Source organism: Lactuca serriola, chromosome 9 (assembly GCF_051521515.1).
Source record: "Lactuca serriola cultivar US96UC23 chromosome 9, Lser_US96UC23_V15, whole genome shotgun sequence".
Taxonomy (NCBI): Eukaryota; Viridiplantae; Streptophyta; class Magnoliopsida; order Asterales; family Asteraceae; genus Lactuca; species Lactuca serriola.
Genome location: NC_136416.1, coordinates 72,597,079 through 72,669,167, shown reverse-complemented (window position 1 = coordinate 72,669,167; position 72,089 = coordinate 72,597,079). Strand labels below are relative to the sequence as shown.

At 35.1% G+C, this 72,089-nt stretch overlaps 1 protein-coding gene and 2 pseudogenes across 1 annotated transcript; 2 read left to right on the top strand and 1 right to left on the bottom strand.

The window, feature by feature from the left end:
* The first annotated feature begins 5,480 nt into the window (after positions 1–5,480).
* LOC145073528 (dehydration-responsive element-binding protein 1E pseudogene) lies at positions 5,481–6,409 on the top strand (annotated as a pseudogene).
* A 31,082-nt stretch (positions 6,410–37,491) lies between these two features.
* LOC145073484 (dehydration-responsive element-binding protein 1E pseudogene) lies at positions 37,492–38,405 on the top strand (annotated as a pseudogene).
* A 1,427-nt stretch (positions 38,406–39,832) lies between these two features.
* Positions 39,833–46,250, bottom strand: LOC145075824 (uncharacterized). The gene is made up of 14 exons (XM_079021923.1): positions 46,239–46,250; positions 46,056–46,132; positions 45,270–45,412; positions 45,100–45,168; positions 44,902–45,012; positions 44,660–44,694; positions 43,969–44,046; positions 42,786–43,005; positions 42,029–42,470; positions 41,440–41,789; positions 41,289–41,381; positions 40,831–40,935; positions 40,570–40,716; positions 39,833–40,203 (listed from the first exon to the last, which is right to left on the bottom strand). Exons 1-14 carry the CDS (start codon positions 46,248–46,250, stop codon positions 39,833–39,835), a joined length of 2,253 nt encoding a protein of 750 aa, XP_078878049.1.
* Between the last annotated feature and the right edge of the window lie 25,839 nt (positions 46,251–72,089).

The following is a 72,089-nucleotide window of genomic DNA, read 5'->3' as shown; positions in this document are numbered from 1 at the left end:
ATAAAATCAATCAAACTTTTCTCCAAGAACAAAACATAAGTGTGTACAATTCAAACGCTAGCAGATATTGTGATTGACTTGCATGGAACATCGAGACGATTTAAGTTTCCCTTCAATTTATTAGTCGGGATACTACTACATTTGGTTTTTTCATGAGTACTAATTTTCGATTCGATCATACTCGATCTCCAGCCAAGTTCTGAAGCCTTAAAAACAAGAAGTAGCATTGTTGCATCAGTAAGCAAAAAACCGGCCACCGTCTCGTTAGATTCTTGCAAATTTAGTTATCTAACTCGCTTTCCCTCATTACTCCAACTTTCTGCATTTTATTTGTGGTCGAGACCTCATCTTGCCGCCGAAATCATCGGGAAGGTCATCCGTAGAAGCCAAATAGATATATTATTGTTGAACAAGTTTTGGCTAATTACATCACCGGAGATCTGTGTAATGTCGGTAGCATTCGACGATCGTTAGAACTCCGTCGAAACTATGGACTATTTTAACCTCATTGTATAACTTGATGAACCGCTTTGCAATTTGGATTAAATAAAAAGGAAAACATGCACTTATACACTTGCCCTATTGAATTGCAAAGCCTATCCCTATTAAAATAAGATATAACAAAATAATGAAAATAAGTATAAATAAAAAAATTATGATAATATGTAAAGGTTTTCATCAATGATAATTAAATTATAATTAAAAATAATGATTGAAAACAATAATTTACTTTTTGTTGATAAAATATTTTATATATTGTAGTACGGAAATTTATTTCATACTAATTGATTACATAATATTCCGTAACCACATAGCTACAGATTTAGATTTCGTAGCTATTTTAGAAACTCAAAAACAACTTATATACGCAAATAACAATGATTAGCCTCTTCGTAAAAAGTTTCGTAGCAAATTAGCTATAGATTTTTATTTTGTAGCAAATTTTTGACGCAAAATAGCTATGGATTTCAATTTTGTAGCCAACTAGCTACAGATTTTGATTACGTAAACGATTTTATAGCCAACTAATTACGAAAATGGATTATGTAACAACTTTCATAGGAAACTAGCTACAACCAACAATCTCGTAGCATATTGCGTAGTAAAATAGATACAAATTTTGATTGTGTAACAACAATTCAAGATTTAGCTTTGGAAATTCAACTACGTAGCCATTTTCGTATAAAAAAAGCTACGACTAGCAATTATGTAGCATATTTCGTAGTATAGAATATATACGAATTTTGATTATCTAGCAACTCTTTGTAGCTATTCCTAATTTAGCTACAAAATCATTTCGATAGCAAAATAGCATAAAAGTTATTTTGTATCATATTCCGTAATATAATAGTTACGGATTTTCATTCCATAGCTATTTAAGTGTTTGTTTTGTAGTTAATGCCACGTTGGCATAGAAACCAGAATTTTTTTGCTATGGTATGTTTTATTAAGATTAAGTTTATTAGTTGTGTAAATGGCAAATGCATCATGAGTTTGAGGTTTTTATTTTAAGAAAACAACGGTTTTGTGTTTGATTTGAAAATGCAATTATTATGATTTTGATGTATAATTTTAATTAAGGCGTGATTTTAAGTTATATCAATTTTTTTTAAAGAAACAAAATAAATGGAATATAAATGTTGTAAACTGATTAAAAAACTTACCATGTGTAGTGTAAATTATGATACTTAACATAAAGAAATCTCAAAAAAAAAAGTCCCAAAATTTTAGTCCAATTTACGATTAAGTCTCAAACTAAATTTTGTTTACAGAAAAGCAAAGAATACCAATTAAAATTTCGAAAAAAACCACTTTCGGCCGGTTTTGTAGACTTAGCCGGTTTTCTGTCTTTTTTCGTTAGTTTGCTTAAAATTTTGGGACTTTTCCGGAAACTAACTGATAACCAAAATATTGAGACTTTTCCGAAAATTACCATATTAACAAATCATTTATAAACATAACAAATATTTTTATTATAAAAAAGAAAATACACTTGTTGTCAATTTCTATGAATAAATTGGTAGTCTAAGTACTCCTCTATTGCTTATTGACCACATCAAACTCTCTATGTTCCTCCTATGCATCGTTGTGGGTATGATGGTGGGATGTACTCAGTGAGTATTCCTCTAATGTTGGTGTTCCTCTTATGTTGTTTAACTTAACTATCACCCTACATCCACACCTCACACGATAACAACCATAGGCTAACATACATCTATCAAATGTGAAAAAGTGAATCGTGAATGATAATTTATATGGAAAAAAGTGTAGGGTGATTATCTATTTAAATTGTCATTCAAAATTTATTTTTCACTATGTTTGTAATTTGATAGTTGTTACCGAATAACGTATGAAGGTTAGGTGGTATTTACATTAAAGAACATAATGAAAGATCTATATGTTCAAGAATCATTATGTAATTATATTTGCTAATAACATGTGATCCTATAACGTCACACCTAATCGAAAGTAGACACTTATTGATTGTGTATTAATAAATATTATCAACTACTGTCTTTAATTGAAGAAAACGTACATAGTGCATCTCGCTGACACTCACACCGATACATAGGAGAAACATAAGGAGTTTAAAGTGGTCAAGAAACAATAGAACTAGTCGACCATTCTATTCCTAGAAATTAGAAACAAATGTATTTTCTCTGTTTATAATAAAAAAAAAATTGTTATGTTTATAAATGATTTGTTAATAATAATATCCATTAATTTCATAGTATTTTTCAGAAACCTCATAATATTTTAGTTATTGAGTATTTTTCAAAAAAATCCTAATATTTTGAACAAACTAACGAAAAAGGACAAAATACCGGCTAAATCTACAAAACCGGACAAAAGGGTTTTTTTTGAAGTTTTAGCCGGTAATTTGTGCTTTTCTATAAACAAAATTTAGTTTGAGACTTTTTAATAAATTGTCCTAAAATTTTAGAATTTTTCTAAAGATTTCCCCTTAACATATTAATATATTAATGTAGACGGTATATAAAATTAGGCATGCTTTTACACAAAACTATTTTGTACATCAACTACAACCTTCGAATCTATTGGACTGAAGCTGTATATTACTCAATACTATAGGGACAATTCTTAATCTATCCTCCCAAATAATGAAAATAAGAATAAATAAAAAAATTATGATAATATGTAAAGGTTTTTATCAATGATAATTAACTTATAATTAAAAATAATGATTAAAAACAATAATTTATTTTTTGTTGATAATATTTTTTTTATATTTTAGTACGAAAATATATTCCATAGCTAGTTGACTAAATAATATTGGGTAACCACATAGCTACAGATTTAGATTTCCTAGCTATTTTAAAAAGTCAAAAACAACTTATATACGCAAATAAGAACGATTAGCCTCTTCGTAAAAAGTTTCGTAGCAAATTAGCTATAGATTTTTATTTTGTAGCAAATTTTTGACGCAAAATAGCTATGGATTTCAATTCCGTGGCCAACTAACTACGGATTTTGATTACGTAAACGATTTTATAGCCAACTAATTACGAAAATGGATTATGTAACAACTTCCGTAGGAAACTAGCTACAACCAACAATCTCGTAGCATATTGCGTAGTAAAATAGATACAAAATTTGATTGTATAGCAACAATTCGAGATTTAGCTTTGTAGATACAACTCCGTAGCCATTTCCATAGAAAATAGCTACGACTAGCCGTTGTAGCATATTTCGTAGTAGAATATCTAAGAATTTTGATTATGTAACAACTCTTTGTAACTATTCCTAATTTAGCTAGAAAGTCATTTCCGTAGCAAAATAGCTACACAAATCATTTTGTATTATATTCCATAATATAATAGCTACGAATTTTGATTCCGTAGATATTTATGTTTTTTCTTGTAGTGAATACCATCTTGGCATAGAAATTGAAATTTTTTGCTATTGTATGTTATATTCAGATTAAGTTTGTTAGTTGCAGTGTTTTAAGAACCGGTTGGACCGGGAACCGGAGAAGAGAGCAGTTCAACTATCACCGGTTTTACACTAATTTCTGAACCGGATTGAACCGGCCGGTTTTTAGAGAAAACCGGTTGAACCGGTCAAAATAAACCGGTTAAACTAAATAAAAATACATGGAAAAAAACCATTTTCAATAATAAACATTGGTGAACTTTTTCAAATCTATTTAGATTTCTCAAACAACATATGGTAAATGTTATGATGTTTTTTTGATGCACTTGTATTCATTTAAAACTATATTTTGTTTTTGTATTATATTTTATTTTGTTTTTGATGTATGTGAATTGATGTAAAAACTTATAGTTATGTGTTATTTTAATGTATTTATATTGATCTACAACTTATTTTTATGTGTATTTTTAATGTTTAAACTTGTAGACGTTAAATTCATGAATTATGTACGTATATATGTGCAGAAAAATAAGAAAAAAAAATCATAGAAACCGGTTGACCCGGCGGTCGAACCGGTTAAACCAGAAACCGATCGTCATACCGGTTCAACTAAAAAACCGGTTTTTAAAACATTAGTTAGTTGTGTTAATGGCAAATGCATCATGGGTTGGAGGTTTTGATTTAAAAGAAATGATTTTGTGTTTGATTTAACATGCAATTATTATGATTTTGATGTGTAATTCTAATTAAGGCGTGATTTTAAGTTATATCAATTTCTTTTTTTTAAAAGATACAAAATAAATGGAATATAAATCTTGTAAACTGATTAAAAAGCTTACCATGCGTTGTGTAAATAATGATACTTTGGGCGTGTTTGGCAAAAGTAGCTGTTAGCTGGAAGCGGGTAGCGGTTAGCTGGTAGCGGGTAGCTGATAGCGTGTAGCTGGTAGTTGGTAGCGGAAAGTTGTAGCTTTTATTTGTTATATGAATGTTTGGCAAAAGTAGCTGGAAGCTTTTGAAATATATAAAATTACATAAAAGGACAATTGATTAAAAATAAAAAAATATATAAATATATTTTTAAGGGTAATTATGGAAATTGATTTCAAAAGCTCCGAAGCGTTTTATTAAAAGCTACATGAAGTAGCTTTTAGAATCGGAGCGTTTTGTTAAAACTAAAAACTAAACGTTCGTATTGCCAAACGAAACTTTTTGTTTAAACTAGAGCGTTTTGTCAAAAGCTAAAAGCTAGAAGCTCCCAAACGCTTCCAAAAGCTCCATGCCAAACACGCCCTTTATATATTAATGTAGACGGTATATAAAATTAGGCATGCTTTTACACAAAACTATTTTGTACATCAACTACAACCTTCGAATCTATTGGACTGAAGCTGTATATTACTCAATACTATAGGGACAATTCTTAATCTATCCTCCCAAATATCACGCGTTCAAAGTAAATAAAAAATGAAGCCACTTGTCAAAGCCTCCATCCTCTACCACGCAAACCACCAGCTGGTAACCCCACCACAGAGAATCCACAAATATCTATATATACATCGCCATTCTCATATCAACAAGTTAAAGTCACTCACAAACACTCCCAACAAACAATTACTTCTCTCAAAAGTCATAACTTATATCTAACTTGCAAAAACTACCAACAAACCGTAACTTCACCTCACATATTTATGGATGCCTTTATCGAATCGTACAATCCATTTCCATCAGTATCATCAGAAAGTGTTCCATTAGCACACTTTTTGACCTCATGTCGTAGCAAAAGCTCAGTCTTGAATGCGGCTGCTGAATCCGAAGTGATGTTGGCTTCACGAAACCCGAAGAAGAGGGCCGGAAGGAAGAAGTTTAGAGAGACTCGACACCCGGTTTACCGAGGAGTGAGAATGAGGGATAACGGGAAGTGGGTTTGTGAGTTAAGAGAACCGAGCAAGAACATGAGGGTCTGGTTAGGGACTCATCCTACAGCTATAATGGCAGCAAGAGCACATGATGTGGCGGCGTTTGCCTTCAGGGGACGACGGGCGTGTTTGAATTTTGCTGATTCTGTGTGGCGGCTGCCGGTTCCGAAGTCTAGCAGTATTGTAGATATACAAAAGGCCGCTGCAGAAGCTGCGGAGGCTTTTAGATACTCGGAGGAAGAGGTGGAGATTGTGGATACGAAGGAGTTGCCGGAAATTCTGTATTACGTGGATGAAGAAGATATTTTTGAGACGCCGGAATTTTTTGTTAGCATGGCGGAGGGACTGATGGTAGCGCCTCCGCAGACGGTGGGATATGGCAGTTATGGGGATGACGTCGAATTTTTTGTTGACGAGTCTTTATGGAGCTTCTAGATTTATTCCTTTTAAGTTTAAGATAGATTGTTGTTTCATTTTCTCTCGTGACTAGTTGATTTTTGAAAACTAGCCAATGAGATACATATAGTATGCAACACATTTTGCATTGTAAAAAGAAATATGAATTCTATGAAATAATTTGGTTAGACAGGTTAAAAAACGAGTTCCGAGTTTGGTAAAAATCCCTTCTTTATATAATACGTTCTCAATGTAGATATGGAAAAACTACGATCCAAGTATTATCATGCTTTAATGTATTTAAAATATTAAATCATGAATAACGAAACATTGATACTTTTAGGGCGTAGGAAGGTGCATAGCCCCCCCCCAACACCCAACTTGTCTAACGCTTTTATATTAATATGGTGGGTTTAAATAATTTAAAGACAAATTGGTAAAGACCTTAAAATTGGTCTTGAGATATTTAATCAAATTCTCAAATGTTGTATTTATGTCCCTTTAATTTACAATTTATTTTCTATTTTTATCATTTTTTTTGAAGAGCTATTTTACATCCTTGTTCCTTTGACGTGAGAGTGAAAGTGTGAGACATTTAATTAAACTTTCAAATGTTACATGACCCTTTAATTTACAACTTAATTTCTATGTTCATTATTTTCACTTAGGAAGAGTTACTTTTAAATCAATTTTTATACTTAACATTATAAATAAGAGTTTTGCCTAAAAATATATAAATGAAAATGGTTTTTATAGTTTTAGTAGGTAATGATTATTTCTATCGGCCCATGCATTATTCTAGAATTATAGTTTCATCTATTGATGTATTATGTAAGAGGTGATAAATTATAACAATATCAAAAATTCATGATTTAAATTTACAAGTGTCTAACTTAGGTCCCGTTTGATAGATGCTGACTGAGAAATGTCTGTTTGGGTAAGAACTTCTGACAGAGTAAGAAATCATATTGTTTGATTATACATCTGATTGAATGTGCTGACTAATAAAAAATGTTCATTTTACCCTCACGACCATTAGTGGTTAGTTCATGGATACATGCCTCAAGAAAGGTTTTGTCCTCACACTCGTTCTAAACCAACATCCTAAAATTATAAAATTATAAAACTTGTATGAATCAACAACAATCAAGAATCAAACTCCTCAAACTCATCACTAGAACAACAAACAGTCAGGTATGTATGAACTCTCAAACTCATCAATAGAACAACAAAAATTCAATTTAAGTCCAATATTTTCCTAATATGAATAGAACAAAAACATAAACATCAAACATGAACATAAACAAAAACAACAAACTCATGAGTAGAAGGCATCTAATTTAAGAAAATCTTTTGCAATCCAAAGTCAAATATGGACTTATTTTCTTGGATGGATTCCCCTGCATTGTTGTATACTTTTCTAGACAAAAGACTAATCTGCCCCCATAAAAAATATGAAACCTGGTAGTAGAAATTGCTATTTATCAAAAATTTGTTTTGCACTTAACAACTAAAAAAATATGTGTTGCAATTGAACAACAAAATTCTGCAGCAAACATGGACAGAAACAAATAAAAATCAGAACTTTTAAACAACTTCAAACATGAATAAACAAAATTTCACTGAACATAAATTCAAACCAAAATCAGAATCCTAGATTCAAACATCAAAAATTCGGAACATGAAACAAATCAAATCCAGAATTCAAAGTTTAGATTTATATTATGATCAGTTGAAGAAATCGTACAAAACATAAATCAAAATCCAAAAGAGAGGATGCAGATCGTCGATGAAAAGGGAAGGGTTCATACCTGATGAAGAGGCAGGAGACCGTCGATGGAGGCTGGCTATGGATGAGATCGTCGGTGGTGGGAAGATGCAGAATCGACGAGAAGGAGGCGTCGTACAATGGAGAATGATGGAGGCGCTGAAAGAAAAATTGTAGGGCAAGGATAAAGTGGAACTTTTCTCAGTCAGCTGTCTTCCCATATCTATCCCATTCAGATTCCTTCTTACCGAGTCAGATGCCCACAATTCGATTAACAAACGCCTTTTGTTGACCGAGTCAGCCAAAAACGTCTGACTCGACTCGGTCAGACGTTTATCAAACAAGCCCTTACTTAATTGAGAACAAAAAATAAATAGAAAATATTTGTTATCAAGTTGAGACGTCATTAATACCATCTAGGAAAATATAATATTGACTTTGATATAGAATATCAAATATATTTTATAAATATCAGCATCTAACAAACGTATGTAAATAATTCAAAAACAATAAAGACATGTTTCAACAATAAACTAATAAATAATTTCAATTTACTTAATAAATAAATACATTAACAGCCAAATTTAAGTTACTTAAAATACATATTCCCTATATACCAATATAATATACATAGATATCAACAAAAGTGACAATCATAAAGTGAAAAAATTATCCAACCTAACCTATTAATGATTTGGGGAAATGATCATTTATATCAATCTAAAAATACACAGTAAAATTTATATTTTTAATTAACCAAGCCCAAATCCAATCATTCGAATAAAAAGATAATCAAAATATTATAATGTATCCTTAAAACATCAATGACAAATCTAAAAGATAATATGGAATAAACTCTCGGGTATGCAATGCGATCATGCTGAACTCTTCTCTTTCGAACTGAAAGTACTTGTAGCATGTAAACAGTAAACGTAGCACAAAGCTTAATGAATTCCCCAACATATTGTATACCGTATAAGAACAGGCTCATCCCAACATACATGTTTCAAGGCCCAGCCTACACATTCAGGCCCAACCCATATAATCAGCCCTAGCCCAATAAACATAGGTAAACTTGCAAGAGTCACAAAGAAAGTCAATCAACCTACATTATAGTGAGAAAACTCACCTTGCGAAGGTAGTCAAAATCCAACAACTCATACACATACAGATGATGAACGGGTGCTAAACGCCACCTAATCAATTATTCAAAATGAAACCTTAATTCACCTTTTAAACTAGCAATTTGACCCAAAAGTCAACCTAGGTTAAAGTCAACGGTTAACATCCAAGTCAAAGTCAATACTTAATCATCAACAAGCCTCCATGTCGTGGCCTTCCTTTGGCCACCTTGCGGTCGCGAAAAGACAAAACAGATGGGCTGATCCCTAGTCGCCACATCGTGGGAACTAGGCATGAACAACTTAAGGAGTTAAGCTTTTTTTCTCCCAATTCCAAGAGCTCCAAAGCTAAGATCTGATCATTCTTAAGCTCTTGATGGACCTCATCCCAACATATCGGGGTTCGAAACTTCCTTTAGTAAAGCATCGTGAAAGGTGGTCGATCAATGTTGGCGTGGTAGTTGTTGTTATACGAGAACTCGACTAATGGGAGATACGTATCCCAACTCCCGCCGAAATCCAATACACATGCACGAAGCATGTCCTTGAGTGGCTGAATCATTCACTCACTCTATCCGTCAGTCTGTGCTTGGTAAAATCGTACTAAAATATAACTGAGTATCTAACGCCTCATGAAACATCTTCCAAAATTTGAAAGTGAAACAAACATTCCAATCTGAAAACACTGACATTGGAACCCTATGACGTGCAACAATATGACATCCCCCATATTTACGACCATTTTAAAACTTTTTCTATATGCTTCTTTAAAATCAGAGTGGTCTTTAAAAATGAGGAATTTGTCCCATTAAAAAGTATTTCCAAAGAAAATGTGTTTCATTGATTATTAAAACTTGGATTGTCATAACTGATATAGAAACATCTGAATCAACAACCCTTACATCAATATTCTAGCAGCCTACGAGCTCCTTTAAACCTCTCAGCAGATAATTACATTATTTTTCAGTACCTTCGTATCGCTACTTGTGATACAATGAAACCGAGAGGGTTAGGTTGGGAAACCTGATAAGCATATAGGGTTTTCATCCCATAATATTATAATCTTTAATTATATAATCTTCAAGATTTTAATAACCCAATTACACCATTCCTGTTATTCTCGCTTCCTAATCCTACATTAATGATCTCGATAGATCTTTTCTAAAGGATCTTTGACAACAGTCATCTATATTCCCCTAAATGATTAAGCATGACAGTAAGATAATATTTTGGACACAAAAAGAAGTACAAATAGTAATTTGGTTAGACACGACAATACAATAGTACTTTGGGTAGACACGGCAAGTCAGGACTTATTACTTTACACATCTTTCACTTAACCTATCACAACCACTATCTCACACAACCATATCATGACATCTCATTTGTTATTTTATACAACCCTTTATTACCCAAACATATCATTAAGTATAATATACAATTAGATCAAGTAACAATCATATCATATTGTACATATATATTAAACACACCAAAAATAATACACATAACATTTAAGCATTTAGAATACTTGTATCTATGTGTAAGTTGAAAGTATCTATGGAAATACACATAAAATTTGTATTTCAATTTTTCTTCTGGCATGACCTTGGTTCATATTACTAAGTGTTAGTCTTATTTCTTGGCGACTAATGATAGCCTCGATTCCTCACTAATCCTAATGTTTACATCAAGATCTATCAAGTAAGGAACAACCATGTATGATCATATCGGAGGCATCGTCTATGTGGTATACAAAGTATATTGTTTGGAAATCTCACTTTAACTACATCACTAAATCCAACCTGAACATCATCCCGGTAAGTAGATCAATCAATATAACGACTTGGAATTACTGATAAATCTTATTTATATGTTCATAATAATGACTATGAAAACCACGAAATTATGAGGACATAATCTTGACACAAATACTTCTTTTCGTCGAGCTCGTGGCTACTCCACAACCTTCCAAAAAAGTTCAGAAGCCCAAAAAAATTCGACGTCAAAGTGTGAAATAAGACCAGAGAGATATGGGTTTGATTTGTGAGAAAATGAGGCTGTAAGCGAATGGATTTATACGTATGGGAAGGATGCGTGCCGCACACCATGACCCGTACGCATTACACACAGTGATAGAAGATGCAATGTGGCAGATTCCTAGCTTGACTCGTGGCGACATTTGGGTGGTATTTCAGATACGTGGCAACATTTGGGTGGTATGACAGATTCCTATACAACATTCATTTAGACTCAGTCGACTAATTTGAATTTATTTTTAAAGTTATATTTTTAACAGACTTAGACTGTTAAAGTCCGCCAAAAATTCATAACTCTCTTGTCTGACGTCCATTCTCGAATGTCTTTACATCGATGGATAGGTATTGATGAGATCTTCAACTTTTGTTTAGATTGTTTTTCCTAAAAATTGACTAATTTTAATATCGGTTTCTGAGTCGTATATTTCTACGCTGAAACTTTAAAAAATTATAAGTTTCTCTCACGAAGTCAGATTTGGACGTTCTTTATATGCACGTTGTAGGTTTGATGACTACTATGATTTTAGATTATATCACTTAGTCTAATAAGTAATCTATCAACAATTAATTTTTTTACGATACAAAAAGTCATTTCGGTTTAATCGCAAAAATTCGAAGAAGCATATCTTCTTCATACAAAGTCAGATTCCAACTTTCTTTATATGTACAAAATCGTTCACATATACTATAAATTCGTTTAATATTATTTATCCTGAATAATATTGTATCAACAAGTCGTTTTTTACCTCTTATTATATCTTATTTGTCTAACCCAAATTTGCGGGCGTTACATATATCTCCCCCTTTAGGATGATTATGTCCCGAAATCATTAGCAAAACAGGGCTTGTATAATGACTCCATATGTTACCTTTCCATCCTAGATAATAGTTGTAACACTTATGTCTTTTCAAATTATTTTCTAACTCTTAGGCTTCTCGACCGTTGGTAGTGCTTAACCCTGCACATGATCTTCCTTCTAAATTCATTCTTCATTGGATACTCCTGCTCCTTCTAGAACAGACTTAACCTAAGATAATGTCTTCACTTCGACCGCCATAACAGACTGATGGGCCATGCTCTAATGACCTTTCATCGTATAATACAATGGCTAGACTCATGTCTCTTTGAGTCATACTCTAGCATGGAGGATACATTCCTTCATGTTCTAATGTGGTATAGCCACATTATTATAGGTAGCATTACTAGCTACTAGCTGCTTAGTTTTAACCACGACTGCAATTTTTATGTCGATTTCCTCGATCGTTTCCTTCTTCAACCTTACAATTAAATCCATACACTATGTCGAACATGGTTCTCAGAACCGGGTAACTGACTTTGTGGATATCAATCGGATTCAATCCTTTACAGTTAATAGGGTTTGATTAGGAATCTTCTTCCTATTCATCACTGAAAAAAAAGGTAATGAAGGAATTTTAAAAAAAGAACTCAATTACTAGTGCCTTAGTAACCTTGTGACTCCTCCTGATCGAAGTACGAGTCATGTGCTTCTAATAGTATGGGACCATACTACCTTTCACACTTACTCATACTCGTCACAAAAATTGTCTCACAATTTTCCAAGCCACCATCCACGGAAAGGATCACACAACAACTAATCACATTGATTAGTATAACACGACTAGGGATCTTTTTATAACTTTTGAAAACGATTAAAATACTTGTTTGATTTTACCATACATAATGCCTTTTATATTAGGCTATATACTACAATACTATCTATGTGGAATGACCACTTCGTGTTGAAACTCTGGGTAAACATCTTCCTTCACTTGGTCCCCCCAAGTGTTATTTGTTCCATCCTCTACTGTGTCCAGGGTCATCTCGAATACCCCATGGTCTTACCACACCTCTGCCATATCAACCACAATCATCCTGAGTCGAACTCGCATCTGACTGAATCCTAATCTAGTGTCCCGGTCATGCTTCGAGCCCTAAAGCCTTCATCAAACAAGAACAGACGGCGACGCTCTAACACATCCCTCAACCGGGATCATCCACATACCCGCTATGCGCCACTACTGATGTGCAACAAAACAGAAATATCCTTTCTTGTACAATCCATTAGACCAAAAGATTCTTCCCCACTTGGATTTGACCTCGCTCTTCCAATCCTCAAGATTTGATGGATTTCGAATCCATCTCACAATCTTACGACTCAGACTGATGACAACCCGAGTTTACAAATGCCAGCGTTCCATTACTATCCAATTTCGATGAATGCACAACTCTTAAAATCCATAAGAAAAGTCCACGAAATCTCGAAAGCCTGATAATCCCAATCACTTCCCATGGTACCGCACCAAATCCTTGAGTCCTTTATGCTGGTGACAAAGACCCTAACCCTTGCTATGAACTGGTGAGTCTTTTCTCCGACTTCCCATCCTCAGAAGGATCTCTGAATTTTAACCATCTTCAACCCTTGTGATTATAAAATCCCCCCGACATATCCAGTGACCAAAAAACTCTTGAGACTGCCACCACCATCTTCTTGCTACCGCTCCTTCCCTAGCAACGATAGTGATTGGACCCAAAGGTTCTTCCATAGACGACTGGTGATCCTACCCGATCAAATGCTAACACGACTGAACTCTGACTTCATTGGAAAACTAAATAGCTAACCCAACCATAGACCTTCCCAACAATACCTCTGAATTGACCCGATCGTAGAACCGAAACAACAACCGAACAAACTAAAACTCGCTCAGCAAGATATGACCCACTAATGACTCTTGGCATGCAAAATGGCATATAACAATTCTTGATGATATAACCCAAGAAATAACAGAGAACTAAACCAAAGATAATGCTTACCCAAACCAATACTAGATTCCAAAGCAATATAAATATTAATAATAAGCAATAAGAAATCAAAGATTACATACTCGCAATAGCACCTAATGAAACCCTGGCCTCCCGTGACTGACACTACAATGCTCGACTCCTCGCTGCTAGGGCTCTTGCCCTACCCTCACGACCGTCAATGATCGTCAAAGTAACTAGAGCAGGTACACCCATTGCTCCGCCCCTTAACATCAGATAGTCGGCCTTCTTGTGGCCCACCTGATTGCAGTGAAAACACATCGGATCTAACCCACGGGGGTAATCCCAACTAAAATGACCCATTTGACCACAACTGAAACATCCTCGGCCTGTCTCCTGACATCCTCCCTGATGAGTCTTCCTATACTGGGTGCGCACGACCCCGACCCTAATGGCCTCGCAAACGTGAATCCTAAGTCATGGGCCTCTTCACCCGGACTACTAAAATCTGAGTCTGCTTTGGCTTACTCTTCCTGAGAGGCTCCAAATCAATCTCACGCTCTCGGGCTCTAGAAATCATATCAGTCAAGACCTTGCACCCTGATAAACTCACAAACTTCTAGATGTGATCTCTCAACATGTCATGATACCTTACCTTCTTCATCTCCTCGTCTGCATCATACTGCGAAACCAACAAAGCCCTCTCCCAGAACTTGGCAGTGATCTCTGACATAGTTTTAGTCGTCTAGCAAAGGTCCTGAAACTCCCTTGCCAATTGTGGCACCTCAATAGCTGATGCAAAATCGGCCCTACATCGGGTCACAAACTTATCCCAAGTCATCGTCTCAAGGGCTTCGCCTCCCAAAATGAAGTCTACCTCCTCCTACCAATCTCGGGCTTTGTCCTTTAGAAGGCAGGAGGCAAATCTGACCTTCGACCTCTCAGGGCAGAAACTCGTCCTGAACGCGTTAACCATATCTGCTAACCATCTCCTACAAGCAAGGGGGTCCTTATCCCCAAAGAACGTGGGAGATCCATAAGCACGGAACTCATGGAAAAAAAGAGTGTGAGCTCCAATAATAGCCATAACCTCAACGCAGAATGGGCCCAGGCGCTCATCCAAAATCCCCTCCTTGACCGTATCAAATATCACGGGAGTTTGGTCCAAAATACCGCGGGTAATCTCCGATGAGATGAACTCCCACATCTGCTCATCAATCGGCTCAATACCTGCACATGAGTCGGAACCAGAACATGATCCTCCTTCCTGAGTGCTCATTACCATACTGAAAAAAACAACATGCAAAAAATTAGAACATACCTAAGAATCCTCATCCCACATGCTTCCTAGATTTTCCGAAACTCTCCCTGGTTCGAGAATGGATCATGTGCTTTCAGTAGTATGGACCCAATACTACCTTCCACACCTATACATACTTTCCTCAGGAATTATCCTGAATCCTCTAAGTCACCTTCTCAAACTGATATCCTAAGCACTCGCTAAACAGCACAACAAAACCCACTCAAGCATTTCCTTGGATTTCCTAGGTTTCCAACCTCACCCTGCCATCAGCTGCTGAAGAATACCCCATAATGTCAGTTAAGTACCTCATGAATACTGTCACATTAAACAAAGCTCAGATAGTCCTTTGAGTAAAAGACTCATCCCTACAACGGTTAGACTCAAACAAGAGCTGCGCAATAGGGACAAATCCATCACTCTGAGATTATTCAACCATTGTCACATGTGACTTAACATATTCCCTTAATAGCTATCTCACATCACTTAAGAGTTCCACAAAGCATAAAGCAAGCAGCATTCGTGCAGTAGCACTCTAATCCATATAATAACCAGAGTACATTCAAGCTCACATACTACAACTCATGCTAGGAACTTCCATTCTCACTATTGGTTTCCTTATTCATGCATATTATACACAATACAAGATCAAATAGACTGTTGAATAAAAGACTACCCTAGGACCATAACAAAACAAGGAACATGAAATAAGGCCAAATCTATCACTCTAGGGATATATGATCCTAATCGTATACAACTTTTAAAGCATACACTTAGCAATTACCGGTACCAATACATATTCCCAATATAGCATAGCATCCAATGCTTCCTAGGATACAAGGCATCACACAGGCCAATCTATCATACAATTCCTGAAAGTATCCCTAGCCTCATCCTTGCATTCAATTCTCATAACATATAATCATAACAAACACGTATGGGTATTCCGAGAATCACTTAGTTGAGCTCGGAGGATTGCATGCATCACACCCCTTTTGTCTTTACAAAATCCTTTTATAAATTTCTTTTCTTTTACAAAAATTGTTTTAGAAACTCGTTTTCTTTTTAAGAAAATTTACCAATTCCTAAGTTTGAGTTTAGACACACCCAAAAGTGTGCCCGAATTCCTCAAACCATGGCTCTGATACCAACTTGTAACGACCCAAAATTATAAGGTAAAAATTTCATTTTTAATTCTACCAAACATTAATTATCTTTAAGTCAACATTCAATATCTAGTTATACAAATATTCAGAAGTACTTTTATAAGAAAATAGTTATCAGAGTTCAATCTCAAAATCATGATGATGTAGAAACATGGTGGATGCGTCGTGATCAAACCGAGCCCTTCCCTTTCGAACCAAAAGTACCTGAAACCATAACCATAAAACTGTAAGCACAAAGCTTATTGAGTTCCCCAAAATACCACATACCACCATAATGGGCCCATCCCACCATAGTGGGCCTAGACCTGCAAAACCATTCGGCCTAGCCCTATCATACAAATGCAAAAGTCATAAAGACAGTTAGCACCTACATAACATACAATGGGCCTAGTCCGACATATAAATGGGTCTAGCCCGTCATACAATGGGCCTCGCCCAACTTACCATGCAAGAGTTACAAAGACAACTAGCACAACAAAAGTTAGTGGGTCGACATTGGTTCCTTCGACCCACAAGTACAATGAGGAGACTCACCTCAATCCGCTGCTAAACGAATAACTACTCGGACCGCTGAACTGGATAACCTTGCACCAACTAATTAATAAATACAATCTTAATCAATAGTTAACCCGATAACCCAAAATATGAGGTTGTAATAACTCGTAATCTCAAACCAATAGAAGTTGAACTTATTCGAATAAAAGTTTAAACTACAAAATTATGCTTTTAAATCCATATTATAGCATTATTAACATAAGAACTTGAATACCTTAAGGACATGCTTATATAAGTTATTTTATATATACATACCTTGTAAATCATATTTATTCATAAGTTATAAACACTTATATTGAAGCTATCCAAGAATAACTCAATATACAAGCCAACTTAAGTCAAGGGGTTAAAGATTAAAATCACAAAATGAAACACCACATGTGTTCACGATCCAAGGTGTGAAAACAAAAGGTGTTCACGGTTGAAAACCAAACCGTGAACCCTCTTAAAAACCAAACCGTAAACCCTCTTTGGAGTTAAGAAGCAAACCGTGAACACATTTAGAATGAAAGCAAAACCGTAAACCCTCCTTTAGGATAAGGACTCAAACTATGAACAACAATTAAAATGGAATCAAAATCACCCTCTTCTAGAAGATCTTTGACCATAAACCCCTCTTCCTTGACTTTATGATCCGAAAACTCCATTTTCATTTGATTCCAAACCATAAACACTTCATTATTTTGGGAGTTTAGGACTGTAAACTCTTCAATTCTTATCCAATTTAACTTCCCTAAGTGATATATTCCAGATACCAACAAACATATCATATAACCACGTCATGAGTTTACTTCCATATTTGAAGTGCAAATGAATTAATTTGCACATTGAACAAACGTAAAAACCTTCATTCTCTCTCAGATTTGCAAACCTTATTCGTTTCATATGCTCTCAAGTATCAAAGTATTCACCCAGTAAACCTTCAAACTTCATAAGAAAACTCAAGTCATTTCCTAGGAAATTCTTCACTGTTAGATACGTTTGTTAACACATGCTCTAACCCGGAAATCGTCACTACCACATCGTTATCACCCAAGAACACACATATAAGGTGATTTCATACCCCTGCGTTTTTACTATTTCTCACTGTTTTAGGGGGGGGGGGGGGAATACAAGTCTAACACAAGAATATTGTGTTTACAAATAAATGATTTCTAAATATTTCTAAAACGACTTTAAATGTTTTATAAACTCTTTTTAACTTATATTTTTCCAAAATCACACACACACACACACACACACACATATATATATATATATATATATATATATATATATATATATATATATATATATATAGAGAGAGAGAGAGAGTTAAAGAGATTAGGACTAATAATTCGCTTTATTTTCTTTTCCTTGTTTGGATGTGGGCTTAGAGTAGCATTATTTGTCCGAATGACGTTTCAATTTTAATTATATAAGTTTTATACACACACACACACACACACACACATATATATATATATATATATATATATATATATGAATATAGAAAGTACTTCAATCAGTTTCATTACCCTTTGTAACATGCTGAGCAAAGGGAGTACTTTCACGAACAAACCATATCAAACATAATACAAATATACATTATAATAGGTATAATTTATGAAACTCTCACTCTATTTTCACTAGTCAAGTATACAAGGTTTAACTATATACTCTCGTACAAATTACTTTACAGTAAACGAGGTAAAAATACAGCGTACTAGGTTTATAATAACGGGCTACAAATACAACGTACCAAGTTTATACTAAACGGGGTACAAATACAATACAACGTATCGGGTTTATACTAATGATGTACAAATACAACTTACCGGGTTTATACTAACGGGGTATGTTGGGTTGCAGATTCGTTTAAGGATTGTGTCATTGGGCTCAGTTAATAGTCCAATAATTTTGTACTCCGATTTGGGCCTGTCCAACCGTGAGCTGTTAGGTTTACTATATAAGAATATGCTTGCATGCATATTAGGTTAACGATCTAGAGAATACGATTGATAGAAGAAGATAGCATTACAAAGTTCTTTCTTTATCGTTCCTGTAAACCTTCTAACCCTCTACAGTTGATGTTCTTTATCGAGCTCTTCTGAGGGTTGTTTTATAATCATTCGACACGTTTGATTCATTCTTGAGTTGTTTATTGTTGTCGTGTTCTTGTTGTTTAATCTTTATTTTACCTGTTTAAGATCTAATCGATCTTCAAGATTAAGTTTTAATCTCATCAATTGGTATCAGAGCAGGAGGCTGTGTAATCGATACACTTCTTTTCTGTGAAAAAGGTTTCAATTAGGGTTTTCCGCAATTACTGATATTTATTGAGCCGTCATCTCTTTATTGACGTATCTTGATATTTATTGTTTTGCCCTAATCTGATTTATTACAAGTCTGATCTTTGAACAGGTTATTTGATCATTATGGACGAGTCGCAATCGAATCCCATCAATATTTCCAACAGCATTGGATCAACCATGAAGATTCCCATCCTATACACCCATGATTATGAAGTCTGGGCGCATCACTTTGAAGACTATGTTATAGGATCTGAGGATAATGGATACCTCATCTGGGAAGCAATTGTTAATGGACCATTTTCTCACTCTGCAACATCAAGGATTATTAAAACTCAAAAGGAGTATAATGATCTCCTGAAGGATGTTAAAGATATTGCGCAAGATGAAAAAGATAAATTCCAGTGCAATATCAAGGCGCTAAGATTGATCAGATTCGCCCTTCAGTTTTAGGTTGGTAAGCTCATGCACGACGACAAAGGAAATTTGGGATAGGCTTCGTGAATTGTACTCTACAGACGAGGATCTTGAACACTCAATTCAAACCTTACTCCTGTCTGAGTTTGGTGAATTCAGGCAAGGAGCCGATGAATCCGTGACCCAAACGTTCGACCGCTTCAATCATCTTCTCAGCAAGATGATCAAACATGACATTGAAAGGAAGCTTATTGAACAGAAGGTTACATTCTTGAATGGTCTCAGATCAGAGTGGAGAGCAGTTGTGTCCACAGTGAAAGCCCATGAGCAGTTTAAATCATATTCCTTGGCGAAACTGGTGGGCATTCTCAAATCTCAGGAGAAGATTGTGTTGCAGGAGAAGAATGTTGTCTCAAGCCTAGGTTCGTTGGCTTTATTGTCAAAAAGTAAAGTTGTGATGGAGGACGAAGACCTCAACTTGGAGGATTATGACCTCACGTCTGAGGACTATGCTATGATGGTGTCTAACCCCAAAAGGTTCATCAAGAAGAGATTCCCCACCAACAAAAACCGAAACTGGCAGGGAAGTTATAGTTCAGAAAAGGTTAAAGATGAACCGAAGTTTGAAGAGTCTAAGAAGGAACCGAAGGCAGAAGGTGATTCTGGAGTAAGTTGTTACTACTGTGGAGGGAAAAACCACTATGCAAAGGATTGTGTCCTCAAAAAGATGGCTGAAAAGGATGAGGATAAGGATGAAGAAGCTTTGCTGCAGAAAAAGCTTGATGAGATTAGGAAGAAGAAATCTACCGCTAACCCTTCTATGAATGCTCTAATTGTGCAGGGTTCGGTTGTTGATGACGAGTTCGGTGGCGTGGAGGTTTGGTCAACCGACTCTGAAGACGATGAAGTGAGGAAACCCTCTCATGGAAAGGCTTGTGTGGCAAAAGAGGAAAGCAGTGGAGGAAGATGCTTGATGGTGTCTGACGTATCTCAGATGAGGGGATACAACACTGATGGTGGAAGCAATGAACCGAAGGAGCAGCAGGATATGTGCTTTACAGCCAAACCGCTCAGCGCACAGTTCAACGAGCTCGACGAACTGATCAAGAAGGTACAATCGGTTTTTGTTTCATTTAAAGTCCCACAATGCTCATATGAAAAAGAACTAAAAAGTGTTAATTCAAGAATTTCTCATCTAGATAGTAGTTTAACTCAAACTTGAGTCACCAATTCTAACCTAACTGATCAATTAAGTAGGGTGTCTTCGAAGAGTGAGGAACGACGCATGTGGATCGAATTGAAGGAGTCAGAATTAGTCAAAATAAAAGATGAAAACATTTATTTGCAAAGAGACAATTTAAAGCTTTTAAAACAGCGAAATGTTTTTTGTTTGATTGCCAAACGTCTTTACACTAATATTACTCAGCTTCATTTGGATTGTGAAATAGGACAAAAGATTCATCGTATGATCTTGCCCTTCCTTGAGTTTAAGGAGGATGAAATTGATGCCGAAGCCTATAATTGTGAAAGTGTGATATCATCTGAGGACGTTAATCCGACCTATATGTATGGACTGGACAAAATAGAATCTTTCATTAAATCCAAGGACCATAAGGACATGCTCAAAAACCTTTTGGATGAAAATGATAGACTGAAACTGAGAACCGAAACCATACAAAAATTTGACTCTTTAAACGCCAACTTAAGCTCAGAAAACAAAATTGATGTTGAAAATGCATCTGAGCTTAATGAGGATGACAATATGAGTGAAATTTCTGTAGAGGACACGGTTGACTGCTCAGAATTTGTAAAAAGCGAACCTGAAAACCACAAGAATCTAATTTCATAAAATTCAGTGGAATTCGCTCGATTGTCCCAACAAAAGTCCCCGATCTTAGCAGAGAAAGACGTTGTGTATCAAAAGGTTAGGACCACTCCAAATCAAGTGTACAAGGTCACAGGAGTAACCGAACATCAGACTGCTGAACTCACAGCAATTGTAAACGAAGACAATGCTGATGGCTGCGATGAGTTTTTCTGGTCCGCTCCCATCGATAATGCTGATGAAACGGTAGGGTTATCTGAAAGGACCTCATGGAAAAGTAAAGGTAGATACGTACCAAAACCCTTGAACAAGCCAGATAATTTTGATGTGCCAAGTACTAGTAGTACGAAAGACATTCCTCACGAAAATGGAAGTCCGGCAAAAGAAGATACTCCATCTAGTGAAACTTCCTCAGTTCAAAGTGAACCAGTCAAAGAAAAACCGAAACCAAAAGCCAACATCCATCATCAACCGAAGCAGATGAGGAATCAGAAACGTCAAAGGAATCAGAGATACAGGAAGAATCTCTCTGAAAGAAACAGTTCTGGCAATCCCAGAATGCTTATTTCTCACATCAAGACAAGAACCTAAAGTTTGAGAATAATCCTGTTGAAACGCAAGAGAGCCGCAACAACCGAAAGCAAAGGTTCGGTTCAGAGAACGACTCCAACCGAAAGCAAAGGTTCGGTTCAGAGAACGAAACCAACCGAAAGCAAAGGTTCGGTTCTGAAATCAAAAGAGATCAAAACTCTAAGGTCAGTCCCACCAATGATCAAAAGCAAAAGGGTCACCTAGAGTCTCCAGCCAAGAAGTCATCTCAATCCAAGCCCTCTCATTCTCACTCATCTAATTCTTCTAATTCTTCCAATTCTTCTCCACCTCGTTCTGAATTCCATACTGTTCATTCTCGAAAATCTCAATCTTCAACTGAACAAAAAGGGAAACAGAAGGTTTCAGCATCCAAACCAGAATCTAAACCGAACGCACCTAATCCTAATAAAATCAAAGTTTTTACCATCAAAAAGAAAGATGAAACAACACTAATAAAACGAACATATCTTGTTGACATCTCTCTTACTATTCCTGTACCTATGATAGGCTCACGTGGACCCAAGAAACTTTGGGTTCCTAAATCTGCTTAATTTTTGCAGGTTATCAGTGACGAGCAGTTTGACGAAGAATGGTACATCGATAGTGGCTGCTCGCGTCACATGACAGGGAGGAAAGAAGAGCTCAGGGAATACAAGTCTCTTACAAATGGTGGCAACGTCAAGTTTGGAAACAACTCCTTCGGCACCATAAAGGGATACAAAATGATTACTAATGGTGATTTCACTATACGGAAGGTGGCATACGTGGAAGGACTACAACACAACCTCATCAGTGTATCTCAGCTTGTTGGAGGTACCGGTCTCAAAGTCTCATTCGACGATGAGGGTTCTGAAATTATTGAGAAGAAGACAAAGAAAGTTATTCTCAAGTCGGAGCGTAAGGGTGAAATGTTTCCTCTAAACCTCAAACCCATCAAAGGAAACCCAGCTATTTGCCTGTTATCAAAAGCACAATCTGATGAAAGCTGGTTGTGGCACCAAAGACTCTCTCATCTTAACTTTAAAGATATCAACAAACTTGTCACTGGAGGTCATGTTCGAGGTCTTCCATTGCTCAAGTTCGATAGAGATCATTTGTGTGCTGCATGCGAAATGGGGAAGCAGAGTCGTCAAAGTCATCCATCTATAATTAACACTAAAGTTGTTGAACCACTCGAATTACTTCATATTGATTTGTGTGGTCCATCATCTATCGAAAGCATCGGTGGTAGCAAGTATATTCTTGTTATTGTTGATGATTTTTCACGTTTTACATGGGTGTTCTTTCTAAAGCTTAAATCTGAAGCGACTCATAAGCTGAAAGTGTTCATCAAGCAGATTGAAGTACAGCTTAAGAAGGTCATTCGCAACATAAGGAGCGACAATGGTCTGGAATTCAAAAATAGAGAATTTGAAGAATTCCTGGCAGAAAAGGGAATAAGTCACAACTTCTCAGCTCCCTACACACCTCAACAGAACGGAATTGTCGAAAGACGAAACCGATCCTTGTGTGAAGCTGCCCGAACTATGCTAAGTTTCGCCTCCTTACCTCTTTATTTTTGGGCTGATGCTATTTCTGCTGGTTGTTTTACACAGAACAGGTCATATCTCAACAAACGATTCACGATCACTCCTTATGAGATTCTCAACAATAGGAAGCCCAATGTGAAATTTTTCCATGTGTTTGGCTCACGGTGTTTCATCTTTAACTCTAAAGAACACCGCAACAAGTTCGATGTCAAAGCCGACGAGGGAATCTTTCTGGGCTACTCTCTCACTTCCAAAGCATACAGGGTATTAAACAAGCGTTCGAGGAAAATCGAAGAGACTTATTACGTGACTTTCGATGATAGCTATGTCAAAAAGCTACAGGCCAAAGAAGACACAACTGGGGAAATTTTTCCTCAAACTGGCCAAGTCACAGTCTCGATCGCTAATCTATTCGAGAAGTTTATGGAACTATTTGACGAACCAGAGAAAGCTACTCTCTCAGAAGCAGGCGCAGCAGACAACAAGGTAGACCACATGAAGCAAATTGTCGAAGAAGCTGCCAGGAGAATGAATGAAGAAGGATCAAATTCTGTTGAACCTCCAGCAAACGATGCTTCAGTCGAGGGGGAGGATCAACCGTCATCAAATCAGCCTACATCACATGTTGAGGGGGAGCCAAGGTCTCCAACTGCTTCCGAAAGCACTTCACCAACCGAAAGTGCCTCACCATCCGAAGGTGCATCAACGTCTGAAAGCCCAGCACCACAAGAAACCTCTGAACCTCAAGTTTCTCAAAGCATTCCAGAAAGCTCATCTATCGAGGGGGAGCAAGCTGATATGTCATACGACTACGAAAGCCAGTCCAAGCCAGAAGAAATGATAAATGCTGAATTAGATCCTACCTTTGATCCTCACTACCCACCACTCACCAAATGGACAAGAGACCATCCTGTCTCTCAAGTGGTTGGTGATGTCTCTGAAAAGGTTCTGACCCGATCACAACTAAAGGCAAAACAGACATCCTTATTTTCCAAAGTTGAATTTTGCATGTTTAACTCATTCGTATCAAAAGTTGAACCGAAGATAGTTAAAAATGCTCTCGATCACTCTGATTGGGTTCAAGCGATGCAAGATGAATTGAACGAATTCGAGAGGAACAAGGTCTGGCGCCTCATTCCAACTCCTCCATATGCCTCGGTTGTTGGTCTCAAATGGGTATTTAGGAACAAAATGGACAAGGAAGGAAACGTCATAAGGAACAAAGCTCATCTAGTAGTGAAAGGATATTGTCAAGAGGAAGGGATTGATTATGAAGAGACTTTCGCTCCTGTAGCTAGGCTTGAATCTGTCCGAATTTTCCTTGCCTATGCTGCCCACAAAAACTTTGAAGTTTTCCAAATGGACGTCAAGTGTGCATTTCTTAATGGAGAACTCGAAGAAACAGTGTATGTGGAGCAACCTCCTGGGTTCGTGAACGAAAAATATCCAAATCATTGCTACATTCTGGATAAAGCTGTATACGGATTGAAACAAGCTCCGAGAGCCTGGTATGAAACGCTAACTAAATTCTTAAAGATGTCTAAATTCAAACAAGGTTCGGTTGACCCAACCTTCTTTCGCAAAAAGGAAGGTAACCATCTTATGATCGTTCAAATTTATGTCGATGATATCATCTTTGGCTCAACGAATCCCAGCCTAACAGCTGAATTCAGAAAGCTGATGGAGACTAAATTTGAAATGAGCTCAATGGGTCCTATTAACTTTTTCCTTGGCTTAAATATTAGATAGGGACCCGAAGGCATCTTTATTAATCAGGAAGCTTACACGAAGACTCTCCTAGCAAAGTTTGGTATGATGGGAGACTCCAAAGTCAAAGTCCCAATGGCATTCAGCACCAAGCTCACCCCATCCCTGGACAAACCGGCTGTTGATATCACGCTCTATCGACAAATGATAGGCTCACTGATGTATCTCACTGCTAGCAGGCCTGACATTATGTTTTCTGTGTGTTATTGTGCTCGATTTCAGGCAAACCCACGCGAACCTCACATGCTTGCAGTGAAGAACATTCTACGCTATCTCAAGCGAACCACCTCTCTAGGTCTATGGTATCCTTCCAACTTAGGCTTCTTCGTTCAAGCCTACTCAGATGCAGACCTTGGAGGATGTGGACTCGACAGAAAAAGCACCACTGGTGGCTGTCAATTCCTTGACGGGAAGCTGGTTAGCTGGCAATCAAAGAAACAAACGTGCGTGTCGTTGTCTACTGCCGAAGCTGAATACATAGCCGCTGCATCTTGCACCTCTCAAGTGATTTGGATCCAGAGTCAACTTCGAGACTATGGACTCAATATGAAGAAGATCCCACTATATTGTGACTCTGAAAGTGCAATTAGGATCTGTCATAACCCAGTGCAACACTCCAAAACCAAACACATAGCACTGAGGTATCACTTCATCAAAGATCATGTGGAAGATGGAAACGTTGAAGTACACTTTGTAAGAACCACTGATCAACTGGCTGACGTCTTTACCAAAGCTCTTCCTGAAGCATCATTGAACAGATTTTTACAAGGGCTAGGTATGATGGAATCAGAGTTAGTACCTCAAACTACCTCTCAACCTCAAACGTAAGAAGCGAAATTGACCGAACGTTCAGGTTTTGTTGAATCATCTCACTCGCTCATCATTTCAAAGGTAGTTTTCTTGCTTGTAAATTTCATGTACAAAGTCGTTTATCTTATTGTCTAATGTATTTTCTTATTACTAGCCTCAATTCCTTGGTTTTTCAAAATTTTCCAAAACCGAAACCTACCGAAGGTTCGGGTTCGGTTTTTCAAAATTTTCCAAAACCGAAACCTACCGAAGGTTCGGGTTCAGTTTTTCAAAATTTTCCAAAACCGAAACCAACCGAAGGTTCGGGTTCAGTTTTTCAAAATTTTCCAAAACCGAAACCAACCGAACGCTCGGGTTCGGTTTTTCAAAATTTTCCAAAACCGAAACCAACCGAACGCTCGGGTTCGGTTTTTCAAAATTTTCCAAAACTGAAACCAACCGAACGCTCGGGTTCGGTTTTTCAAAATTTTTCTCAACCGAAACCAACTGAATGTTCGGGTTCGGTTACCAAATTTTTCCAAAGTTTTTTTTTTACTCTTTCTAAGTCTTATTTTTTTTATTATTTTTTTATTTTTATTTTTTTATATATATCAAAAACTCCAAAAATATTTTTTTTGTGTGTTCGTTTGTTTATGGGGATATAATTGTTGGATTACTAAAGTGTCCCTAGAAGCATGCTGCTGTATGTGTCCCAAGCCTCATAAGATTCTGAATAATAGCCTTAACGACTTGGTATAAACAAACCTTGTCTTCCCAATTAGGCTATCACATTTATTCTAATCGTGAGCTACCTCACTCTCTTCTCACATGAGATAAGAGTTTTCTGCTTGGTCCTTATTTTCGCAGCAGAGGTACTTTAATTTCTTACACCATCTCCATTACATTTCTCCATTACATTCGTTTCATTAACGTAACCCTTGAGACTCTCAGAACTTACCACTGAGGTTTATGGTTACACAACAACTGTGTTAATGATCTCAGTTTCGTGCCACTACGAGCTGAGTGAAACCCAAAATTCAACACCAAATCTGAATTGACGGTGAACAATTAATTTGCTCAAGTTTTCACCAAAGAATTGACGGATGTATCTTGATGAAATCTCAAATTTTTATTTTGTGTGATTCCTATGAAATTGTTAAACAACATAACATTTCTTCCCTTGGGATCCAATTTTTAATTTTTTTTGTTGAGATTTTGTATTTTCCAAGCCACTTTAAAATTAATTCCTACCTACTTGTTCAACAGACTACACCGGTCTCACAAGTACTTTGTTCACTTTCTATCTTATTTCAAGATTAGGACTGTTGAATCAAAGATAAAGCCACCCTAAGAAGTCTAATTAAAAGAAGCCTTTCAACATTTATTAATAAGTGTTTGATCGTCATTCAATGGGAAACCACATCAACACTTTAAGGTCTCTCTTGATCTTGAAGGAAGAGATTCGTGCCCGAGATCATTTGTTTCGTGTCATTATTAACATCACATTTATTCCTAAAAAGAGTTGCTTTATTTCTTTTCTTTTTACACTCTTAGCACGAAAATCTTTAATTTTCCAAAATTCTGGTACTAATAATTACAGGCTGTTTTACTAAATTGGAGGTTATTTACAAGTTGTGGTAAAAAATAATCCACGTGGGAGATTTCTTCAAAGATGCCGTTACAGGGATAAGATTAAAGGGTTGCTGACTCAGGAGGGAAACAAATGGATTGAATTTCAAACGGCGGTAAAAAGGGACGCATGCGAATTTGAAACGCCCCTTCCATAACTGACGTCGTGGACGCGTGGGAGAATATTAAGCGGTTCCTCTCTGACACTAAACAGGCGCGTGTGGATTTGAAACGGTTTCTTCTGAAACGGCGCTTGTTGGGCGGCGTGTTCCAAGGAATCTGACACTCTCTCTCCTACGTGATCATCGCATGCCTTAACTGTCACACATCTGTCATTCCGGAAAACCTTTTCGTATTTCCATAGAAGATTTGAACAGATTTTTCTCTCTCCTTTCACCCACTATAAAAGGCAGTCTCCACTCCCATTTACCTCTTTACTGCATCCGAATTTCCAAGAGAGCAAAAATTCCTTAAACCCTTACTGTTCATCTTCTTCTTCCTAACTTCAACAATGGCAGAATCATCCTCAGTCCATGCCACCTCACACATCATTCCCATTCGCCCTCAACAGTGTTTGGTGATTGACCTAACCCCTCAAGCGTACGATTCCTACATGTTTCCGATCATGGAGTGCCTGAAGTACTCACAAATCGCTCCTGCACTTTCTAGGGTTGAGTCTGTGCCCATGGAGCTCCTATCGCAGGTGTATGCGACTGCACATTACGATAAAGCAGTCGATAGGGTGTTCTTCGAGGTTTCTGATCACAAGACCTCGATTTCAAGGCAACGATTTGGTACACTGCTAGGGTTTGCTGCTGACCCTTCAAGGATTAATCCAGAGACGATTCCGATTGGGCACCTTTACAACATGTTTTACAATATGGGGTACACGGAGGCGCTCACCTCCGTAGCCAAGTTTAAAAAATCCTGCTTGCCGCCACAGTGGAACGGCATGTTCACTGTCCTCTTCAAAGGCTTATCTGAACGGAGCTCAGGTTCCGATGGCTCTAGTCGACTCTTCTTGTCGATAATGTATGGCGTCTACAGTGGAGTCAATCTTGACTATGGGTTTGTTCTCTGGCAAGAACTCATCCAGAGCCTCTCTTCTTCTTCACGACATTCTGAGGTGTCGTATGCCCGGTTCTGGACTCTCATCACAAAATGGGCGATGGATAAATTTGATGTTCCCACTGCTGCCGGTGCATCGATGTCTTCGATCGGTACTTTTCATACCACGAAGATTATCGTCTCAGATGCATCCAAGTTCTCTTTCATTGGCTCAATTCCGGAGACCATGTACGGCGATGTTCCATCTGACAACAGGATCATCAGGACTATTAAGGAGTTCAAGCAGTCTGGACCTAGGGAACTCACACAGGAAATGCTTAAGTCCATCCATGATGCTGACAAGCCGGTTAATAGAGGAAAAAAGGTAGATAAAGGGAAGCAAGTGACCAAAGGGGCTAAAGGTCCTTCTCCCAAGAAGAGGAAACCAACCAAAGCTGCACAATCCCCGCAGCCGAAGAGACGAAAGACTCAACCGAAGCGCAAACTTATAGTTGCTTCCTCTTCGAGTGACTCAGAAGGCGAGAGTTCGGGTTCGGACGGCTCTCAACGAGGCGAAACCCCTCCAAGAGGCAACACCCCACCCCGATCACCTACCCCAGACATGGAAATCCATGTCTCACCAATTCCTTCACCTACTCAAACAATCCCTACTTCCATTCCCACCATAAACCCCTCTACCACCATTCCCAAAACCTCTTTCCCTATACCACCACCCATTTTCACTGATACCACAACAACAACAACTACAAAGGTTACAACCAACGTATCTGATACGGGGGTTCATACCGATGCAACCGAACCACCACCTATAACCGAACCCCAGCATACAACCGAACCTATCCACACTCAACCACCACCCGAAACTACCCCCACCAACACTCAACCTGAACCTACACAAACCACCACACCCCCGGCTTCACCACCCCCATCATCTCCAGGTCATGCCTCTGATGGAGATAACCCTTTTCTTGGAGGGGAAAATATGACCTTTGATTCGGTCTACTTTAGTCCGTTTCAGGTCCAAAGCGACGACGAGGAGGATGCTCCAGTAACAAAGAAACATCTTAAGGAGCTAAATGAGAAGGTTGACTTGCTTATTGCTTCAACCTCCAACACTCAATCCTCTCTCTCTGAAGCCGCTCTTCAGAAGATTGTTGATGCCTTCTCCAGGGCTGAGCATGATTCCGTCGCCTCTGCCACTGTAGCAATAGACGCCTCCACAAAAGCTTGTGAGGCTGCGACCGCAAAAGTCGATAAACTATTCTCTGAAGCCTCTTCCCTGTTAAAGTCCTTACAGGAGAGTGCCGATGCAACAAAGACAACGTTGGAACCAATCGTTCAACAATTGGCCACGTTCGTCTCAACGGAGTTGAAATCGTTCGCTACCCTTCGCCAATCCATCAGCGACGACAACTCGGCCCTTCGTGCCTCCATTGACGAGCGCCTCTCTAAACTTCAAGAGGATCTCGCTGCCGAAAACTCGTTAATGGACGTTCTTGCTAGTAAAACCACCGCCCTCAAGGTCAAGAGCGCTCAGCTTTCCAATTCTCAGCAACAGATTGAAGCTCTTCGATACGAACGGGAGGTTATCAAATCATGTGTTTCGGATGTACACTCTGCCCTATCCAACATCCTAGAAGCACACGATCCGATTCTCAATCATTCGGTGAGGCGCACCCTTGCTGAAAAACTTGCTCCTGCCCTGGACCTTCTCAGCAAAATTGAAGGGCTACCTAGTTTCGTGTCCACTCCGAAACAAGGGGGAGAAGTGAAGTCCGGATCGAAACCACCTCCTTCCTCAAAAGCTGCTCACACAACCGAACCTCCTCCTACTGGTCAAACTTCGGGTTCGGGTGTGAAGGATAAAGGAAAGAAGATAGCTGAGGAAGAAGATGAAGATGATAAAGAAACCATTGCTGACTTGCTGAAACACAAAAATAGTCGCAATGTTGATAATGACAACATTCGTGTGGCGCGAGAAGCTGAAGAAGCCGAACGCAAGAAGAAAGAAGCCCACGATCTCCTCGAGAGTAGGAAGACTCTTTTCCCTGCTTGGACTCGAGAGAGAATGATAAAGGAGGCCATAGATACTCCAAGCATCTTATGGCTCAAACCGGTAATATCCTTCGACTGCTACAATTCTGTCGATTCGCAGTTTTATATGCCCTTGACCCGAAAGGCGTTTATCTTCCACGCCTTCTCCAACATTTTTGAAGTCCCTCATCCTAATGCTGAGGTTGATCGGGAGTTAATCGAATTCTATCTGAAGGCTGCTCAACCACAGTACCAAACATGGAGCGCTCAGAAGATCATTAATGTTCGGGTCTTGAAGCCATATACCGAAGGAGATTCATCAACGTTTGGTTCAGGGTGATCAGAGGGTCTGCAAGAACCGAACATCTAATATCCTTAGCAGACCTACCGAACCTCAACCCCATGATTGGATCGTTTTGCATAACATCCTTTTGACGAATGAAGCTGAATATGGTTCGATTATAGACCATCTCAAAAGGATGTTAGTTTGTTATATCATGGAGGTAGCCTTGATGGATCAGGAGATAGCCACAGTCTTCAAGAAGAAACCGAAGATCTCTCCTGTTGGATCGGCCAGTGATCTCAATCAGATGAAGATGGGCAAGATTGACCCGAGGCATAATTCGGTCATGTTCACTAGAGCAGAAGGACAGAAATGTCTCTTTGCCTTAGCGGATAAACATCTTTATACCACTGCTTGTCTAGAGCATGTGCTGTCAATCATCCATCGGTGTAAAGAGAATGCAACGGATGATATCAAGTACTTCAACGATATGATTCAATGGTATATCCGATTCAGACAGACGATACTCGTCCTTATCTCTCATCTGTTTCAGACTGTAAAGAAGAGGGCTCCTTCTGCTGCTGGCCCAAGTAAGAAGTGAAGATCTCGCTCCAATTGACGCAAAGGGGGAGATTGTTGGGTTGCAGATTCGTTTAAGGATTGCGTCATTGGGCTCGGTTAATAGTCCAATAATTTTGTACTCCGGTTTGGGCCTGTCCAACCGTGAGCTGTTAGGTTTACTATATAAGAATATGCTTGCATGCATATTAGGTTAACGATCTAGAGAATACGATTGATAGAAGAAGATAGCATTACAAAGTTCTTTCTTTATCGTTCCTGTAAACCTTCTAACCCTCTACAATTGATGTTCTTTATCGAGCTCTTCTGAGGGTTGTTTTATAATCATTCGACACGTTTGATTCATTCTTGAGTTGTTTATTGTTTTCGTGTTCTTGCTGTTTAATCTTTATTTTACCTGTTTAAGATCTAATCGATCTTCAAGATTTAGTTTTAATTTCATCAGGGTATAAATACAACGTATCGGGTTTATACTAAACAGTGTACAAATACAACGTACCAGGTTTATACTAACGGGGTACAAATACAATGTACCGGGTTTACACTAATGGGGTACAAATACAACGTATCGGTTTACAACAAAAAGAACATAACAATATAGAAAACATTCTTTTTATAGTATTATTGTAAACTAAAACTATGTTACACTATTTTATAGTACAACAACAATTACACAGAACTATTTTATGGTATTAAAACCACTTTTCACTTTTATTAGAAAATATTGGATTTTCTGGAACATTAAACATGATTACTATTTCAAGAAACAAACAACAAGCTTCTAAACATAAATACTTATGAACTCACCAACTTAAATGTTGATACTCTCTTTTTCAAAATACTTGTATTCTCAGGGAACCAATAAACAGGTACTTTCCTAGGATTTTTGAGAAGACGGAGCAGTATAGAATAATGTCTTCTATCTTTTGCTATATATATATATATATATATATATATATATATATATATATATATAACTTTTGATGTCATATATACAATCACTTGAACACTTATGTAAAACTTATACATTATTAATGCAATGATTGTTGTACTTTGATTACTATGATGCATGTGCTGTGTTACTTAACATGAAGTCATCCACCCCCGAACGTTTCCGCCGCTCCAGTTTGGGGGTGTGACATAGGCCCACTCAATAAACTAACTCCCTAAAGGGTAAATGACCATTTTACCTTTTTCTTACTTGTTCCTTAACCAAGGTCCAACCAAAATGCATAAAAATCCAAAACCCAAAATGGCAATCCAATGCCCAAATCAAAAGCAACAAAAGCCCATTATGGCCCAATAACCCGATTGGGCCCCAAAACCATCATGGACCTACTTCCAAGAAAACCCTAAGTCCATCCAAGGCCAAAATTCGAAAGTCAAATGGCCCAACAAGACCCAAAATTCAAAAAGCCCAAAATGGAAAACTAGGGAGTACGCATCGTGTACCAGAATGGTACGCCGCACTTACTCACCCTCAAATAACAGTGTACAAGCGGATGATGCACAAAACCTCCATTATGCCGAGCGTACTTCCTACGTACCTCCAACTTAGTCATCAGGGACCAAAAATCAATATTAAGCTCTTAATGGTTAAGCCAATGACTTCCAAACTCATATATGACACTAATGAGATGCCTTAACACGTAAGGTTGGCAAATTTACTCCTTTACATGGCTTAATGGGACCAAATCCTTAATACACCAATAATAAACATCCAAACTCATGCATGGTCCAAGATAATTCATCAAGATGGCATTTTTATGAACAAGTGACCTCCCAAAGGCCAAGATCCATCATTCTAAGTTCTTGGAGTAGCTCATACTTACAAGGATGACTCTAAGGACCAAACTGAACCCAAAATACCCCCTAGACTAGATCTAACACCTAGAGTCATTAAGATAGAAACGTTATACCTTGAAAATGTAGATCAAGATGCAACAAGCCTGGATCTAAAAGCTTCAAGCAATCCCACACTTCTCCAAGAAGTTCCTTCTTCCTCTATGAACACCAACAAGCATAAAATACCACCAAAAGCTCAAAATCCACTCAAATGGGAGATCGGGATTCGTTTCTAGGGTTTAGAGGGATGGAGGTTGAAGATAATAGGGTTTGGTGCTGAGTTAAGTAGGTTAAATAGGGTCCAAGACCCTAAATTAGGGTTTGGGTTTGACTGGAGTACATCCAACATACTCCCTTAAGGCTCCGCGATCACTTTTCTTAGTACACCCAATGTACACCAATGTATGCCCGACATACTGGCCTTAGCACTAGTATGCCATGCGTACATATGTGTACGCCTTGTGTACCCGGTTAAACCCTAAAACCACGAATCTTCTGAAGGTCATAACTTCTTTGTTATTAGTCCATTTCCGATGATCCTTATATCCATGTAGAGGTAACGAGAAGCACTAAACTTCTGTCAGCTCATACTTGCCTTAAAACTTACCAAACAAAAAAAATCCATTTTATGTAAAAGCCCGAACAGACACTTTATCGAAATAACCTTTGGCTCCAAAATACAAACCTAACTCCCGGATTATCCAAATTACATTACCCACACCCAAATGGGTCTAAATCTCTTTTCTTCATATGCCTTAAAACTGACGATGCTCGGTCTTCAGATCACCACCCCACAGTAGGAAACGATTCGAAACAAGGTGTTACGATTTTTACCATCGAGTGTCCGTATCACTAATCTAGACAAAAGTTTAGCCTTTTACTAATCGAACCAAAGTGGGCAACAACTTGTAGTTCAATAAAATCAATCAAACTCTTCTCCATGAACAAAACATAAGTGCGTACAATTCAAATGTTATTAGATATTATGAGTGACTTGCATGGAGCATCGAGACGATTTAAGTTTCCTTTCGATCTATTAGTCGGGATACTACTACATTAGGTTTTTTTTCATGAGTACCAATTTTCGATTCGATCATACTCGATCTCCAACCAAGTTCTAAAGCCTCGAAAATAAGAAGTAGCATTGTTGCATCAGTAAGCAAAAAACTGGCCACCATCTCGTTAGATGCTTGAAAGTTCTATTATCTAACTCGCTTTCCCTCGGAACTCCAACTTTTTGTGCTTTATTTGTGGTCTAGACCTCATCTTGCCGCCGAAATCATTGGGAAGGTCATCCGTAGTAGCCAAATTGATACATTGTTGTTGAACAAGTTATGGCTAATTACATCACCGAAGATTTGTGTAATATCGGTAGCATTCGACGATCGTCAGAACTCCGTCGAAACTATGGGCTATTTTAATCTCGTTGTCTAACTTGAGGAACCGATTTGTAATTTGGATTCAATAAAAAAGAAAACATGCACTTATACACTTGCACTATTGAAATTTGCAAAGCCTATCCCTATTAAAATAAGATATAACAAAATAATGAAAATAAGAATAAATAAAAAAATTATGATAATATGTAAAGGTTTTTATCAATGATAATTAACTTATAATTAAAAATAATGATTAAAAACAATAATTTATTTTTTGTTGATAATATTTTTTTTTATATTTTAGTACGAAAATATATTCCATAGCTAGTTGACTAAATAATATTGGGTAACCACATAGCTACAGATTTAGATTTCCTAGCTATTTTAAAAAGTCAAAAACAACTTATATACGCAAATAAGAACGATTAGCCTCTTCGTAAAAAGTTTCGTAGCAAATTAGCTATAGATTTTTATTTTGTAGCAAATTTTTGACGCAAAATAGCTATGGATTTCAATTCCGTGGCCAACTAACTACGGATTTTGATTACGTAAACGATTTTATAGCCAACTAATTACGAAAATGGATTATGTAACAACTTCCGTAGGAAACTAGCTACAACCAACAATCTCGTAGCATATTGCGTAGTAAAATAGATACAAAATTTGATTGTATAGCAACAATTCGAGATTTAGCTTTGTAGATACAACTCCGTAGCCATTTCCATAGAAAATAGCTACGACTAGCCGTTGTAGCATATTTCGTAGTAGAATATCTAAGAATTTTGATTATGTAGCAACTCTTTGTAACTATTCCTAATTTAGCTAGAAAGTCATTTCCGTAGCAAAATAGCTACACAAATCATTTTGTATTATATTCCATAATATAATAGCTACGAATTTTGATTCCGTAGATATTTATGTTTTTTCTTGTAGTGAATACCATCTTGGCATAGAAATTGAAATTTTTTGCTATTGTATGTTATATTCAGATTAAGTTTGTTAGTTGCAGTGTTTTAAGAACCGGTTGGACCGGGAACCGGAGAAGAGAGCAGTTCAACTATCACCGGTTTTACACTAATTTCTGAACCGGATTGAACCGGCCGGTTTTTAGAGAAAACCGGTTGAACCGGTCAAAATAAACCGGTTAAACTAAATAAAAATACATGGAAAAAAACCATTTTCAATAATAAACATTGGTGAACTTTTTCAAATCTATTTAGATTTCTCAAACAACATATGGTAAATGTTATGATGTTTTTTTGATGCACTTGTATTCATTTAAAACTATATTTTGTTTTTGTATTATATTTTATTTTGTTTTTGATGTATGTGAATTGATGTAAAAACTTATAGTTATGTGTTATTTTAATGTATTTATATTGATCTACAACTTATTTTTATGTGTATTTTTAATGTTTAAACTTGTAGACGTTAAATTCATGAATTATGTACGTATATATGTGCAGAAAAATAAGAAAAAAAAATCATAGAAACCGGTTGACCCGGCGGTCGAACCGGTTAAACCAGAAACCGATCGTCATACCGGTTCAACTAAAAAACCGGTTTTTAAAACATTAGTTAGTTGTGTTAATGGCAAATGCATCATGGGTTGGAGGTTTTGATTTAAAAGAAATGATTTTGTGTTTGATTTAACATGCAATTATTATGATTTTGATGTGTAATTCTAATTAAGGCGTGATTTTAAGTTATATCAATTTCTTTTTTTTAAAAGATACAAAATAAATGGAATATAAATCTTGTAAACTGATTAAAAAGCTTACCATGCGTTGTGTAAATAATGATACTTTGGGCGTGTTTGGCAAAAGTAGCTGTTAGCTGGAAGCGGGTAGCGGTTAGCTGGTAGCGGGTAGCTGATAGCGTGTAGCTGGTAGTTGGTAGCGGAAAGTTGTAGCTTTTATTTGTTATATGAATGTTTGGCAAAAGTAGCTGGAAGCTTTTGAAATATATAAAATTACATAAAAGGACAATTGATTAAAAATAAAAAAATATATAAATATATTTTTAAGGGTAATTATGGAAATTGATTTCAAAAGCTCCGAAGCGTTTTATTAAAAGCTACATGAAGTAGCTTTTAGAATCGGAGCGTTTTGTTAAAACTAAAAACTAAACGTTCGTATTGCCAAACGAAACTTTTTGTTTAAACTAGAGCGTTTTGTCAAAAGCTAAAAGCTAGAAGCTCCCAAACGCTTCCAAAAGCTCCATGCCAAACACGCCCTTTATATATTAATGTAGACGGTATATAAAATTAGGCATGCTTTTACACAAAACTATTTTGTACATCAACTACAACCTTCGAATCTATTGGACTGAAGCTGTATATTACTCAATACTATAGGGACAATTCTTAATCTATCCTCCCAAATATCACGCGTTCAAAGTAAATAAAAAATGAAGCCACTTGTCAAAGCCTCCATCCTCTACCACGCAAACCACCAGCTGGTAACCCCACCACAGAGAATCCACAAATATCTATATATACATCGCCATTCTCATATCAACAAGTTAAAGTCACTCACAAACACTCCCAACAAACAATTACTTCTCTCAAAAGTCATAACTTATATCTAACTTGCAAAAACTACCAACAAACCGTAACTTCACCTCACATATTTATGGATGCCTTTATCGAATCGTACAATCCATTTCCATCAGTATCATCAGAAAGTGTTCCATTAGCACACTTTTTGACCTCATGTCGTAGCAAAAGCTCAGTCTTGAATGCGGCTGCTGAATCCGAAGTGATGTTGGCTTCACGAAACCCGAAGAAGAGGGCCGGAAGGAAGAAGTTTAGAGAGACTCGACACCCGGTTTACCGAGGAGTGAGAATGAGGGATAACGGGAAGTGGGTTTGTGAGTTAAGAGAACCGAGCAAGAACATGAGGGTCTGGTTAGGGACTCATCCTACAGCTATAATGGCAGCAAGAGCACATGATGTGGCGGCGTTTGCCTTCAGGGGACGACGGGCGTGTTTGAATTTTGCTGATTCTGTGTGGCGGCTGCCGGTTCCGAAGTCTAGCAGTATTGTAGATATACAAAAGGCCGCTGCAGAAGCTGCGGAGGCTTTTAGATACTCGGAGGAAGAGGTGGAGATTGTGGATACGAAGGAGTTGCCGGAAATTCTGTATTACGTGGATGAAGAAGATATTTTTGAGACGCCGGAATTTTTTGTTAGCATGGCGGAGGGACTGATGGTAGCGCCTCCGCAGACAGTGGGATATGGCTGTTACGAGGATAACGTCGAATTTTTTGTTGACGAGTCTTTATGGACCTTTTAGATTTAGTGAGTGTATATATTCACATTTACTCTTTTTTAATTTAAAATAGATTCTTGATTAATTTTCCTCGTGACTAGTTGATTTTTGTAGACTAGCCAATGAGATGCATATAGTATGCAACACATTTGCATTGTAAAAAGAAATATGAATTCTATGAAATAAATAAATCACTTCTTCAATAATTTGGTTAGACAGGTTAAAAAACGAGTTGTGAGTTTGGTAAAAATTCCCTTTTTATATAATAGATTCTCAATGTAGATATGGAAAAACCACGATCCAAGTACTATCATGTTTTAATGTATTTAAATTATTAAATCATGAATAATGAAACATTGATATTTTCTGTTGTAATGTATTATTTATGTAATAGGGGAGGGAGTAGGGGGGAGGAACTCAGGAAGGGTGGTTATCCCCTAATTTGTCTAATGCTTTTATATTAATATGGTGGATTCGTGGGTTTAAATAATTTTAAAATAAATTTGGTAAAGTCCTTAAAATTGGTCTCTAAGATATTTAATCAAATTTTAAAATGTTCCATTTATGACCCTCTTATTTGCAATTTATGTACTACCAGGTGAAAACTCGTGAAACCTACGGGTATTAATGTTAAATAAAATTTTAAATTTAATTATGTAATAAAGAATATATTATTAAATTAGAAGACTAATATTGTATTTTTTATAAGGATTTTATTTGTAGGTATGTAGTTACACAAGAATTGTTAAGTATTTAACTACAAATCGAGATTTTTAAAACCTTTATTTTTTATTTTTTTTCCTTATCTTTCATGTAGATTGTACGTTAGGTTAATATAATTTTTGTTATTTTCGTCTGTTTTTTTAGGATTTGTTTTCTATTTAGAATAAATTTGTAAACTTTAAGTATTTAATTACAAATGTAAATCCACATATTTTATAAAAATAAATACTTTATATAATACAACATTCATTTAAGTAATGACAAAAAAAAACATCACAATTGATTTCATTCAAAACAAAAAAACGATGTCTGTCATGAAATTAACATAAAAAAAAACAATATGTAATTATAAAGTATTTACTTATTACGATGGATGAAATGTGCTATGCTAAAAATAACTAAAAGATGCTACAAAAAAGTTGGTTATAGATTGCGAAAAACTTCCTTATAAACAACATTAGAAGTTTTGTTTGTTAGTCTACCATCTTTATCTAAAATTAATAATTTCAATCCCTCTCTGCTTTGAACGCTAGATAACGCAACATACAATTGTTCATGTGAAAAAACCGGATCTTTGAGAAACAAACCAACCTTCAATAATGATTGTCCTCGACTCTTATTAATAGTCATTGCAAAACATACCGCTAAAGGAAATTGTCTTCTTGTAAATTTGAATGAAATTTTTTTTTCTGATGGAGTTAAAGACATTCTTAGAATAAAAGTTCGATTTCCAAAATTAGTTCCAATTATTATACGCGCCTCGATAACAAGTTTGCCCAATGATATCACCTGCAGTCTTGTGCCCTTACATAAGCCGTTTTTCTGATCAATATTTCTCAGTAACATTACTGGAACACCAATTTTTAAATCTAACTTATGATTTGGTAGACCAGATACTTTGAGACCATTTAATAGATACTTTGAGACCATTTAATACATCAGGAGAGTATAAATTTGCATCAAACTGATCATGGACAAATTCAGACTCACATATGCTATATGAACTTAAATATTCAACCTCATCTCCTGGAAACTTCTTAAGCAAACGATCGTTTATTTCTTGAACACCTTCATTCTTTGGAGCAAGTATCACTCTTTCTTGGAAATAATTTGTACTGCTATACTTCTCCAAAATTGAAGGATATACAAACTCAATTAATGAACCTATAGGATCATTAATGAGAATATCATCCGGAATATCGATAATTGTTTCGCCGTCGTTCGGACCACCAAGTTTGCCTTCTCCTATATCCAATAACCAACTTGCAAAATATTTTATTTTTTCTATATTAGCTTGATCCTTTCCAACACTGAGTCTCATATTTTTTGTTAATCTTTACACTTTGCAATGTTGCCATAAATATGAGGAACTTAAAGAAGCGTTAACAAGGTTTTGTTTGCTGCCACCCAGAACTACAGGTAGAATCTGTCTGAAATCTCCTCCAAAGACAATAACTTTCCCTCCACAAGGAATATTTGAGATGCTAGAATTTCCACACCTTAACACATCTTTCAATGTTTGATCTAAAGCTTCAAATGCATGCTTATAAATTATAGGTGCTTCATCCCAAATTATCAAAGAGGTTTTTCTAATTAAGCTAGCTAACTCACCATCTGGATTTATTTTACAAAAAGAATCTTCTGTAAGTTCAAATGGAAGTATAAATCGAGATTGTGCTGTTCTACCACCGGGCAATAATAATGAAGCAATACCGCTTGAAGCAACATTTAAAACAATGTTACCGTCAGATCTAATTGCTGCATATATTGTCTTCCACAGAAAAGTTTTACCCGTTCAACCATAACCATAAACGAAGAAAACACCTCCTTTATTTTCTTCAACAACACTCATGATGTTAACGAAAATGTTACGTTGCTCATGTGTTAATGCAAGAAACATACGATCAAAGTCATTCTTTATAACGGGAATGTCGTAATCTAGCTCCTCAATGATAAGTCGATTGTTCGAAGAAGAAACTGATTCAACATTTAGGTAAGGCATGTTTGTGAATTTTTTGACAGTAGAGTTATTTCGAAGTAAGATTTGTTCTATTTCGAACAAAGTTAAGTTCTTAACTTCATCTTCACCGAGTGATAAGTTTGCACCATAAGTTTTAAATTAATTTCAAAAAATAAAATATAATATTTTATAATATTTATAATAATTATTTAACTGGTGTTGATATTTAAAATAAATTATTTTAAATAGAAATGAAGAAAATAATTGAAATACCCGGAGACTTTAAAATAAATTATTTTAAATAGAATTCCATCTGTCAAATATTCCCATGTATTTTCCCAAACGGCCTCTGGTTTAGACATACTATTACACATCAACAATGTGGCAAATAAGAAGCGTAGATAATAACCAGCTCCAGAATGACTTGCTTCTTTAATTGTATCGATGTATTCCTTGTCAACATCTAATAGACCGAGTGCAAAACAAACATCTCTAAAAAAAGCATATGTTTGACCGTTTACTTGTGCGAATATCATCAAATGACGTCGGTCCTTTAACTTTATTTAAAAGAATCCTTAAAAAATAAGCTTCGCCAAGATTAGGTGAAACCGAATGAATTCTACCAATGGCTTTTCCTACTTTCCTTCGCTTCCAAAATCTACCATTTAACACCCAAACAAACTTTGTAGGAAATTCAACATATGTAAGATCTCGTGCTTCACTATTAATTGCATTACACTCCATCCATGATGTGAACTTTGAAGCAGCAACAAAAGGTTTGTCCAGAACATCGTCGATATCATCGTCTTCGCCATATATAATCTGTTGTTGATTAGGAAGATGAAAAGGTAGTGTAACCACAGAAGGATACCTGCAGTGAACATCATATTTAAATAAGGAAGATGAAAAGGTAGTCTAAACACAAAAGGATACCTGCAAGGAACATCATATTTAAATATTCTTCATGATGCTTCACATGCAGATAAATATCTACAATCGTAATATTCAGTTATTTCATCGACCGCATCATTATTTTCACATTCATTGCTTGTTGGTAGAACAACAACTGTAGCTCTATCAAGACCCTTGTTTATGTATTTAAACAGATACTTTATAGAAGATCCCTGATTACACCATTCAACATTAATATGTGTCTGATATCTTTTTAATAGATATTTGTTGTATGAAACAACATTTCTATTATTCAACTTGACACCCGACTTTTCTACAAAACGACCATCGTCTCTTCTCCTATATAACGGAAAACCATTCTGATCAACAGACGAATGATTACAGAATTGTTTTGGAAAGTTTTTAGAGCACTTCTTATCCACCATGCATGGACAATTCATATTTTGAGCTCCACATGGACCATGAATCATGAACTCATTGACGAGTGAATATAATTTTGGCTCTTCAACTTTGTCCGGTATCTCGGCGGAAATTATCTGATCGATAAATTCAACAGTGGGTAACATGTTGTCAGAATGCATAAACAAACAAATATGACTATGCGGCAAACCTCTCTTTTGAAATTTAATGGTATAAACATCTGCAAAATATTTGGCAAAAAAAAAACAAAATATGATTAGACAATAAAAACATATAAGAAATATACTATAATAAGAGTAATGTTTTATCAATAATGAAAAAATATAATCTTAATTAAATGCTTGAACTGTGCCGAAAAATTATTCTCCCTTAAGTCTTTAATAAATGCATCGAACTTGATCTTGAACAACCTACATAATATATTAGGCTTGTCTTCTGGTTGAAGTGAAGTATCCTTAAGAAACCTTTTAATCTCTGGCCATTTGGGATTACACGTAAAAGTTATGAAAAAAATCTGGATATCCAAACCATTTACAAAGTGACATGGCATCCAAATAGTTTTGCAACATATATCGTGCACCACCAGTAAATGACGAAGGTAATATCACACGCTGACCGACATTGGAGATATTAGTGGTTCCTTGAGCTTTCTGGTTACGTAAATTCTCATAAGACTCACATCTAAGAACATGTTGTTGCCTACGTATGTAATGCAATCTCTTTGTTTCCATCATAGTATAGGCATCTACCAGAAACTGTTGAAACAACCTTTTTTAATTAAGAATGAGCGAGAACGAATGATCTCTATCTTGAATTCTAAAAGCGAAATATTCTCTCATTGTATATTTCGCCCGCTTGCTGGTGGTTGTAAATGTCACACCTCTATGAAAAATGTCAAGACTGTAACCATCATCCCCATATGGAAATAGCAGTGGATATTGAAGAGGAAGGTTTGAAGGATGTAATTCACTAATACGCTATAAAAATCTAGATTTTGTTTGAACAACAATATCCCTATTTTCAATTGATTCACAACTGTCACCGATAATTAAGGCGACAACCTCAGAAGCAGTCGGTAGGTTATATGTTCTTCCATCTCGCTCCCTTCTCCCGATAAGTCGTAATTTCATATCGAGTTGAGGATTTTTCTGAAAAAGTATCTCTTACCATTCTATAAGATTTAACCAACACATTATTTGAATCCAACATCACCTTAATATCTTCAATAATATCAGTGTCAATTGATGGTTATTGATCCTTTTTCCCACTAAAATAAATAAATTTTTACATAATATTAGTACTTATATATATATATATATATATATATAATTAATTATGAATAAGGAGTTTGAAAAAATACCCAAAGCATCTCTGTCTATTTGAAATTTCGTTCTCAGTATCATAAATATATAACTGAGAGAATTTTGGTTCCGACTCTTTTGCTGGTAAAAGGCTTCCAATACTATGATAATTTTGACCACCAAATCTAAAAATGTATGGAGTGTTTCCTCTATTGATTGAAGTATCAATTTTACCACCCATCGATGTAAAAGAAAACATTGAGTTGTAACGTCGAATGTTTTTCATGAAGTGTTTGCTTTTAGAATCCATATTTCGAAACATTCTTTCATAACTCGAGGGTGCTCTCTTTAATTCCGGAAGTTGAACTTTGCCGTAAGCACACCATAATGAATAATCCGTGTTCCCTTTTTCTTTACCTCTAATGGATTCATTTCTCCATAACTTTGCATGACATGTTTGACATACAACATTTTGATCACCATGATCCAAATATTCTGTAAAAGAAAAGGCAAAGAAAAAAAATATTTCTGAATTTTATAAGTATATACAACACACTATTTAAAATGTAAAAAAAAAATGAAAATGGATATTATTTTTTGATTGCCATTTGAGATACCAACCATAAGGTTCTCATTTATGAGTTGATGTATATTTTCTACATTTTCTCTCAAATCAATCAATGGGATAGGGGATAAATTTGTCGTCTTCCTTTTTAATTTATGACATCCTGGATTTAACTTGATTGATGATGAAGAACCAGTTAATGTAAATACATTTTGGGATGCCATATCATTTGAAAGTACATAGTACTTTCTTTTGTTTGCTACGTTCAAAGTGGAATATTTATCAAAACAGATGTTATCTGACCAAAAAAAAAATAAGTATATATATATATATATATATATATATATATATATATATATATATATATATATATATATATATATATATATATGCAGATTATATAGAATATGGATGATAGTACATTTTAAAAAACAATAAATTATTACCATTTGTAATGTTAGATAACAGAGTTCTAACATTTGTAAAAGAAGGAGAGCATTTTATGTTTATATTTTGGATTGCAGGTGAAGTAAATTAACTGACATTTTCATTTTGACCAACAATGTTGCTTGATTTATCTGCAAATGAAAAAAACTTTTAAAAAATGAAGACATATGTATAAAACAAAGTAATGACATGAAATCATTTAATATTACAAGATTTGAAAAAAAAAAATTAGAGATCATTTATTGTATATAAATGCAAAATAAACTTAAAACATAGAATAAAAATAATATTAGGGTTAAAATTAATTATATTTTTTAAGAGATGCGCTATTGATGTACTTGGAATTTTGGATCTTGTATTCATTTTCTTCGATCTTTTATTTTCCAAATATATTTTTCTTTGTCTTTTTTTCTCTCTTGCTTGCAATTGGTCCATGTTATTGTTGTTTTCTGCATAATAAATAATAAGACAGGAAATGAAATGTATAATTAGGTAAATAATATTATTATATAATAATATTAAAGTAATAAACGTACCTTTGTAAGCATTGGTTACAAATTTCGAAAAAAATTGACTTGTATTGGAGGAAGAATTTGAGAGTTTATCTATTTTTTTAGGTTAATAAATATTGATCTTATTAAAAAAAATTATGTCATTTAAAAAATACGAAAATAATTATAATAAAAAATTTATATGAAAAACTTACCTTTATAAATCGAAGTATTAACATTTGTAGTTGTTGAAGATACATGAGTTGAGTTAGTACCCAAATTGATATTTTTTGTATTATCTAAATAAAAACTATTTAGTTTTCTAGTCTTTTTAAAAGGAAACGAATGCATTGTATGGCTGCAACAATTAAAAATTAAATCAAATTAGTTTATAAATTAATATGCTTAACATATAAGAATTAAGTATTGATATAATATTTATCCAACAAACTGAGTAGAAAATTAAAATTGAAGTTAAAAATTATTTTTTTAATAAAATAATATTTCATTAATTTTGATAACTTATGAATTGCAGTAAATTTGTAGTATGTGTAAGTATTTTTTTTATTAAGGATTGACAAAAAAATAAAATAAGATTATGTAATCTTTTTAAACTCATTTTTTTAGAATATTTTTATAAATAAGAAATAATTGAATCATGTATTATTTTTAAAAAAAAATAAGTAAATTGAAATTTTTATAAATTATTAAATACTAAAAAATCGAAATTTGATGTTTTTTTTTATATTGTGTAAATGTGAATTTAATTAAAAATATTAAAGTTTATAATTTAAAATGAATCCTTTTAATGAATAATACACACTATGAAATCGGAAACATATTTTGTCCTTACGCAATTGAAGAAATCAAAGTTACAGGATGCGAAGAATAAACCGTAACCCTACCTCTCATTTCAGGAAAAACAGAGAAATCGAAGAGGAATGAATCAAATTTCAGCAAAAAGACTACCTGAGTCTCCTCATAACCTTAGGTCGCACTACCTATCTCGCTTACTGTTTCGATTATTTGCTGTTCCTGTTTCCGTTAATTCGTTTTTATTGAATGAGATTACAATTTTCTGGATATAATTTGTTTATTGGGTAGATAATAAGTTTATGATTAAAGTGTTATATGATGATACTAATTCAGAAATTGAGTTTTTTTTTTTGTTGTTGTGTGTATACAGATTCTATCATCCCTAATGTACGCCGATGAAAGACGCGATTCCCGTTGTTGCTTAGCTTGAATGTAAACCATTCAAAAGCTCGATTTGATTGCTATGGGTTAGTGTTCTTTCCCTTTATCAATTTCAATCGGTGGTAACGTAAACCCTAGAATATTAAATTCCATACGACTGTGTTCTTCTTTCTGAAATTGATATCTTCATTCTCTAGTGTTGGAATAAAGGGGTTTATTTTATTGTTGGAAATTTAGTAAAATTATTTATATTTTTTACTAACTTTGTACATATATAAATATATACATATGTTGTATATATAACAAACTCTAAGTGGGTTTGTGTTCTCCTCCATGAGGGCTTCGAAACGATATATTATATGTCCAAAATAGAGTATAAGTGAATGAGATATCGATACTCAAAGATGGGTATTTGAGAATAAGTTTAGCAAAAGAGAGGAATGTGGGAATGAGTCCCACATTGTTAGAGAGACCAAACTCAACAAGGTTTATAAGCTTCATTGCATGGAAGGCTTACAAGCTTGTGTCTATGGTTATGCTACAATTCCTACCCGCGCGCAGGGGGGGGGTGCAAATCTTGGTTCCGTAGACCAAAAACACCGAACTCGTGCATGGACACGAATGCAGCTCCGAAAACTCGGGCGAGCGCTACCCTCGTTTTTGCTAAACTTGACAGTTTTAGTCCCTATTTTTGAATTTTGTAACGGATGCATTAATTGCGTAATTAACGCTCAATCAATTAGTGATTTCTTTCCGTTTCATAATTCGACTATGAAAGAAGACCATTGCCTTCTCATTCAGACACACGAATGAATTTACTACTCTTCTTCTTCCTTCTCTGCATTTCTGCTTCCGGTGATTCTTTCAGGCAAGTGGTTATCTCTGGCAGTACACAATACTATTTAGGTTGATGTACCCTGGGAACAGACGGCGAATCTGTTTAAGGGAATCGAGTCCAACTCGAGCCTCAGCCACATCGTTTGCATCTAATCTTTCTTTACAGGAACCTCTCAAGGACGAAAATCGAAGATGTTATACTAACAGTCTTAAACAGATTTATTCCTTCTTCTACAAAATTTCGTTTTTCTGTTCTTCTATTCTAAAATCGAGTTTCTATCGATTTTTTTTTCCTGTAATAATATATTTGATTGTCGTTGCGATTCTTTCAGTATGTCTGCAACTCCCGTTGGTACTGGAACTCCTGCTGTTGGTGCTACCCCTGCTGTGAACCCAAATGCATCGGTTCCAAACATCATGGCTAACCATGCTGAAAGACCTGAAAAATTTTCTGGTCTGAACTTCAAGAGGTGGCAACAAAAGATGCTGTTCTACTTGACCACCTTGAACCTGGCTCGGTTCCTAACAGAAACTACTCCTGTAATTGCTGAGGGGCAGTCTGATGCTCAATCTGTGACTGCTGTGGATGCATGGAAGCATTTAGAATTTTTGTGCCGCAACTATGTGTTGAATGGGCTAACAGATGCACTTTACAATGTTTATTGTAAAGTTGCAACTGCTAAGGAACTATGGGAGTCGTTGGAAAGGAAGTATAAGACAGAAGATGCTGGAACTAAGAAGCATGTTGTTGCTAAGTTCTTGGAATACAAAATGGTTGACTCAAAATCTGTTATGAGTCAAGTCCAAGACCTTCAAGTCATCATACATGATAACAATGCAGAAGGGATGAATCTTAATGAATCATTCCAAGTTGCATCAATGGTTGAAAAGCTTCCTCCTGGTTGGATAGACTTCAAAAATTACCTTAAGCATAAGCGAAAGGAGATGTCTGTGGAGGAACTGGTGGTGCGTCTTCGCATTGAAGAAGACAATAGAATGGCCTTGAAGAAAGGTAGTGAAGTTGAATCTTCTAAGGTTCATATGGTGGAAGCTGGTCAAACTTCCAAAGGCAAAGGCAAGGGACCTCACAAAGGGAAAGCAAAGGGCAAAAATCTAGGCCCAAAGGCAGGAACTTTCAAGAAGAAGTTCAAGTGCTACAATTGTGGCCAACCGGGTCACAAGGCTTCGGAGTGCCCTCAACCTAAGAGGGAAAACCGTCAAGCAAACATGGTGAATGATAACATGGAGTTGGTGGCCATGATAACTGATCTCACGGCTATGGTTTCTGAAGTGAATCTTATGAACACAAATTCGAAGGAGTGGTGGATTGACACGGGAGCTACTCATCATGTGTGTCATGAAAAAAGTGTTTTCAACACTTACAAAGAAGTTGAGGATGGTGAAAAGCTCTACATGGGAAATGCTGCTACCGCGGATATCAAAGGTGTTGGTGATGTCATTCTAAAAATGACTTCGGGGAAAGAAGTGAAGCTTAGGGATGTCTTGTATGTTCCTGAACTTCGTAAGAATCTAGTGTCGGGTGGTTTGTTGAACCAATTTGGTTTTAAACTAGTGTTTGAGTCGGACAAGTTTGTTTTGTCCAAAAATGGTATGTTTGTGGGAAAAGGATAAGCCTTGAATGGCATGTTCAAATTGAATGTAATGGTGACAAACAAAATGAAGCAATAGACAAGTTTGTCTTGTACAAAAATGAAGTTGAGAATCAACTCAACAAGAGAATTAAAGTGGTTAGAAGTGATAGGGGTGGGGAATATGTTTCTCCCTATGCTGATTTTTGTGCTAAAAATGGAATTCGTCATGAATTCACATCACCCTATTCACCTCAATCCAATGGAATTGCTGAAAGAAAGAACCGTACCTTGAAAGAAATGGTTAATGCCATGATAATTAGTTCAGGTGTAAACCAGTCAATGTGGGGGGAAGCTATTTTGTCAGCTAACTATCTTTTAAATAAGATACCTCACAAAGAAAAGAATGAAACACCGTATGAACTTTGGATGGGTAGAAAGCCATCGTATAAGTACTTACGAGTATGGGGGTGCCTAGCTAAAGTGGTAGTGTGACCACCTAAGGTACAAAAGTTAGGGCCTAAAACAGTGGATTGTGTATTCATTGGGTATGCACAGAGTAGTAGTCCTTATCGGTTCCTTGTGCATGATTCTAAGAATCCTGAAATACACAAGAATACTATAATGGAATCAAGGAATGCTTCATTCTTTGAAGATGTGTTTCCTTGTTTGAACAAGGAAGTTGAAAGCCCATCTTTACCAAATAACGAAGCTGCTCGAGAGGAAGAACAAGCTCAATCCGAGGAGGAAGAGATAGAACCCAGAAGAAGTAAGAGGGCTAGAGTTGAAAAATCATATGGTGATGATTTTTTCACCTATGTGGTGGAAAGTGAACCTAAAACCTACCAAGAAGCGGTAACTTCTTCTGAGGGACCTCAATGGAAAGAAGCCATAAAAAATGAGGTAGAATCTATCTTACAAAATCATACATGGGAACTAGTAGATCTACCTCCAGGTAGCAAGCCACTAGGTTACCGTTGGATCTTTAAGAGAAAGATGAAACCTGATGGAAGTATTGATAAATACAAGGCAAGACTAGTAATCAAAGGTTATAGCCAAAAGGAAGGTCTAGACTACTTTGATACCTATTCGCCGGTAACGCGGATAACATCCATTAGATTAGTTCTTGCCATTGCAGCTATCAGGAACTTGCAAGTTCATCAAATGGATGTGAAAACAGTTTTCCTAAATGGGGAGTTGGAAGAAGAAATTTATATGGAGCAACCTGAAGGATTCATTGCCTCAGGACAAGAGAACAAGGTTTGTAAACTTGTTAAGTCTCTATATGGATTAAAACAAGCTCCTAAACAATGGCATCAAAAGTTTGATCAAGTCATGACGGAAAGTGGCTTTAGAATCAATGAGTGTGATAAGTGTATCTATGTGAAAAACACCACTCATGGATATGTCATATTGTGTTTGTATGTTGATGATATGCTTATCATTAGTAGTGATGACAAGATGATAAGATCCACGAAGGATATGTTGAAATCCAGGTTCGACATGAAAGATATGGGTTTAGCAGATGTTGAAACCCAAAGTGGTTTGATTTTGAGTCAAACACACTATGTGGATAAAATTATTGAAAAATTTGCTAAGGAAGATACTAGCATAGCTAGAACTCCAATTGACACTAGTCAACATCTACGTAAAAATAGAGGTGATAGTGTTAATCAAGTGGAATATTCAAGAATTATTGGCAGTCTGATGTATCTAATGAGTTGTACCAGACCTAACTTAGCATATGCTGTGAGTAGACTAAGTAGATACACTAGTAAACCCAGTTCTGAACACTGGAAGAGTATTACTAGGTTGCTGAGGTATGTGAGATACACGCGAGAATATGGACTGCATTACGGCAGACATCCAGCAGTTATCGAAGGATACACGGATGCAAATTGGATATCTGACATAAAAGATTCCAGATCAACAAGTGGAAATCATCCAAGCAAACAGTTATATCTAGATCTACGATGGAATCTGAATTTATCGCCTTAGATATTTGTGCTGAAGAGGCGGAGTGGCTACGTCAATTTGTAGAGGACATTCCCGAATGGTCTAAGCCGGTAACGGCCATAAGTATACATTGTGATAACCAATCAGCAATTGGTAGAGCTCAAAGTACAATGTATAATGGGAAATCAAGGCACATTAGACGTAGACATAAAACGATATGACAACTAATCTCTACGGGAGTTATCACGGTTGACTGGGTGAAGTCAAAGGATAACATTGCGGATCCGCTTACAAAAGGCTTGAGTAGAGATGTAGTTTATAAGTCATCAAGAGGAATGGGACTAAAGCCCATGAATCAATAAATTCATATGAAGGAAACCTTACCCAGAAGACCGGAGATCCCAAGATCTGGGTTCAAAAGGATAACCTAATTGTATGAGTGGGGCAGGTCACTGTGGGGGGAGTTAACATTTCATCCTAGTCCATTCCTTTATGTAGTGACCAAATTAGGCTAAACATATGGTTTTTAATGATTCTTGGAATCACCTATGTGAGAGAGAAGTGGGGTCGCTTCGAAGGGAATTATAGGGGCAAAAATTCCTAAAGCTCTTGCAGAACCAGGTTAGTGTTCATGACCAAAACGAACACGTCTATGAGGATATGACCTTGTCAGGGAGAGTCCTGTGAGATTTACATTGTCGTCTACATAAATGGCAGTTTAGTTCAAAGACATCGAGATCTACTAACTGCTAGGAGATTAAGTGTAACTTCTTAAGGGAAGGTTCAAAGGGTAATACCTACCTATCCTATGTAGGATTCAACTGTTGAAAATTTCGTTTGGAAATTGGATGTGCAGAGATCGATCTCCATTCATGTGGGGGATTGTTGGAAATTTAGTAAAATTATTTATATTTTTTACTAACTTTGTACATATATAAATATATACATATGTTGTATATATAACAAACTCTAAGTGGGTTTGTGTTCTCCTCCATGAGGGCTTCGAAATGATATATTATATGTCCAAAATAGAGTATAAGTGAATGAGATATCGATACTCAAAGATGGGTATTTGAGAATAAGTTTAGCAAAAGAGAGGAATGTGGGAATGAGTCCCACATTGTTAGAGAGACCAAACTCAACAAGGTTTATAAGCTTCATTGCATGGAAGGCTTACAAGCTTGTGTCTATGGTTATGCTACAATTCCTACCCGCGCGCAGGGGGGGGTGCAAATCTTGGTTCCGTAGACCAAAAACACCGAACTCGTGCATGGGCGCGACCTGCGGACACGAATCGCTCAATCAATTAGTGATTTCTTTCCGTTTCCTAATTCGACTATAAAAGAAGACCATTGCCTTCTCATTCAGACACACAAACGGATTTACTACTCTTCTTCTTCCTTCTCTGCATTTCTGCTTCTAGCGATTCTTTCAGGCAAGTGGTTATCTCCGGCAGTACACAATACTATTTAGGTTGATGTACCCTGGGAACAGACGGCGAATCTGTTTAAGGGAATCGAGTCCAACTCGAGCCTCAGCCACATCGTTTGCATCTAATCTTTCTTTACAGGAACCTCTCAAGGACGAAAATCGAAGACGTTATACTAACATTTATTACACAGGGATTTGTTGCTCAAATTTTATTCTATATAAGTTCATAAACGTTTTCTGTAGAGTATTTGAATTGACAAAGTATTTAACAACTTCAACTACTTATGTTCATTCGGGGATAATCAGCTGCAAGTATAACATAAATGGGTTGATGTGGTTGTTTTGTGTTTTCATTTGCAAACAAAATCAGAGGCCAGGGATAGAGTTCGAAAATAAGAAGATAGCAAGTCTTATTAAATGAAGAGGTGGAAGAAATAGATGAGGCAAAAAATGACAACATGACAGATAACGAAGAAGTTATAAACATTGGTAAAACCTTTCAACATATTCCAAGGTAATTTTCATTTTTGTTTTATTAAACCTAGAATCTACATAATAAAATATTTTTTTGGAAATTACTTATATATTAATTTCTATTCATTAAAGTTACATGTTCTAAAGAAAACATTCAAGTTTACAGTGTGTCAGTTACAAATTTTCATTAAAACATTGGTTATAATATTGAGTTGAAAGAGTTTCTGCATATTCAAATGTTTCTTAAAAACCAGAATTATCATGTTTTAAAGGGAAAGGGTTCGACATGTTTCATAAAAAATTAAAAACAAAAACCCAAGGTACCATTAGTCAAAGCATTAAGTCGTTGTTAAGCAAATTCCGAAAGACACTTTTATTTTTAAAGTGGTCACTGAAATCTTAACAAATAAATGATCCGTGTGTAAAAAAGTAGCCATATAACCTTTAAAATCAGTTGAATATGCTTTATAAAATATAATTTAAAAAGATAAATATAACAAATGCAAAGGGATTGGAGGGCTTTCTGTTTGCTGCATTTAATTTTATTTGGGCAAAATTGTAATAGTATTCCATTCTGGTTTTTGTTTGTGTATATTCAAATAATCATTTGTCGAATGGATTTCAACATTAAATCTTAGAAGTAACGAAATAGCCTTTTTTATTAAAATGGGAACTTGTATATTGGTATTGAATGTTAAATTAGAGCAATTGAATGCAAAATATCAAAAGTAGAACGATAATATGCATAGATTCTGAAACTGTAATGGTTTGAAACATAAGTGTAAGAAAAGAAATATGTTATTTGTCAGGAAACTCATGAAAAAAATGATCATGGAGTGTATGTTAAATAATAGTAGTCGAGGGTTATTGTATAAAATAAAGGGTGTTTGCTTTTATACATCAGTTGTACTAAAAGAAAATACATAAACTGATGAAAAGAATACTACCAATTAGTCTGAAAAAACTTACCTGATATGTGATTATGGATGTTTTGCAGGATTAACAGGAGGAAGAATTCAGTGGTAGTTGATGTGTGAACCGAATAGATGAATAGAAAGTTTATGAAGCAGATTGAAGTAACAAAGGTGATATAAGTACCGCAGATGCTTTTGAAAGACGAAGAAGACATAATCTGGAATTTAAAGAAGATGTATTTCACGTATAGAGGTATATTTATACATATAAAAGTTATTATTTTAATATTTTCAGAATTTAACTCCAGATTTTATGCATATATTGTTATTTAAATTGTATTGGATATTTTTTTGTACCTGATTTTATGGGATTTAATAGACTCTGGATCAATTCAAAATAAATATGGGATTTGCATTTAATAAGGGATTACATAAAATCACAAGTAAATGTGTTATATGGACGAAATTAAAAAATTATTTATGGTATTGATATATTTGACTTGAACATGCAGTGTATAGTTTATTTTATTAACATATTTTTACATATTTTTTGAAAATCAATTTATTTATTCAAATTTTATTAATGTATCTTTTTGTTACATATTTTTCGGGATTGTATGTATGAATTACATGTAAGGACTTGAAGATGGAGATGAAGAAAAGAAGCGGGAAAAGACAAATTTGGGGGTCTGGGAGATTGACACGTGGCACTACTTATTTTCTTCAGCTGCGACTCTAATGGAGGTAATGCCATCTGGTTTGCATATATTTTTTAGAATAAATTTAATAACACGTGGGAGTATCATTTGTCATTTGCAACATTCCTGACCTTAAGCTTATCCATGGTTAGAAAATTTAATTTCTCTTCGGCTTTATTAGTTTGATAAATTGTATATACAAATGAAGTAAAATTTATTCTCCAGATTTTAATCTAGAAACATTAATAAAAGTTTATTGTCCAGATTTTAATGTAGAAACAATATTTTAAATTTGAAATCGTAATAAGTAATAAAAAATTGAAAAAAAAGCTATTATTTTTAAAAAAATTTAGTTATATCAACAACTGTTTTATGTTGGTTTAAAATGAATATATCAATGGACTCGAATTAACATTGTTATAAATATTTTTTGGTAATATATTTTTTGGTAATATATTTTTTTAAAAATAATTTTAATAATACTTGGGAGTATCATTTGTCATTTGCAACATGCCTAACCTTAAGCTTATTATCCATGGTTAGAAAATTTGATTACTTGACTTTGACATTAAAAGTAAAACAGTAAGTAAGTATAAATTTTAGTCTATCACAACTTTAAAAAAGAAGGCAGTAAAACGATTAGGAAAAAAAAGGATAATAAATAATTAATGAAATCTCAATTAGAATGGATTTAACGAACATGTAACACAGAAGAAAATGTACAATTTCTTACAAATTCATATACAAAAAAAAATCAACAATGTAATATAATTCGAAAAGAAGAGATAGACCAACCTTTGCAGATTTGCTGCAATAAGAACAATTTTCCCATAAAAAATGTAAGTAAAACTTGGTTGAAGAAAAATAGGAGAGTGTGAATGAGGAACGCAAATAAAGACCTATTGGAATTGATATTTCATCTAATTTATCTTGGACGACACCTTTTCATGAACATGTCATACATATTTACACTTTTCTGTCCATCTAATGCAAATATGTAATAACAGTAATGTAGTCTTTCAAGATTTTGTAATGAAAGGTGCATCAGGTCATGTAGCTACCTGCTAGCTGGTGTTTCATAAACTGTTTATATAGAAACACATTGAGTCTGAGTTTAATCAACATAGTTATAATAATATGTCATTGAAATCATCCAAAAAATACATTCCAACGATGATAGTAATAATAAAAAAAAACCAAAATGAAATAAATTTAAATGAACCATTATCTTAAAATTTGTCCCATAACAAACTTATTTCGGCCAATCATTGTACCAAATAACTAAAACAACTTTAAAAACCAAAGCAACCCATCTCAAAAATTCTAATTTGTTTCTGAAAACGTAAAACAACTCACTTTTCCACTTTAGGAACTAAAAGTGTATTTCCCTCTTCGATTGATTTTCTTTTAGATTTTGTCGAACTCAAATCACCTCCAGAATCAACGTTATAAATGTCATGGAGGTTGCACTTCAAATCAGTTGATATTTTTAGCGGACTGGTTGCAGATGATTTATCAACTGTTGATGGAGTAAAACTCTGATCTGTTTGTGATATGACATCCTAAATTAAAAAATAAATAAATAAATAAGTTGTCATTTGGAATATATAAATATTAATGAAAGTTAAAATGGGAATATAAAATACCTTTTGAACATTCTGAACAACATCATCTGATTCGAGGGGTACTTCATTTAAGGACACTGATTGAGTAGCCTAGAAAATAAAATGGACATATACAAAACGTTATGTATATATAAAAAAAAATATAAAGGGTGATCATTAAAACGTTATGTACCAAAATTTCTAGTTTACTTTCCATATGGGAAACAATGTCCACATCCTTTGTAATTTTGATAATGATGTAGATATTATTATAGTTGTTGACGTTGTATGATGTAATATCTACAAGAAACGCAAATTTACGGTTTTTTAATACGTTCATTTGGTTTGGAAAAAGTTGCATACTGTCTCTAGCCTGTAAGAAGTCGTTTAATATATTATAACAAAAAAATGTTATTTGATAAAAAAAAATTTAGAATAAAATAGTGTACCTCTTCATGTAATTTTTTCAACTCATATGCACTTATATCCAACAATCTTTTTGCTTCCCTATCAAAAAGAGTAAATCCAATGGTGCCGGTATGATCTTGCACGTTGATTGGAATTATATACCTAAACAAAAAATTATTAGATTAATATTAATTTTGTTGAAATAGTGAAAAGATTAATTAATATTAATATAAGTAGATATGTGCTTACTTTAAAACATCATGAAACTTCTCGTCATTGCAAACTGGATCTTTACACTAAATAACACTTTCTGAGATGTTGTCGGGGGCGGTATAAGACAGATTTGGTTTGGGCACTTTGTTTATCTTTTTCCCATATTTGTAGCACGCTTCATAACACCAAGGTAGATTCTGTCTTATATTGACAATCTTACCAACTAATACAAATTTCATTGCCTATATAAAATAAAATGTAAAATTAACAGAAAAAACACAAAAAATGTAAATAAAATCAAAGGATATAAAATAAAGAAACATACTTTGAGTGGTTCTGTGATCTCAGAAATGGTTTTTAAAGAGAAATCCCCTTTAAAATCATGTATGTACGAAGAAGCGTAACTTTGCAGCGTAGTTATGCTTTTTTTCGGCGTACCTCCGTTAACATTAGCTTTCAATCTGTAATGTTTTAAGTTATATTATTAGTTAGAATAGACTGAATTGTTATAATTTTAAACACAATATAAACTTTTTGAAACATTTTAAATATATATTAAAATAGACTAACTCTTTTTTGAAGTCATTAATCTCATCAATTTCAGAATTAATGAACATTTTTGTTACATCATAGTGACTTTTTGTTTGACCTATTCCCGTAAAAATATAACAAACCTCTTCGTCCATGACGACCATTTCAATGGATAAAACGATATTATTCCTTATGAAATTTCACATCTTAAAAATCCATAGTTTGAGATGTGAATCATCAGCCAAACTTTCAATGTCTTTTAGGTATACTTTACTACCTATATTAATTTCCTACAAAGAATTGATAGCATAAGAAATAAAAAAAAAGAAAATAGCAACATATTATAAAATTAAAACAGAAAATGTTTAAACCATATACACACAATAAAAAGTTAAATCAATTATGTTGAACATAGCAATCGGAAATTTGCAAATTTAATTAATAGCATAAGAAATAAGAAATAAGAAGATAGCAATATATTATAATATCAAAGAAGAAACTAATTAAACTGTTTTAACCATATCATAATTACACATCTTTACAATTCCGTTGTTTATCAATAGTGTTTTTTATCTACATACACTAACATTTTGATATCTATATTATAACTGCATTTGAAACTTTATTGATATATGATTTTATATACATACGGTAACAAATACATACACAAAGAAATCAATAAAAAGAGCAGTGAAGATGAATGAAATAGATACATTAAAAAAAAATGAGACAGCTTAGTGAACTGAATAGGTAGATACAGTAACAATTACATACAAAGCTTGATATTACGATTATGAAGCCTTCAAATTGATAAAAAAACAGATACATACACAAAGAAATTGATAAAAACAATAGTAGAAGGAATCATCAGATGAATGAAATAGTTACCTTAAAGAAAAACAGAAGACAAATTGAGATGGTTTCCTGCAATTGATATCTCTTTTGCTCTGGAAATTGGAATCGTTGTGAATGAAGAAACCGTGATATTGTATTTAAAAAACAAAGATTAGGTAAGTTATGGTATTTAAGGAATTGATAAGCATTTACCTTTTCACAGATTCAATTATCGTATTTAATCAAATTATGATTATTTACTTTTCTTTTTTTATTTCAAATGTAGGAAACGGACGTCCTTAATGAAGGGCAGAACCGGAACTTCACTTTGTGTAAAATAGTGGGAAAATTTGATGGGGGAAGGCTATATGACTGCCACGTGTACAAAATCTACCTATTTATTAGAATAGAGGATTTTTATCATTTTCATTTTGTTGAGTTATTTTATATCCGTGTTCATTTGACGTGAGAGTGAAAGTGTTGAGACATTTAATAAAATTTTCAAATGTTACATGACCCTTTTATTTACAACTTTTTTTTCTCGTTATATTCACTTATCATGAGTTACTTTTAAATCATTGTTTATACTTTACATTATAAATAAAAAATAGCATTTATATGTTTTACTAGGTAATGATTATGAACTAGTTTATAATCCGTGAGAACCATGGCTATAAAACTAATTAAACTTTCCTATAAAAAGTTAAAATTATTAATTAACTATTTTAAATAAATTATTACTTAAGAGATACTTTTTTAGTTATATAAAATTATAATCGTTGATTTAAATAAATATGTGAAGTTATATCATCTTATAATATGTATTAATTTTATTTTATTTTTCAATTTAATGTTATTAGCTTAATATAATTAGAGTGGGAAATTTTAAAATTTGAAATTTAAATAAAAGAATCAATTATTAGTTTAATGTAATTAGAGTGAAAAAATTTAAAATTTGAAATGAATAATTAATAGGTTGACAAGCGGCATGATAAGTGATATATAACATTAATAAGGAGTTATAATTGTATGACACTTGTCAGTTGGAGATTAAACCTATTCTTTTATTAGAATAGGGATATTTTTATCGGCCGTTTATTCAAGGGACGTGATTCTTCCACGGAGTACTTTTATGCAACCACTGAAAATAAATTATAAAGACACTTATGCCCCTAATTACAAATAAATACTATTAAATTCAGAAGATTACAGTTGTCAAATTAGCCCCAATTTGGTTGACATCCCCATGAGCACCATCAACGAGGATCTAGTCTAAACAAAATACACAAAATATGAGTTATTGCTTTGGTGGCGCCGGAAAGGGCAGCAAGGTGAAGGATTTCATCATAAAATACCATAAGTAAGGATTAAGATGTAAAGACCCCACAGTGGGCTTAGTTTCAACAACGGCGATAGCTTTATTCTCCTCCACCGGTGAAGGAATTCGCTGGAAAACATCGTTGTAAGTGGAGCCACCGTGACTTAGTTTCATTTGTGGTGGTGGTTTCTTCTCCTCCACCGGTGAAGGAATTCGCCGGAAAACACCATCTGAACCAACGAAAGACATTGATTCCACACTTGTTCATCAATTTTCGGATCATCTTTTGTTAAGTAATTCATCTAATTGTTCAGAAAGTGTTTATCCAGTGAATATAACAAAAATCTTCAAAAATCACAATTCTAATAATTAACATTTAGCTTATGAAAATGAAATTGGACAGGTTTTCTGGAACACTTTGACGAGACTGTGTCGTATACTTAGAGAATGTGAAATTAATATCAGAAACAATTTTGAAGATGAAAAACAAGCTTCAAGATAAACATGGGATCTATCCTTTCAATATTTATTAATTAAATAGAAGGGTATAAATGTCAATACATAGTTATTTTCAGTGGATGAATAAAATCTGAATGTGTCAATATTTATTAATTAAATAGAAGGGTATAAATGTCAATACATAGTTATTTTCAGTGGATGAATAAAAACTGAATGTGTCAATATTTATTAATTAAATAGAAGGGTATAAATGTCAATACATAATTATTTTCAGTGGATGAATAAAAACTGAATGTGGCAAAATCAACGCCCTTTATTCAAGTGTCTAACTTAATTAATTGAGATCACAAATAAATAGATCAGAAAATTTGCTTATGAAGTTGAGATGTCATTAATACCATCTAGGAATACATAATATTGACTTCAAATATATTTTACAAAATAAATTAAATTAACTAAATTATAAACATGTAACAACATATACAAACTCAAAGAAACCAAATACTCCACATGTAACAACATATATAAATGATTCAAAAACACTCGAGAAATGTTTAAATAAAAAATAAATAAATAATTTCAATTTATTTAAAATAAATACATTAACAACCAAATTTAAATTACTTTAAATTTACATTACAAATATAACAATATAATATATATGGATATTGAAAAAATGAAGCAATTATCCAACATAACCTACTATTTATAGATTTTGGAAAATGATCATCGAGTCAGGAACATTGCATTGTGGACTATGTAGTTCACATTTTAGATTGTCATTTACTGTTTTGACCGGATATAAAGTGGTTTGGAATCTGAGATGTCTATTAATTAAGGTGTCTTCCGAACTAACAAGTTGTAATTTATAGATTAACCGTATAATTAAGAATTCACATAACAATCTTTAATTCATACCTACCACCTTATTGAAGTAGTGTATAAAAATGTTAACCCTAATATTCCCTTATTCAAACCAAATCCAACTAATTCATTCACTATACAATCATGTGAAGTAATTCCTTCATTTTCATATAAACAAGATCTTATTAGAACAATGTGTGAAGATGGTATTTGCAACTATGAAAATGAAGATTGTTCTTGTTATTCCCGTCTTAACCTATTTCTACAAGTTGTGGTAGATCATCTTGACTTCTATCATGGTGGACCACAATTAGACAAGATGTCAAATTATATATTTGAAGCGGCGTTGGATGATGTAAAAGACTAATAAATTGACTAAAAATGACTTGGATACTTAATGAATGTTTATACATTTCCTTAGTAGAGTTAATATATAAACTTAAATTGGTAGCAGGTACTATGAAAAAAAAATTAAGGTGGCAGAAAAGTAGATGGCGGTGTTGATTAGGAGATTGGCATGATTATGGAAAAACATGATCATCTTGACATTGCTGTTAGAATTAGACATGGTTTTCTTCACATGTGGTCATATTTTATTTACAATATTTGTTTTTTACATCTACTAGGATATTTAACTAATTATCCCTCAATCTTTAGATATGTTGGACTAAAATGAGTACGTACTAGACTACCCATATATTTCAATCAACAATGCATTCCAGGCAAGTCTTATATAAATTAGATGTTATGATTACCAATTGCCACAACATCCTAGGAAATATAATGGCATTGTTATTGGTTTAGTTATTAAAGCTTTAGCATGCCATATATTTATTATTTTAAAGGACATTGTTAATCGTTTAGTCATGAAGGTTTTAGCATGCCATATGTTTATTTTCTAGTGTTCTAGTTATGAAACTTTTTAAAATTTCATACATTTATTGATCGATGGTTGAATTACTTATGTTTTGAGTTTCCTGTGTTATGTTATGAATGCACTCATGGTGAAGGAAATGTTTGAACATTTCCCTATAATGGGATAATTGAGGAATTATTGTGATGGTATCTCCCGTCACAAAGTAGTTGTCGAGGGGTATAGACTCCCTATTAGCTACAATGGGATTAACACTCCCATGGCTAGTAAGAAGTTAGCTTTGAAGTTGTGAGGGCTATGAACTCCCTGAATATGATTTGTGTTGATTGTGAACCGACAAGGGGTATGAACTCCATGTGTGTGATATGAGTTGGTATTTAACCGGCGAGGGGTACAAACTCCCATATGTATGTGTAATCTGTAAAGTTTAGGGTATAGTTTGCTTGTACGATTTGTTAACGTGTTCATGAGGCTTCAAAAGGAAGTTCTAGTTCTATAAAGTTCGTAAGTTTATAGTATGAAATGTTTTTGAAAGGTTAAAGTTATTATGAAATATTTTCCAATTTATTTTTCTAAGTCTAAACCTATGTATGGCACGAGTATTTCGACTTACATATTTAGTTTGTAAGTGTGGTATGTACTCACGTTTGGAAGGTAAGGACTAGAAGAACATTATTAACAACTTCTTGTGGTAGACATAGCATAGTCATTGGGTTGTATAATTCTTTTTCTTTTACTATGGTGGTGATATTAGTTTGGTAACAACAAATGTTGATAAAATCTAATAAATATTTGAATTTTTTTTGTAAAAACATAGTTTGATCATGGCTTAATGTCATGATTGATGTACAACCATGATATTTCAAAAGGTTTTAAAAGTATGCGTGTTAAAAATAGTGTCTTAAAGGTGTCAAGAGAAAAACATAATATATCGTCATGCACATTCACATACAATGATGCACAACCCAAGAATAATATCTTCAATATTGATTCAAACATATAAATGACATATGCAATGTACAAAACTAAATGAATAGCCATATGATATGTATATAAAGAAATAGATTAATCATATGTTATGTGATGTATATAAAGAAATAGATTAATCATATCGTATGTGTTCGTTAAACAATAGCAATAAGTCATAAGCTTTCATATCTTTTATCAAGTAAAATAATAAGCTTCCATAGTCTTTATTAAACAACAAGATTTCATAGTTTTTATTGAACGATACAATAACCTTTCATAATTTTTGTCAATTATAGAATCATCTTCCATAGATTTTAACAAAAAAAGAAGATTTCATAGCTTTTTATTAAACAACATAATGTTTTTATAACTTTTAACAGAAAATAGGATAACATTTCATAAAACAACTTGACATGCATCCCGTGTTGGGGAAAATATCACCACATACACACCTAAAGAGGTTCAATATAAGTTAACCTCAATCTTCAACCTCCCATTAGTCCTTTCTTGAGTTCTAAATCTATCCACGACTTCCATTAAACACATTAGTTATGAAATTATTTCAATAATGCTAAAATAGCATTTCCAATTCATGTCCTAAAAAATGCCAATATACCATTTTTATCCAATTATAGTTCTTGTTTGATCATAAGACACTTATAGCATGTTCTAATCTCCTAACATTTACAAACATGTGTTCTATTACACTATTAACTTGGAAAATGGTTGTGCCATTGATGTATATTGTATAACTATAAGCATAAGTATACATTTAAATTCCTTTAATAAAATCCCAACAAATTTCCAAGATACAGTTATTCATAAATTGAAGATATCATTTCAATATCAATAACAATAACAAGTCATTTTTTAAACCTATTTGTGTCTCTTTGTGTCAATTACTTCATGCTATAGTTCAACTTAATCCAATTTTAGTGTGCTAGCCCTACAATTTGATTTAATCCATAATTTATACTACAAAACATGTTAATATTGTAACATAAAATGTTAATATCACTAAATATTTCATCATAGATACTACATTGTAACATGAGAACCAAAATTCCAAAATCCAAGTTCGTGCATAATTTAGACTTCCTCGATTTGACATTTAGATGAAAGATTAGCGATCTATACATCTTAATCAAAGTCTTTTATATGTTTAATATAATTATATTCCTTGATATTTCCCTTGATTTCACCTAAAATGAGCTAAGGACACACACACACACACACTGTTCGCATCTATAACTCACATATATTAGTTGGAAATATTTGGAAGTGTAGATAGGTTCTATTCAGGCTTAAATCATGGACTTAACATCTTAGTTTACTTATTATAAAAACAAGGTGACTGACTATATGGATCGTACATAAGAAGTCCCAAAAATAGTAGATAGAGTTTTTACATCCTTTAATCTACAACCTTTGGCATAATGGTTAGGAGGATTGTAATTATGAAAATTGTCATTTGAGGATCCTTCATTGTAGAGTTTGTTGACTTAGGACATGGATTCTACTTGTATTGAACATGAGCTAGGATTGAGGATTGTATCCTTATAATAGTGGTGATTTAGAACGTGTTTGAAAGTGTGTAGGTTGATGTTTATATTGAGGTTTGGAGTAAAAAGGTCTATAGGATGGAGGATGAAGTTGTTGTTCACCAAATTATGGTATGTGGTGGTACCTTTGACTTATGATAGCATACCCTATATGAAGCTTTCCTTTTTGGGACCATCACAATAGTTATAGTTATCTATTTGACCGAAGATGGTCATGACACTGACATTTAAGTCATGAGAAAAGGTTAGGACGACAGATGAATAGTTTTGAACATGTTGAACTGATTGGACAAGTAGCTGGTAAGGTTGAAAAGCATATGTAAGGAATTCAAAAGGTTGAATTGGAGATGGTTAAGAAGTATGAAATTAGGGTTGTAAAGTTTGGGTTTGTGGGAGTTGAATAGACTAAGCCAAAGGTTGTTGAAAGTGAACATGAGTTGTAGCCTGTGGAATGAGGTCTTGAGTGATAAAAAGAAAAGCTAGTAAGCCACATAAGAGCTTCAAATGTTGTAGTTCCTCCATAACCTATTGCTCTTGGAGATTACAAAAGAGATATGCACTGTCCATCTTCTTAGGACTTCCATTCCCTTGAATGGACATCTTGATTGTGATCCACTTATCAACAAGCTCATTCATGAACTGTATATTTGTTTCCAGTTTGCCTTTTACAATATCATGACTAGATAGTTTGTTGAGAATAGGTATAAACTGATTGCAAGCTTCCATCAATGTTTCACCTGAAATTCTCTGAAAGATGTTGAACTTATTTATGACATAACTTAACATGTCATCTATTACTAGTTCATTTCCTTTAAACATACTGTCTAGAGTTAACCAAACTTCTCTTGCATGTTTAGAAAGTTTAATGTAATCAAATATGTTTGGTGGAATACCATGCACAAGTTGTGTCTATGTTATTTCATCATTCTTTGGTTTCTCCATATCACTATTTGACAGATGCCCTTGAGTTGAGCGATCCGTGCACTTGGAATTTGTGCATCGATATCTGTAATTTCGTGCACTTTTACCTATTTTTTTGTTTAGTTAATGCCTTTAACGTAAAACGAAATGGAAGAAATGGTTTCTTTATTTTAAAACACAATGTAACTTCAAAACCAAAACCGTAATATCAACCCATTTAGAAATTAATGGAAGAAATGTATTGGAAAGTAAAACATCAATACATGTTCAACTTGGTATCTTCTAAATAAGCATAACTACTTAAAATTAACCCCTCTCACCAAGGACCATCTCCTAAGTTGTGTGCACAAATCATAAGGAATAAAAGGGGAAAGAAGCAAGTGTCATCCCCTACTGAGTGAGTTTGATAAGGTTGCACGAAGAAACATACAATGAACCGCATATCAATATGTATCCCCAAATTCAGCTAATAATACATAAGAACCAATCATCATCAAATGTCATCAAATTCAACATATCATCAATAATAAATAATCCATCTAATATAGGCAATGGACTTTCATTACATCCTAATCTAAGAGAATTACCCCATTCACTACTCATGCGCCCAACAGTCAAATTCTCCAAGTGGCATATGACTTCCACCCGAAATACCAACATCGAGACTCCAATTTTGCTACTCCGACTTTGAGAAACACAAGTATTCTGCAGTGTTGTTAAGGATTAATATGAATGGTTCCATTTCATCTATTACACCTCTAAATCCAATGTGATGCTTGATCAAGTTTCATCTATGGACCACATCACTCTAGTCCCTGAACACCAAAGTGTATGAGTACCACGTGTCATGGATCCTCTAGAAAGACCAACTGACTAATATCAAAGGTGGCTTAATATCTTCCTATAGGTACTCTTTAAACCTATTAGGTTTACTCATGTAATCCGGATAAGGGTTTAGGCAAAGTTCATCAACTACCCGAACCCACTATGCATACCCCGCAAAATCATATATACATCAAATAAATCATGCAACTCATACCATCTGAACGTGTATTAGAGCATGCATTGTATTCATGTATCATTCATCTAGGACAATTACAATAGCTTTCCATATACATCAATATATCAAAAGAAATCAACATAGAAAATCTATTCCTAGCAAGGCAAAACCAACAAAACATATTTTAACAATACAAATAGCACATATTTCCAAGCTCAATTAATATTACCTTGTGAATCAAATCACCATCTATGAAATGCATGTTTCGACTACGCACCTTAGTGAGTAAACTACAAAGTTACATTTTCCTTGATGAATCCTCATTCTCCTCCAAGTCTTGAACTTACTTTAAGTTGTCAAGGCCCCACTTATTAACTACACATACCATACGATTATTAAAAGCCATTCAATTTTTAATTAGATAATTCTTATACTTGATAACCTATATATATATATATATATATATATATATATATATTCACATCCTGGCCCATGTTCAGTGTTTTAATCATAAAAGATAAACTATAACTCCAAACAGGATGATATCGGACTTTTTGGCAACTATAGTCGATTTCCTGAAACTTTGTCACATTAGTGATTTTGTCAAATTTGGAGTAGAATGGCCTGCTTTGTCACATTAGTGATTTTGTCAAATTTGGAGTAGAATGGCCTCTACAGCCCTTTCAAGACCTAGAAGTAAACCTTACATCTCGGTCAAAAACTATAGAGACCGACACTCCATGACATGTTCCCACCTCTCTGATGTGGATAAGAAGTGTTGAAATGGATTTGAGTACCCAATTCCTCATGAAACCTCTTCTAAAACCTGGAAGTAAACCTTATGTATTAGTCAAAAACTACATAGACATACACTCAATGATGTGTTACCACCTCTATGATATAGATATTAGCCATCTTCTCGGCTGAAGATCTCTCCTAAATAGGAATGAAGTGAACGTTCTTGGTCAACTTGTCGACGATAACCCAAATTGTATCAACCCCTCATGCTATCTTTAGTAACTTTGTGATTAAGTCCATGGTATTATGCTCTCATTTCCACATAGGGATGTCTAACGACTATAACTTTCTGTGAGGACTCTGATGTTCGACCTTGAATTTTTGTCATGTCAATAAATTATCCACATACCACACATCATCCCTCTTCATTCAGGGTCACCAATAATCATGCTTCAAATACCTATACATATTTGAAGCACCTGAATGAATCGAAAACTTTGATTTATGAGCCTTATCCAACAAAACTAAGCGGGCACCACCCGTATACGCGACCACATCCATCCGTGCAATGCCAATAACCCACGACTATCATAATCAAATAAGGAAATCCATACCACAATCCTCTCAGTCTTATGGTTCTCTTCCTTGAGTGCCTTAGCCTGAGCTCACTTAATCAATTCCAATAGTGGAGTAAAAATAGTCAATCATAAATAGACCTTCACGAATCGACACATGAGTCTCCTTACGACTGAAAGCATCATCCACCACATTAGCCTTCCCCGGATGATACAATATATCACAATTATTATCATTTACCATGTTTAGCCACCTACGTATATTCAGATTCGGATGATCCATTAAGTATCTTAAACTCTTGTGATCCATGTAGATGGTGCACAGAACCCCATACAAATAGTGACGCCAAATCTTGACAGAAAAGACCACTGTATCAAGCTCCAAATCATGAGTCATTTAGTTAGCCTCATGAGGATTCAATTGCATCAAAGCATACACTATCACCCGCCATCACTGCATGAGCACGAATCCCAATATTATGATTGAAGCATCACAATAGACAACAAAACCCTCAACACCCTCGGGAAGGGTCAAAACCGGTGTCTCGCTTAATTTCTACCTAAAATTCTTAAATGTTACATGGTGCTCAACACCCCATTAAAAAGTAACATACTTCTTCACCAAATGTGTCAGAGGTACTAAAATCTTCGAGAAATCCTGAATAAACCTACCATAATACCCTGAAAAACCAAGGAAACTTCGAATCTCAGACGGAGACCTCGGAACCTCCCATTACATCATAGCTTTGATCTTAGTTGGGTCGACTAAGATACCATCTTGATTGACGAGGTTCCCATGGAACTGAACCTCGCGCAAGAAAAACTATCATTAGGATAATTTTGCATAAAGCATTTCCCTCCTCAAAATCTTAAGAACCTCTCGCAAGTGGACTTCATGTTGCTCCTTGTTCTTAGAATAGCCCAAGATATTATCGATAAAAATGATCACTAACTGATATAACATCATCCTACACACCCGGTTCATGAGATCGCTAAATGTTGATGGTGTGTTGGTGAGCCCAAATGGTATCACCACGAACTCGTAATGCCCATAACAAGTTCTAAAAGTTCTCTTATGAATATCGCTTTCCCCGAATCTTATTTGGTGATATCTTGACCTCAAATCAATCTTGGATAACCAAGATGCACCTTTCAGCTGATCAAATAAATCATCGATCATTGGAAGCAAATAACAGAGTTTCACCATCAACTTTTTCAGTTCTCCGTAGTCGAAGCACATCCGGTTCATCCCATCTTTCTTCTTAACAAACAAGATCGGCGTTCCACCATAGTTAACTACTCAGCCGAAAGAACTCCGTGTCCAACAACTCCTGAAGTTGGGTGGACAACCCGTACATCTTAGGAGGTGCAAGATGATAGGGTGCTTTGGAGGCACTCCGGACAGATTCTCGGGAAACAAATCGGGAAAATCCTAAACTATAGGCACATCATCGATAGTCTTCTTTTTCTCAAACTGAGTATTCACAACATAAGCCAAAAATCCAGAACACCAGTTTTGCAAGTATCTCCTAAATGTTGTAGTTCAAAAAAATGGTTGAGGCACCTTCACCATGGATAACCAGTTCACCCCCACCTAGGATTTGAAATTGCACCGGCTAACGCCCATAGTTGATCATAACTCCAAACTGACTCAACTAATCCATACCCGCAATAATTGTCATCTGTCCCAAAGGAATAGGAATGAGACCAATCTGAAACCTCACACGGAACATCTCCAGAATATATTATCATAGATCCTCAAGGCCCTCATAGAATGATCATTAGCAATCTTCATCACAAAAGGGTGATCCAATGCTCCTAAAGCGACATTAAAATTCTTGATAAATGCAAATGATACAAAAGACTGGCTAGCTCCTAAATAAAAAAAATACAAGAGAAAATTTTTTATTAACTAGGAACATCCTTTTAACAACATTTGGCGCAACCCTAGCTTCTTCTACTGTCAACTGGAAAACTCGACTCTTCACCACAGGAGCCTCCGCATTGACCTAGCAGCCATTAGTTATCCTCGGGGTGGCTGGAACGGGTGCCCTCATTGCTCCACCAGCTAAACTCGTACACTTGGCCTTCTTGTGACCAATATGGTTGCAGTGGAAACATATCAGTGCTCCTTACTTGCAGTCCCTTCTAAAGTGCCCCGTCTCGTTGCAAGTGAAACAACCCAATCCAGTCACACGAAAAGCTCCCTCGTTCGGCCAACCATAATTGCCACAATGGCGACGTTCCTGCTGCCCCCCAGAATGTGAAATATAAGTCTTGGACTTCTTAGAAAACACAAATGCAATGTGAACTTGTGGAGCCTTCTTCTTTCCATAGAGCTCCAACTCAATCCCCTATTTTCCGGCCAAATCAATCATATCATCAAGTGTCTTATAGGTCATTATGCTAAAAAATCCCCGATCTCGGTTCTCAGGATATCATGATACCTCGTCATCTTCATATCCTTATCTATAGCGCATCTGTTGAGTCTAAGGGTTGTGTCATTGGGCTTCGTTAGTTAGTCCAATATTGTCACGGTATGGGCCTGTCTATCCGTGTTTATGATATTAGGGTTTCGTATTTATGGTGCATGCATGCATCGTCTTTTGAACGGTTTATTAATTATCTCATTCATTGTACTGGAACCCTAACAAACCTCTACAGTAGAAGTTCTTCATCGAGATCTTCTGAGGTGTTGCAGTTTTAATCATTCAACATCTGTTTGATTCATCGTGGGTTCATTCTTTTATTTACATTCTGATTTGCTTGCTAAGAATCTAATCGATCTTAAAAGAGTTTTTCTACTCATCAATTAGTATCAGAGCAGGAGACTGTGTAATCCATACACATCTCTTATGTTGAAGAAAGTTTTAGGGTTTCCGTTATCATCGTTTTCTCTGGAGCTGTCACTTTGTTGTTGACGTTGCTCTTAGATCTCGATTTTACCCTAACTTGTTTACTAGTTTGATTCTTGGTAGGATTATCAAACCGAATCATCATGTCACACGACGACTCTTGTTCAAACCCCATCAAAATATCCAACAATATCGGATCTACAACGAGAATCCCAATCTTGTACACTCGTGATTATGAAGTTTGGACGCATCACTTTGAGGACTATGTTCTTGGTTCAGAGGAAAATGGGTATTTGATCTGGGAAGCGATTACCGTGGGTCCATTTACACATTCTGGAATGAGTAAAATCATCATGACGCAAAAGGAATACAATCAACTTATGATTGATGTTGAAAAGGTTCCTCAATACGAGAAGGACAAACTGATGAGCAACATCAAAGCCAGAAGAATGATTAGATTTGCCTTACAATCTGATACGTTTCGTCTGGTCAGTACATGCAAAACAGCAAAACAGATTTGGGATAGGCATAAGGAGCTATATTCAACAGATGTGGACTTGGAACACTCGATACAAACTTTATTGCTCTCAGAGTTCGGTGACTTCAAGCAGAAGCCAGAAGAAAAACTCATTCAGACGTTTGATTGATTCAATGATCTCCTCAGCAAGATGATCAAACATGGAATTGGTAGAGAGGTCATTGAGCAGAAGGTCATGTTTATGAATAGCCTGAGACCCAAATGGATGGAGGTGATTTCGACTGTAAAAGCCCATGAACAGTTCAAATCCTATTTGTTGGCGAAACTTATAGGAATACTTAAATCACACCAAAGCGTTGTGACCAAGGAACTGAATGTGGTTCCCAGTATGGGATCGTTGGCTCTTCTCTCAAAGGGCAAGAGCGTGGATGAAGAAGAAGAAGAGTTGGATCTTTTTGAATGTGATCTAACAAATGAAGAATATGCATTGATGGTTTCTAATCCTAAAAAGTTTGCTCGCAAAAAGTTCCCTAACTCTAAGAACCGAAACTGGCAAGGGAGCTACAGTTCAGAAAAGGCGAAAGAGGAAACTAAAATCACTCCTCAATAAGAAATAGTGAAGAAGGAGAGCAAGTTAGTTGGTTACACAGGATTTGATTGTCATTTTTGTCGGGGAAAAAATCATTTTGCCAAAGATTGTGTTTTAAGGAAGTTGTCAGAAAAGAATGAGGATGAAAATGAAGAAGCTTACCACTTGCGTAAGCTGGAAGAGATCAAGAAGAAAAAGACTGCTAACAATACTATGAAAGATTTAATTGTGCAAGAAAACACTGTTGATGATGAGTTCGGAGGCGTAGAAGTCTGGTCTACAGACTCTGAAGATGAAGAAGTGCGTAAGCCCATGCATGGAAGGGCTTTTGTGGCAAAAGAAGGAAAATCAGAGTTTACAGGAAGATGTCTAATGGTGACTGCAGCTGTGTCAAAATTGAGAGGCTATACAACCAAGGGTGAGGGTGAGGAAGCGAAGGTAAGAGAAGACAAGTGCTTCACTGTTAAACCAATGGGCGAGCAGATCAACGACTGCGATCAGTTGATCAAGAAGGTACAATCTATTCTCGAATAAAAAATAATACATGTCACTAACTATGAAAAGGAATTAAATGAACTAAAATTCAAATTCTCTAGTTTAAGTGGTAGTCTAAAGCAGAATCGCCTAGCAAACTCTAACCTAACTGATCAACTCAGCAGGGTGTCTTCCAAGAGTGAGGAGAGAAGGATCTGGATAGAGAAGAAGGAAGTGGAGTTAGTTAGGGCGAAAGATGAAGTTATTTATTTGCAACGTGATATTTTGAAGCTTTAGAAACAAAGAAACATTTTTTGCTTGATTGCTAAACGTTTATATACTAATATCATTCAATTTCATTTAGATTGTGAGATCGGCAAAAAGATTCACAAAATGATTTTGCCCTTCCTAGAGTTAAAGGAGGACGAAGTTGATATAGATTGTTATAACTGTGAATCTATTGTTTCTTCAGATGAAATTTCTGACGCCTATAGGATTGGCCTGGACAAAATCGAGTCCTTTATTAAGTCCAAAGACCATAAGGACATGCTTAAAAACCTTTTGGACGAAAATGATAAATTGAAAATAAAGACCAAACCCATGCAGAAATTTGACTCATTGAATGCCAAGTTGAGTTTAGAAAACAAAATAAACGTGGAAAACACTTCTGAAT

What these genes read in the sequence shown, in the direction of transcription:
- LOC145075824 (XM_079021923.1), bottom strand. An exon ending in TGTAACCAATGCTTACAAAG is followed by an intron (nt 45,013 to 45,099) that starts GTACGTTTATTA and finishes TTTATTATGCAG; the next exon opens with AAAACAACAATAACATGGAC. An exon ending in TTTGGATGCCATGTCACTTT is followed by an intron (nt 42,471 to 42,785) that starts GTAAATGGTTTG and finishes AATATTTTGCAG; the next exon opens with ATGTTTATACCATTAAATTT.